Source organism: Silene latifolia, chromosome 8 (genome assembly GCF_048544455.1).
Source record: "Silene latifolia isolate original U9 population chromosome 8, ASM4854445v1, whole genome shotgun sequence".
Taxonomy (NCBI): Eukaryota; Viridiplantae; Streptophyta; class Magnoliopsida; order Caryophyllales; family Caryophyllaceae; genus Silene; species Silene latifolia.
The window spans coordinates 5,531,781-5,603,869 of record NC_133533.1 but is presented as its reverse complement, the minus strand read 5'-3'; the positions used below and the strand labels follow the sequence as shown (position 1 = coordinate 5,603,869).

The following is a 72,089-nucleotide window of genomic DNA, read 5'->3' as shown; positions in this document are numbered from 1 at the left end:
CTCAATATCTCGCTCACCATCCCCGAATGGATCACCGCAGTTTACAAAACAACAACCGGGTCGATTAATCACACAACTCAATATATATATATATATATATATATATATATATATATATACAATGAGATAAACAGATCGCTTAATCACACACACAACCAACCAATTCCAATCATCTCAATCACTCGATCCCACCGGACCCGCCACACGCGATGGGGGACCGCAGCCGTACCCACCAAATCCCCTCTCCACTTAGTGAGCGATAACCCTGTCCATTAATGTGCACATCCCTTCTGTGGCGGGTTCCACAGAAGGCGAAACTAGGGCGTGAAGCCACTCCCGCAAGTGACCCCACTCGGTAGAGGACACGCCTCGAGAACCACAGAGACAAGCAATTACAATCACAATCACAACCGTCACAATACAATTACTATATCAAACAATCAATCTCAACACATCAACAATCATCCCATTATGGGACTAATACGAGTAGAAATCCTACCCGGAAAGCACACTGCCGTCGGACGGTCTCTCTTCTTTGTATCAAAAAGCTTCCTCTATGAACCCTCCTCCTATCATACAACATATAAATGCTACCAAATCACATACTACTCAAAAACCCCCAAATCCCTATATTAGGGTTTAACCAAATTAAAGGAAAGACAATAAAAAGGGTACATAGATCTTACCCTCGACGCAAGGAACTCAACGGTATAACCAACGATGAGAACCGACCTCCCAAACTCCAGGAATTGCTAACAATGCGATTAGGATTAAGAACGTACTTGCTTTCTCTCTTTAACAGTAGATTAGGTTTTGCAAAAGTGTTTAGAATAATGACGACGAAGGTTATATATCTTAATCGCATAATTAACAAAACCCGAGAAAAACTCCCCGTAAACCGGCTACTCGATCGAGTACCCATGGCTACTCGATCGAGTACCCTCTTACTCGATCGAATATCCTAGTTACTCGATCGAGTACCCAACAGGTCAGAAACTTTTCTAAAACGCAACTTACCCTTACTCGACAGAGTAAGGCCTACTCGATAGAGTACCCAAAGACTCATAAATACGGAGTATTACACTTGAGACTTGAATTGACTGTTGACCCGAATCCCGATGACACTTACCCAAGTCTGACCTTTGCCTAATCCGATATTGACCTCACCTAAAACGACCCTATCAGAATTCAGAAACGACTAATAAGTCATAATCATCGGTGTATTGAGTATAAAGTAAGATGTGTATATTCCTGTTTAAGATAGATAATGCCTTGTATGAAACTTGACCTGACCCATTGTCCCGTTTACGGTTCATCATGTGTTAATGTGACCCGCCATATTTTTTCCAATTTCGTTTATTATAAATGATTGGATGGATTGATTATTTTGGGGTGAAATGTGAGGACTATGACTGACCGTAAGTATTAAAAAGATTGATCTTGTGGTCGGAGTTTATCTTATAAAGCTTGAATGTTGACGTTTTACTAAAGAATCTCTAAAATTCCAAGATAGCTTCAAAGGAAATATGCAATTAATAAAACCTTAAAGAAACACAATTTTGAGTTTTGACTCATCGATCTTGACTCAATTTTGAGTTTTGACCCATCGATCTTGACTCATAAAACCATCGCTCGAGACTAAACGAGGTTATGATATTCAAAAATTTAAACATTCCTACAATTATCAGAACTTCCTGGCAATATTGTGTACAAGAAAAGTCCTGGAATATAATGTAAAGCTAAATAGTGAAAAATGAAAATACCTATCAATATTTAGCAGTCCAAGTTTCAACTAAACTATAAATAATCACAAGAGCTCTTCGGGTCTAACTCACTCTCGAGCATTCTCAGGTTTGCAAGTCATTCTTCACAAGAATTGATACGAAAGACGTAGTGAATGTCACCTATCAATAACATATTACCTTTTCACTAATTAACATATTATTTTATTTAGAAATAGATATTGACATTTTCAATTACGGATTCAGCTCAATAGAGAGCTTAGAATTTAACAATTATCATTTGATCACTACTTTTTCACTAAGATTCTAAACTTTTTGCCCTATTTTATAATTCCTCTCTAGGGTCCAGTAATTAGAGTATTTTTGTCCTTCAAAAGTTAAATAAAGGTCATATCCACACTGTTATTACTACCTCATTAAGTTAATGATAATTTAGAGTCCGTTTGGATAATAATAATTTGGAGATATTTAGAAAAAATATTGTGAAGGGCAATAACAACTTTAAGGTAGTCTTACATTTGATTTGAAAATTAGGGTTATGATTGCATAAACCAAATTATAGTCTCTCAAATCCAAATTATTGTGTTTGGGAAATTTATTATTTTGAAATTAAGAATTCTTCAAAAAGTGATAACCAAAAGCGATAAATTCATTCACGGTAAAATTTTAATTGATAAATCTTAGCAATTATTCAATTTTGATCTCTATGAGAAGAAGAGAATATATATCTCGAACGAATTTCTAATATTCCAAAAACAACGGAGTAAAATAGTAAGAAAGTGAAACTGAAAATAAGAAAAGATAAAGAAAAATATATATCTGCACTTATTATACACAAATTCTTGTTTGTGACAAACATATCTAACCTGCAACGTTTTAAATATTACCCACATGGGGAGATATAACAAAAGTAAAGTACCTAGGGAGTAGCATTTTATTTTGTCTTATTTACACATGTAGGAGTATTTGACTCGTCGCAAGCTTGTGACGGATATAGACTTGCTGTTATACACAAAGACTAAATGGCCAATAGAGTGGTATTTGTTTTATAGTTAGTCTTGCTGAAGACGGGTCGGAGCAAGTGACGGGTAATGTCACTCATAAAATGGATAGGGGGACAAGGTGGGGGCACCCCCATGTGCTTCCCTCTCTCCTCTATTTGGATCATTTATGAGGGAAAATGGTATCCGTCACTCCAAAGTGACGGATACGTGCCGTCTTCAATGAGATTTTTTGTTTGTTTTAAGCCTATTAAAATTTATAATTGGCCTAATTTCAAAGCCAAATGTTGGTAAGCAGCCAAACATAAAATTTGGTATGATGATACAACAAGTTAATTATTATTCATATTTTATTTATTCTTTAAACCAAGACTCTCTAAGAGAGTAAAATGGCATGAACGCATGAACGGTGTGAACTGTGACCTTCGACTCATAAGGCCAAAGCTCAAACTAACTAAAGTACAAGACCATAAATTATTAATATTTTCTTGTATATTAACAAGACATAAAACTCTTTATTGGTTTTCGGATATGTAAAATATAATTAAGACGAGATTCGTACCTCTATAATTTTATATCTAAATTTCTTCGTTTACCTTAAAAAAAATTATAAAATTGGGCAAAAAATCGATAACATTGGTATGCGTGCAACAATTAAAAATCTACTATGCATCGACCCAACACCTACATTAAATCTATTTATACTCGTGGCTCAAGACTACATCATGTCGTGGCTCGTGCCATGTATTCTATTTTTTTGTGTTTTTTAGGGAAAAAATTTTTATTAATTATGTTAGGAGAAGCGGTAATAAGGCTACTCATGACGTGGCCCACTACTTACCTGTTAGGTTCACAACTCGGGTTTAGTTATATTCTGATGTACTCTAACTTTCTGGAGTGCCACAACAAGCCACGAAATATTTTGTCGGCTCATATTTATCTCAATGATTATTGATTTCATTAGAAAGATATATTTTATTTTTCTTAAGTCGAAGTGAGACATAAGATTGTTCATCATACTCATTTGATCATAGTTATTGATGAAATAATAAATATACGCGCGGTTATACGATTAAAAAAAATGGTCTCGGCGGGGCTCGAACCCGCGACCTTCGGCTCATAAGACCAACGCTCTAACCAACTGAGCTACGAGACCATAACACTCATGATAATTTATTTATTAGTTTTTTCATTTATAATTTGACAAAACATTAAACTCTTACTAATTTTAGAATATAAAACATTGACAATAATCTTAAAACTAGACGTTTATATCATTATTAAATTACATCTACTAACTACGGAGTAATATATAAATTAGATTATGATGAGAAATGAGGGATAGTAATTGAAAAAAAATGCATTATGAAAATTTCATTATAATTATAGTGAATAAATATTTTTTTTATTTTTATTATTAAGGTATGTCCCAAGAAAACCTAAAAAAATACAAATAAATCAAGAAAAATGAAATCCGGACTTTTAAGTTACATCTAGTAACTACGGAGTATAAATTAGATTAGGAGGGAGTATAAATTAGATTATAGTGAGAAATGAGGGCGGTAATTGAAAAAAAAATGTATTATGAAAATTTTCATTATATCTATAATGAATAGATATTTAGATTATAGTGAAAAATGAGGGTTGTAATTGAAAAAAAATGCATTATGAAAATTTTCATTATATCTATAATGAATAGATATTTTTTTTAGTTTTGTGTCAAGAAAACCTAGAAAATGCCTTATGAAAATTTTCATTATATCTATAATGAATAGATATTTTTTTTTAGTTATTTTATTTAGTTTTGTGTCAAGAAAACCTAGAAAATGCATTATGAAAATTTTCATTATATCTATAATGAATAGATATTTTTTTAGTTATTTTATTTAGTTTTGTGTCAAGAAAACCTAGAAAATGCATTATGAAAATTTTCATTATATCTATAATGAATAGATATTTTTTTTAGTTATTTTATTTAGTTTTGTGTCAAGAAAACCTACAAAAATATAAATAAATCAAGAAAAATTAGTTATTTTATTTAGTTTTGTGTCAAGAAAACCTACAAAAATATAAATAAATCAAGAAAATTAAAATCTAGAGTTTTAAGTATGTTATTTAGGTATGTCCCAAGAAAGCTTAAAAAAATAAAAATAAATCCATTAAGTTAAAACTACATTAAATTGGTCTCGGCGGGGCTCGAACCCGCGACCTTCGGCTCATAAGACCAACGCTCTAACCAACTGAGCTACGAGACCTTAATAATGAAATAATAGCTTATTTGTACCTTCATGTACCTTTGTGGCTTTGTGTAGAACTTGAAACATATGCTTTTTCTTTAGGAGTAAATACTCGTGCATGCATGCCCATCCGACAAAGTATAGAACAATAATTATACCAAGACAAACCAAGGAGAATAATATTTGTACCTTCATGTACCTTTGTGGCTTTGTGTAGAACTTGAAACATATGTTTTTTCTTTAGGAGTAAATACTCGTGCATGCATGCCCATCCGACAAAGTATAGGACAATAATTATATCAAGACAAACCAAGGAGAATAATATTTGTACCAAAAAAAAAACAAGGAGGACAATAATTGATGCCGAACTCCATGGGTCTGATGGTAGTCAGAATTTAATATAGTAAGATAGATAATGCCTTGTATGGAACTTGACATGGAGTTCGGCATCAATTATTGTCCTCCTTGTTTTTTTTTAAGATAGATAATGCCTTGTATGGAACTTGACCCGACCCATTGTCCCGTTTACGGTTCATCATGTGTTAATGTGACCCGCCTTATTTTTTTCAATTTCGTTTATTATAAATGATTGGATGGATTGATTTTTTTGGGGTGAAATGTGAGGACTATGACTGACCGTAAGTATTAAAGAGATTGATCTTGTGGTCGGAGCTTATCTTATAAAGCTCGAATGTTGACGTTTTACTAAAGAATCTCTAAAATTCCAAGATAGCTTCAAAGGAAATATGCAATTAATAAAACCTTAAAGAAACACAATTTTGAGTTTTGACCCATCGATCTTGACTCAATTTTGAGTTTTGACCCATCGATCTTGACTCATAAAACCATCGCTCGAGACTAAACGAGGTTATGATATTCAAAAATTTAAACATTCCTACAATTATCAGAACTTCCTGGCAATATTGTGTACAAGAAAAGTCCTGGAATATAATGTAAAGCTAAATAGTGAAAAATGAAAATACCTATCAATATTTAGCAGTCCAAGTTTCAACTAAACTATAAATAATCACAAGAGCTCTTCGGGTCTAACTCACTCTCGAGCATTCTCAGGTTTGCAAGTCATTCTTCACAAGAATTGATACGAAAGACGTGGTGAATGTCACCTATCAATAACATATTACCTTTTCACTAATTAACCTATTATTTTATTTAGAAATAGATATTGACATTTTCAATTACGGATTCAGCTCAATAGAGAGCTTAGAATTTAACAATTATCATTTGATCACTACTTTTTCACTAAGATTCTAAACTTTTTGCCCTATTTTATAATTCCTCTCTAGGGTCCAGTAATTAGAGTATTTTTGTCCTTCAAAAGTTAAATAAAGGTCATATCCACACTGTTATTACTACCTCATTAAGTTAATGATAATTTAGAGTCCGTTTGGATAATAATAATTTGGAGATATTTAGAAAAAATATTGTGAAGGGCAATAACAACTTTAAGGTAGTCTTACATTTGATTTGAAAATTAGGGTTATGATTGCATAAACCAAATTATAGTCTCTCAAATCCAAATTATTGTGTTTGGGAAATTTATTATTTTGAAATTAAGAATTCTTCAAAAAGTGATAACCAAAAGCGATAAATTCATTCACGGTAAAATTTTAATTGATAAATCTTAGCAATTATTCAATTTTGATCTCTATTAGAAGAAGAGAATATATATCTCGAACGAATTTCTAATATTCCAAAAACAACGGAGTAAAATAGTAAGAAAGTGAAACTGAAAATAAGAAAAGATAAAGAAAAATATATATCTGCACTTATTATACACAAATTCTTGTTTGTGACAAACATATCTAACCTGCAACGTTTTAAATATTACCCACATGGGGAGATAAGACAAAAGTAAAGTACCTAGGGAGTAGCATTTTGTTTTGTCTTATTTACACATGTAGGAGTATTTGACTCGTCGCAAGCTTGTGACGGATATAGACTTGCTGTTATACACAAAGACTAAATGGCCCATAGAGTGGTTTTTGTTTGTTTTAAGCCTATTAAAATTTATAATTGGCCTAATTTCAAAACCAAATGTTGGTAAACAGCCAAACATAAAATTTGGTATGGTGATACAACAAGTTAATTATTATTCATATTTTATTTATTCTTTAAACCAAGACTCTCTAAGAGAGCAAAATGGCATGAACGCATGAACGGTGTGAACTGTGACCTTCGACTCATAATGTAACACCCCCATACTCCGAGTGCCTTACCAGGACCACTCAAGTATGAAGACGCCACCATCTCGGTCGCCCGAGGTATGATAATCAAATAGACAAAACAGAAACAACGTTTATTATAAGTAGTTTAATGAATAAATACAATCCTCAAAACCAAACCAAAGTACGATACAAGATTCTCAAATGACTGTTCTAACTGAAATGTAGAATAAACTAAGGCTACAAAATGAAGACTCCTATCATCATGTCTTGGCATCCCAGCTATCCCAGTACTCATCTCAATACCTGCTCAACAACTGCTCACCACCCCCGAATGGATCACCACAGTTTTTAAAACATTTAAACGGGGTCAGTACTAATCACACAATCAATATAGATAACAATAATAAGACAAACAGACAAATTTGAATCACACACACACACACACACCACCAACTCCCATCATCTCAATACTTGACCGTCCACCGGACCCGCCCGCCAGATGGGGGACCGCAGCCGTTCCCACCTAAGCCCCGCTCATCGTACGAGCGATAACCCTGTCCATTAATGTGCACATCCCCTTTCGTGGCGGGTTCCACGAAGGGCGAAACTAGGGCGTGAGATCACTCCCGCAAGTGACCCCACTCAGCCGAGAACGCATCTCGAGAGCCATAGAAACCAATCACAATCACAATCACAATCACAATCACAATCACAATCACAATCACATATTAAACAACTAACTACAGCACATCACCAATATCCCATTATGGGACTAATACTGAGTAGGAAATCCTACCTGGAAAGCACAACACGCAGACGGTATCTACAGCTGTCTCAAAACGCCTCTTCTATGAACTCTCCTCCTACCATACAACACATAGATACTACTATTCAATTACTATTCATAAAAACCCCCAATTCCTAAATTAGGGTTTCACTAATCTTAACAAAACATTATATAAATTACATTAAAAGCTTACCCTCGACGCAAGGAATCCAACGACACAAGCTACGATGCAAACCGACCGTCTGAACTCCGGGAATTGTCAAGAACGCGATTAGGAAGAAGACAAGTTGCTTTCTCTCTTAAACAGGTTTTAGGTTTTGTAAAAAGTGATTTAAAACAATTACGAATATGTTTAAATACCTTAATCGCGTAATTAACAAAACCCGAGAAAACTCCCCCGAAAACCCGGACACTCGATCGAGTACCCAAGGTACTCGATCGAGTACCCCCCTACTCGATCGAGTGCCCCAGCTACTCGATCGAGTGCCCAACAGGTCAGAAACTATTTCTAAAACGCAACTTACCCTTACTCGACAGAGTAAGGCCTACTCGATAGAGTACCCCAAGACTTATAAATACGGAGTATTACAGTCTTCCCTCCTTAAAAAGAACTTCGACCCCGAAGTTCAACCCATACATAAAAACAAACATGCTAACTCGATCAAGACACAACAACGTAACTAAGAACTCGAAACAAAACTCCAACCCAAACATGAACTCGTAACACCAACTCCACTAACTATTCCTACCTCCACAACATGGCTCACGATATCGTATCAACTCCACATATATATATCTCTCACGACACCAACTCCATACATAACCAACTACCATCCTCTAACGCTGCTAGCTCCATAATATCATCCACTATCAAGTCCAAAATCAAGACACTCAAGACATCAAACGGGATGTTACATTCTACCACCCTTAAAAGGAACTTCGTCCTCGAAGTTTACTCACACTCATAATCTCATCATCCAACTGTCAACACTATCGAAGTATTCTCGCATTCCTAACATCAAACTACTACAAGCACGTTCGTGACCTTTTAACACTATCAACCACAACATATACAAATCTATATCTTATGCTACACCAACACTCTTCTTCCAAATATATTACCATATGCACACCCATCAAAATCTCTTTTATCACATCCTACTCCTCTTAAGATAAATGTTACGTCCTCGTAACTCACTAATACTAAATCCTAGATACATCTCATTACTCTCTTTACCACCACATGTGTAAGATAACCGTTTATAAACCAAACACTTACCATGCATATATCCAAGGCTCTCTTACTTAAACATTTTTCATACCTCAACTCATACGGCACACCACCTAATCTATACCATAAAACGCGTGGCAAAAATACCATACTAACTCTCCATTCTTACTGCAAAACAACATACCTCTCTATGTAAGGCACCTATCTCCCAAAAGCATAACTCACGATCTACGCTCACACTAGATCCTCAAGTTCTTTCCTTCATTACCGCAAAACTCATACACAACTTAACATGACACTATTTCCTCCAACACCCTACACTCACTGCCTCAACAAAGGATTATGAACCACCTGCATCTATCAGGTCATTACCACACATGTTTTACGAATCATTTGCCATTACCATGTCCACTAAAGCCTTATCTAGAACAAGATCAAATTTACTGTAACAACCTCTCACAACCGCGTCTCATCCACATGATATCACTATACCATGACAACAACGAAAACATATACAACTCTATTTCATACCATACTCTACCCTGATTCTCAAACTTAAACTGGTAAAGAAAATATCAATAACAAAACAACTGTCTATCTGTACAAACTGAAACTCACAGGGAGCAACATCAAACAAAACAACAATCTATGTATTACTGGTATGCACTTTCGAAAACTCGTATCATAATCATCCCGCCTACTCCACCACAACCGGTGACGGCATCACAACACCGCCACCAACAGCCACACCGTAGTGCGAAAATACCCGCATCACAACACTAAATATCGTGCCCGGATCACCACCCGAGGCGCAACAACCACATCGATAGACATCACAATCGTATACAACTCCCATAAACACCGACTCGAATAACTTTTCGCACAAGAAAAACTTACTCAAATCCACTTTACTAAATCATAACACAACATATTTTATGAATTAAACAGATAATAACCTCGTGAATATCATCCCCTTACCATATCACAGATTGACATGTTTCATGAATACAGACAAGCATAACTAGTCATGCCAAATAACTCAAATTATTACCCTTTTTAAACATCGTTCCATTATGTTCTCGTATCCAACATGTATTACAGAAAATTCAGACACAACATTATAACTATCACACCACACCGCTTCTTGTGAGGTTACAACCTCACACAAACATTTATACACATCATAGACCCGTAATCACATCCAACTGGTCAGTCCTGATCACGTAAGTTACCACTCAACATAGGTTACCTACCGCCCGAGCTTAACTCATATGCCCCTCACAATATTTTCCCGTATTCGCACAACCATCACTTCTTGTCAAGTATAACCATACCATTACTATTCAACTATTAGCATCCGCCTCATCTAACCACATCTTATACCTTCTCACAACTATACACAATAATCAGGTCCCTACCAAATCAACCTCTTTTGAATTGCTACCTTTCTAATATCCTATCACTCTTAACCCTTAGTCACAAACCATAACACCACCACTGTCCGGACATCAAACCTCTTTCACTCATCTCTAAACATCACGATTTCTTTCCTATCTTCGGTTAACATTCCAAATAACTATCATCAAATTCACCAACAAATTTTACATCAACATCATTCCCAATACTGTCTTTTTGTATTGTCATCCAACTCTCCACCAAATATCTCGTATCCTGCCAATACTCCACCAACTTATTACTCCCTTAATTCCTCGAAACTCATTATCAATCATATTGTCCTGAAACTTCTATATAATCATTAGCTAATATCCTCATGATAATATCATAAATCTCGACGATTCCTTACTTCTATATCACATAACTCTGGTCAACATTTTTCCTCAACTTACTTTTATCCTTCTTTTCTCTTTACACTCAACAATAACAATTAATAGTTCAACTCCTTATTCCTTCTAGCTAACTCTTTAGAAATCCAGTTACCCCTTCGTTGCTCCAAAACTCAAATTCCATTATTTTCTACCGACATCATCTCACTCTTTCTTACCATGGATCTTCTCTTATTATGCTATCACTCACACTTGCCACTAATCTATCCATAAAATCCACGTTCATTCTCCCTTTTTACATCTTTAGAAATCAAAATTCTCTTTTTATACCGTTAATTGCCCAAGGAAATCACACATTAGTTTCGTCTCTCGGTGACACAAATTTCCAAACTCAGTCACTATCTGCAAATCCACGTCGCGACATATCCCATTAAGTTCACTATATACCCCTCGTCTCAATTCCTCTAAAACGACCTTTCATTACATATGTTCTTACTCAACACTATTTCTAACCATCTCCCTCCATAATTTATTATACATCTCAGGTTGCTACTATCCACATCCTTTCTTTCACTCTTTTCATTCTCACGTTCCTTAAACTTACATCATGCCTTGCTCACATTCACTTACATTTTCATTACTCAACATACAATCATGTCACTCATCTCGTCTCACACAACATGCTCTATACCTCAATTAAGTCTTACCAATCCAACACATATAAATCATGTCCTCCCCTCCGAACTCATACTCATCATAGGTGCCACTCTTTACACCACAAAATTGGGTAACTTACGCGTCAAGACCAACATACATGTAAAACAATGCATAAAGAAGCAAAATGACGCCTTTGAATTAAACATAATATGCAACGAAGTCAAAAGATAAGCATATGACCCAAAACAGGGGTCACTAGATCGAGTACAGGCCACTCGATCGAGTAAGTGACTTACTCGGTCGAGTAGGTGAAGATCAGAAGCACGTAAACAAATTACCAGGGCTACTCGATCGAGTACCCAAGGCTACTCGATCGAGTACCCCCCTACTCGATCGAGTATCCTAGTTACTCGATCGAGTACCCCAATTCTCAGCACCGTCCAGTTTTCGTAAAACAGTCATAACTCACTCATTACTTGGTCATTTTGGGCGTGTGACCTATCGTTAGAATCGTAAAAGGACAAGCTATCACCTCCAATTGGAATCACATCAAAATCATTTATGCATCTCAAGTTATAACAGTTTAAAGACAACTTCTTTATCATCGAAAAACACAACTATTGATTTTTACTTCCCAAACGACTTAAACAACAACAAGGTAGACAAAACGACCCAGTACTCATAAAACCAATATTGCTAATCTCATGTTACCATCTTCAAAAATCAAGCAACATCATCCATCATGCACATATATTATTCAACTTACCAATCACATATTACCCACATGTTATCTCACATCTCCCAACATACTAAGCAACATTATAAACGCAACATGTGATATAGCTAAGCATGAAATTTTATCAAGCTTTTCATATAATCAACGAAACAGTGACGTCATATTATCAAATGCCACATAGTAATCATCCAACATGCTTTTCTATTCCAACAACAATTCTATATATCTCATCAATCTTTCAATTCAGATCCCCCATCCTCCGCATACATGCATCCATCAATTCATACAACATACTACTACATAGATACACACAGCACACAATCAGCACACAATCAGCACATAACGATCCCGACACATATCCCATGGTGACCGGTTCAAAATTGTAGGGCGAGTTCGCGACTTTAGGACGTCTCCCAAGTCTTTGCATTAGCTCCTACAACCTTTACCCCGGGTTTATTTTAATTTGACTCCTATATTCATTAGGTTCATTGGTTACAGGTTTCAGGATCGTCGCTCTGATACCATTTGTAACACCCCCATACTCCGAGTGCCTTACCAGGACCACTCAAATATGAAGACGCCACCATCTCGGTCGCCCGAGGTATGATAATCAAATAGACAAAACAGAAACAACGTTTATTATAAGTAGTTTAATGAATAAATACAATCCTCAAAACCAAACCAAAGTACGATACAAGATTCTCAAATGACTGTTCTAACTGAAATGTAGAATAAACTAAGGCTACAGCGGAAGACTCCTATCATCATGTCGTGGCATCCCAGCTATCCCAAAGACTCATCTCAATACCGCTCAACAATCGCTCACCACCCCCGAATGGATCACCACGCTTTTAAAACATTTAAACGGGTCGGACTAATCACACAATCAATATAGATAACAATAATAAGACAAACAGACAAATTTGAATCACACACACACACACACACACCACCAACTCCCATCATCTCAATACTTGACCGTCCACCGGACCAGCCGCGCCGATGGGGGACCGCAGCCGTTCCCACCTAAGCCCCGCTCATCGTACGAGCGATAACCCTGTCCATTAATGTGCACATCCCCTTTCGTGGCGGGTTCCACGAAGGGCGAAACTAGGGCGTGAGATCACTCCCGCAAGTGACCCCACTCAGCCGAGAACGCATCTCGAGAGCCATAGAAACCAATCACAATCACAATCACAATCACAATCACAATCACAATCACATATTAAACAACTAACTACAAGACATCACCAATATCCCATTATGGGACTAATACGAGTAGAAATCCTACCCGGAAAGCACAACACGCAGACGGTATCTACAAAATGTCTCAAAACGCCTCTTCTATGAACTCTCCTCCTACCATACAACACATAGATACTACTATTCAATTACTATTCATAAAAACCCCCAATTCCTAAATTAGGGTTTCACTAATCTTAACAAAACATTATATAAATTACATTAAAAGCTTACCCTCGACGCAAGGAATCCAACGACACAAGCTACGATGCAAACCGACCGTCTGAACTCCGGGAATTGTCAAGAACGCGATTAGGAAGAAGACAAGTTGCTTTCTCTCTTAAACAGGTTTTAGGTTTTGTAAAAAGTGATTTAAAACAATTACGAATATGTTTAAATACCTTAATCGCGTAATTAACAAAACCCGAGAAAACTCCCCCGTAAAACCGGACACTCGATCGAGTACCCAAGGTACTCGATCGAGTACCCCCTACTCGATCGAGTGCCCCAGCTACTCGATCGAGTGCCCAACAGGTCAGAAACTATTTCTAAAACGCAACTTACCCTTACTCGACAGAGTAAGGCCTACTCGATAGAGTACCCCAAGACTTATAAATACGGAGTATTACACATAAAGCCAAAGCTCAAACTAACTAAAGTACAAGACCATAAATTATTAATATTTTCTTGTATATTAACAAGACATAAAACCCTTTATTGATTTTCGGATATGTAAAATATAATTAAGACGAGATTCGTACCTCTATAATTTTATATCTAAATTTCTTCGTTTACCTTAAAAAAAAATTATAAAATTGGGCAAAAAATCGATAACATTGGTATGCGTGCAACAATTAAAAATCTACTATGCATCGACCCAACACCTACATTAAATCTATTTATACTCGTGGCTCAAGACTACATCATGTCGTGGCTCGTGCCATGTATTCTATTTTTTTTGTGTTTTTTAGGGAAAAAAATTTATTAATTATGTTAGGAGAAGCGGTAATAAGGCTACTCATGACGTGGCCCACTACTTACCTGTTAGGTTCACAACTCGGGTTTAGTTATATTCTGATGTACTCTAACTTTCTGGAGTGCCACAACAAGCCACGAAATATTAATATTTTATATTTTGTCGGCTCATATTTATCTCAATGATTATTTATTTCATTAGAAAGATATATATTGTTCATCATACTCATTTGATCATAGTTATTGATGAAATAATAAATATACGCGCGGTTATACGATTAAAAAAAATGGTCTCGGCGGGGCTCGAACCCGCGACCTTCGGCTCATAAGACCAACGCTCTAACCAACTGAGCTACGAGACCATAACACTCATGATAATTTATTTATTAGTTTTTTCATTTATAATTTGACAAAACATGAAACTCTTACTAATTTTAGAATATAAAACATTGACAATAATCTTAAAACTAGACGTTTATATCATTATTAAATTACATCTACTAACTACGGAGTAATATATAAATTAGATTATGATGAGAAATGAGGGATAGTAATTGAAAAAAAAAATGCATTATGAAAATTTCATTATAACTATAGTGAATAAATATTTTTTTAGTTATATTATTAAGGTATGTCCCAAGAAAACTTAAAAAAATAGAAATAAATCATGAAAAATGAAATCCGGACTTTTAAGTTACATCTAGTAACTACGGAGTATAAATTAGATTTGGGGGGAGTATAAATTAGATTATAGTGAGAAATGAGGGCGGTAATTGAAAAAAAAATGTATTATGAAAATTTTCATTATATCTATAATGAATTGATATTTAGATTATAGTGAAAAATGAGGGTTGTAATTGAAAAAAAATGCATTATGAAAATTTTCATTATATCTATAATGAATAGATATTTTTTTTAGTTATTTTATTTAGTTTTGTGTCAAGAAAACCTAGAAAATGCATTATGAAAATTTTCATTATATCTATAATGAATAGATATTTTTTTTAGTTATTTTATTTAGTTTTGTGTCAAGAAAACCTAAAAATTGCATTATGAAAATTTTCATTATATCTATAATGAATAGATATTTTTTTTAGTTATTTTATTTAGTTTTGTGTCAAGAAAACCTACAAAAATATAAATAAATCAAGAAAAATTAGTTATTTTATTTAGTTTTGTGTCAAGAAAACCTACAAAAATATAAATAAATCAAGAAAATTAAAATCTAGAGTTTTAAGTATGTTATTTAGGTATGTCCCAAGAAAGCATAAAAAAATTGAAATAAATCCATTAAGTTAAAACTACATTAAATTGGTCTCGAGGCCAACGCTCTAACCAACTGAGCTACGAGACCTTAATAATGAAATAATAGCTTATTTTATATTTATTAATTTGCTCTAAATGGTTGGTTAGTTGGCAAGATATAAAATTCTTTGATGGTCTTAAGAAGAAAATATTCAATGTGTTTTTAAAATAAGATGCTTACAATTTTACGTCAATGCCTTTTGAGGTTCTGTTATAATAAGTGTTCATTACTCGTCGGCATTCGCCACTTATCACATAACAATTGAAAACTCAATATAGGCTTTTAAATGCGTAATTGTATTATGAGAAATTTAATACTATAATTGTTTGACATTTGACTATTTCATATCATCATATCGTCTTGATATCAAAACAGTCATTCATAATTTCTTTGATGTTCATGTAATATAATATTTGTTAAATCTCATTAATTTTTGTTAATCCTTACAATTAGACACAAATACATCATCACAACTATGAAAACCCATTTACGAGCATGATTAAAAATAGAAATCTAGATTTCTTGCCTCCAATTAACCAAAGGCATATTTGAAATAGAAGGAATTGAATAAGATATGCCCTTTTTAAAAACAAATTTTAAGAAACACGAGGTTGAAAAACAAAAATATAGAAAGTGAAACAAATTTAAAGAAACATGAGGTTGAAAAACAAAAATAGAAGGTTTAAATGTTTAATACTTATCAAACACCATCTTTATTTGTCAAAAAAAAAAAAAGGAAACAAAAACCATCTTTCAAAAGATTTTCCAGACATGAGTGCAAAGACCTCATAACCACAACTTTGTTCAACCTAGGCTATGCCAAATAATGCGATTCTTCCGACACCGACTTGGACTATAAAATACCGATGAAGAACCATGATCTCTCAATCTTAGATAGAGCGACACAAGTTTCTGCCTAGTGATGGCTCGCTTGCCTCCAAAGGCACATTCTGACGACTATTGGTCACATGTTTAAGTTCCCCTCGCTTTGTTTTGTGTATACTAAGCTTGTAGCACATTTGGCGGAAAAGAAAGAATCATACTCGTATTACTACCTTAAAATAACATATTGTCCGTAACCAGAACTAATTAAGAAATGACCGATAATGTCAACCTCAGAACAATATCTACTACAAGAAATCTCTCAAAATTAAGATATCTCAAAATGAACCAAAACAAATAAAATAAAATGAAGGCCTACAAACTAAATATCAGCTACTTGACTTCAACCGAGTTTCGCTATTTGCACCCGAGGGTGACTCGGGTGCAGTCTTTACCGAACAGTCATGTTCCAACTTGTGGGCGAGCAAATTGGCTAAGGGAACTGTTTGTCAAGCGAAACTGAGATTAGAGATTAAAACTGCCTAAAGCTCCTGCCTCTTCCACGGCCACCCCATCCTCTTCCTCTCCCTCTCCCTCCTCTACCTCGGTAGCCAGAGCCATCAAATGCCCTATTAACAAACTGATTCTGGAATTCTCCAGCTCCGCGACCCTTTTTGGCGGGATTATTATTTGAACCGTTCAGGGCCGCATCAGCAGGCCGCTTTCCCCTACAAATATTAAAAGGCCAAGAATGAGCTGCTTCATAGATAAATAATTAGAATTGATTGTGTGAAGTGATTGTGTCGGGAGTAATTTGGCAATTGATTTTTTTCGAGCCAATGTTTGATTAAGGTATCAAAACATGGCAAAAAAACGCTTAAAAAGGAAGTAATGTTGAATTGTTGACAAAAAGCTATAAAAGGTGCTCCACAATAAACTTGAGGTTTGTATACATATGAAGGTAGTTGAATGAAATTTACCGTGTATTTATATCTTCTATTATATACGCCTTTTAAATACACAAATTTGAAAAATTTAAATTTAACTTGTGGGTAATAATGTGTCAGGACGAGTAGAATAAATGGTCGAGTTGCAGATCGGGTCAAACTTTGAAATGTCTACTCAAGATATTTTACCTGGGAGCCTCAATACTCATGACTCGCATCAAACAACATAGAAGCGCCAAAGACGTTTGCTAGGAGTTGGCCAAATAAAACTTACCCAGAACTACTGGGAGCTGAAGAAACAGCAGATTTAACCGCTTCTTTCCACGATAGATTGATCCGCTTGTCACCAATGAATAAAGGTGCGCTCTTGTGCAGTGGCTGATTCAGAGATACCAATTTAGTTGATTAAAAAGATTTCATGTTAGAACGCTTACAGTAATACACGTTCGCAAACGGTTTCATTATACCTGTGTCATAGCCAGAATGTTATTGCAGGATTTAAGTCCTGTTGTAGCATTTTGCTTCTCAATTTTCTGCAAGAGAAGCCACGGCATCTAGTCAAATAATGGAGCCAACTGCCAAGTATACAAAACTAACATTCTTTGTACTCGAGTGGTAATTCAATACTTTTAAGTTTCAACCTCCAATATCATCCAGACATCCACTAATTTGATATATATTAGAGACGATTCTCAATTTTATTTCCTCATCCCACCTTCTCAATTTTATTTCCTCATCCCACCTTCTCAATTTTGTTTCCTCATCCCACCTTCTCAATTTTGTTTCCTCAAAACTCCCCCCACTAGCCCATTTCAAGATACAAGACATTTTTTCCGTCCATGTCACATTAATGATTAATGCCCTTTCTCTTATACTCAAAGTTGCTTTTAGACGAAAATAAAGATAATTTCATAAAATTGAAGCATATTTTGGTGCAAACAGGCTTTTGGTGGGAGGTTTAGAGAAAATGTCTAGAAAAGGTGGAGTTCGGCGGAGAAAAAATAGAAAAGGTGGGAGTTTAAAATGTGGTATAAAAAAAGGTGGGAGTTATGGATTTTCTCTTATATATTAAAAACATGTAGCGAAATTCCGATAGCCAAAATATGATCAAAAACAGAGATACTCACAATCTTTTCTTTTACTTCCTTTGTCGCAGATGCCATCCTCTTGTTTTGCTCATCCATCCCTTGGGTAAACTTCTTCATGGTTGCCCTAGAGAGGTCCTCAACGCAAGTCAACCTGTCAAATCCAACAATAGCATGAGCATTTAAAACCTAAGCATTATATGCCATATGCGGGTAAAATAAAAAAATGGACAGAACTTCAGATACAAATAAATAACAATAGTCAATACAGTAGAATCTACATTCACTAGTCTGTTGTCTAAACTACATACAATAGAGTAGGATGCGGACATAGCTTGTCTATGTGCAAATAGCATACAACATTCGAGAATCAATGACCAAAATATCTCATAGTAGACATAGCAGTAACTACAGGGCAAGAGCAAGGCAGTTCGTGACCCAGAGCAGGCGCAGCAAAATCAGAGAGAGACAAGCTAGGGGACCAATCATAGTCAAAAGACGAGTTTGATTTGTTACACAGCCTCCCAAAGGCGATTTCTCCAGGATTCGGCTTATCGATCATGAAAGCAGACAACAAAAATCTATTCCCATAGCGTGGCCGACGTGTTTGAGGTCTACACATAACAGACACAATTATGTATACATTTAAAGTGAATAGAAGTTGGCGATAAAGTAGCTAAAGTTTCTATCAACTCTAGCAAATATATCCACGCCAGGAAATTGAGAACTTCAAAAAAAAAAAAACTACACGGTCTCCATCAGATCGATGGCAATGACTTCAAGCAGCACAAGCTGCACGGAGATGACGAGAAGCAGGATAGAGACACGCGCCGCGTGTACCCGAGCCCCTAGTGCATTCTCTTGCAATCAAAATTGTATTTTCGGAATAAATTTTTGTGTGTTTTGCCTTATTGAGCCTAGCATTCAGGCACACTTTTTTAGGCTAATACTAGAAGTAAGAACACGATAGTTAAAAGTAGGCCTAAGGTATTACATACAGTATCAATTAGCAGCCCAAGTGAATAAAATTAAGAGAGCAACGGCCCTCAAATAAAAAAGAGAAACAAAGAGAATCACGAACACAAAATCTGAAATCATTGGTAATATGAGTCATCTACTACAATGTCAGGCATGAGTCTAGCATTAAGGCAATTTCCCATGTCATTGAGTATCTCCCTCTTTAGGGATTTGGGGAAGTTTTCCACTAATGCAAACAAGAGTGAACATTATATTAGCAGATAGCTTCCTACAAACGAACAGGTGCCCTGAAATAAATTATAAAGCTCTAGCAAGGAGAAATCAAAGAAAGGCAATACTCAAGGTCACCCAGTCAAAAGCAGTTCTATGGAATTACATACTCCGTATGTCAATTGCTTTATTCTTAATAACAGGGCCTCTAATCAACTTTCAAAAGGACCCATTAAAATTACACCAATCATAGTAGGTTGAGGGCAATGAAAGAGGGTACGGCAATGAAGGTGCTAGAGAAAGCAATTTCATTATACTTTCCTTTCCGGTTGCATCCTCCTTCTCAATATATGCTAAAATACATTGTTGATTGCAGTAAGTATTCTATACCTCTCAGTGAAGTCCTTGAACTGCTCAGAAAAATCCTCTCCTATTCTATCAGATGGCTGGCCAGTAACTATCTTGTACCCACAAAGGCTATTAGTAGCATTAGGAACCTAATAAAAACAAAGCCGAAGAAGACAGGAGTAAGTAAAATGTGCATCATGTAGTCTGACACATGAACAGCAAAGATAAGAAAGTGGACAACAAAGAAACTCCAACCTTTGAGGCTAAATTGTGGAACGTGTACAACAGACATTCCACAAAAGTAACGTTTATCTCTTCCCCAGTCTTCTTTCGGGGCATGTATTTCTGAATCAGAAAAAAAAAATAGAGATGTCTAAAAACAAAAGGCAAGGAAATGAAGCATAAAGAAAGTGCAAAACTAAATTGCTTCTCATATCACCAGAAACTCCATTTCTATAGACCCAAAGCCATATTTAAAAGATTCAAATGAAATGAATTTTCAGATTCTTTTCTTAGCACTAATAGCTGTTTAACAGCTAAATACAGTTCACCTGCTCGGCAAGATAAATTTAGCATTTCAAGTAGAAGATATAAGGTCAGAAATGAAGGCGAGCGGGAGGTATTATAGAAGAGACAAATTCCTCTTATATATTACGGAGCACTTCAAAAATAAAACAGAACACAAACTCTTATTTAAGACAGCACTATTGTTAAATCTGCTTTTGCAGTTCGATACTTTGACTTAAGCACAATTGTTCGAGTTGGTTACGCAAAAACACTAATACATAACTCGATTGACTCAATTAACTGTTGTACAGGTGTCACTCTTTTTCTCCCTTCATTTCAATCTTATCTCAATTTCACTCTTTATTTTCATCTTATCTCGACTTGAAGAGTCACCATTAGATTATAAAAAACTGCCCAACTGATGCTGTCATTATAATGCATACCTTTAAAAGCTCAACTAACGAAGGAAGCATCTGTCGTGCATCGGGCGGTGAAGTATATGGGGAACTCGAAGCAAGATTCTTGAGCAAATCTACCACCCGTTCCTCTGGAAGCTGAGTGGAAAAGGTAGACAAAAAAGAGCAGATAAGACATCAAAAAATTCAGAGATCAATGAAAGAAGTACGGCACAAAGCCTCCAACGCAAATCAGAGTCTACAAGAATTAATAGAATATCAAAACATAAAATTATGCATTTCATCTCAGTTAGTAAGTTTAACCGACTTTTGACCGACAATCTTTCACAAATTATGGACTTAATTATAGCTAAGATACAAGTTCTCATGTCCAGCTACAATGACAATGTTTAGTACATCACAGTAATGAAATGCTACATGAACATTGGGTGCAGAAGAGTGATGACCAGTAAGATGAAATTTGAAAGCTTCAAATAAGTTACCTTATCAAGAACGGGAAATATATGTCTGCACACGTAACTAAGAAAGTTGCCGTTGGATGCACCACGCTGTTCAATATAAGAGAATTATAAGAGAAGAAACATATTTGATAGGTGATGTAAAACGAAAAAAATCAAAACACTTACCATGAAAAAGGGGATGGAAATATATATGCATGATATAAGCCTTTGAATATGGTCAATGTCTGACGCCTGCAACAGAAGAAAAACTCAGCATCCCTATGCACCCAAAACATGCTTTATAGCACCTCCAAGAGATCCAACACACACACACACACACACACACACACACACACACACACACAACAAAACAACAAAACAAAAAAACAAAAAAACAAAAAAACAAAAAAAAAAGTACTAGACTTTATGATCATTTCTAATCATTAATAAAGGCGTCAGATAGGGGACTAACATTGAATTTTGCATCGAGATCAGCTTGGCTTTCAATTATTTCCATAAGCTCTTGGACACGCTCTCGCGGGGCTTTGTCACCAAAGATGCTTAAACTCTTAAGGAAATCTATGAACATCTTAAATTCTTCACCAGTTACATCTCGAAGACTCTGCGAGAGAAGTCAAAGGATTCATAACAGATTGAGAAAAAGAGGCATTTGCAGTTTATAAACAAAGAAAATGTGTGTGCAGTAATATGTGAAATAACAGCTCATTATGGGACACTCAATGTAAAACTACCTTTTTTATTAAATCAGTTATGTGTCTTTCCATTTGCTCCTGTGGCTTTAAAAGTTCAGCTTTAAGGGGGAAAACCTGCAACCAAGATGATCAGTTCTTCCACTTTTGTTGCTTCCCGCAACTTAAGAACTTCAGAGTAGCGTCATATCACTGGTAACAGCCACGAAATCTCTTGAAAAAAAGGGGTGATAGGTCAAAGAAAACAGAAGCTATACCTTATCCCTTATGAAGGCCAAGACCTTCTCACGAATATTTTCTTCAGTACTCTCATCTGTGCTTTCAATGTGCTTAAATAATACAGTCAGGGAAGCTGCATAGACAAATCATTGCACAACATTAAAAGATGCAACGAGAATATCAGAAAATTAAAGATGATAGTCTGATACAAAATGGCGTTTTGGACTTTTGGTCATTGAGATCTCTTAGGATTTTTGTACTTTTGTGAGAGAGGGATACCAAAATCCTGTCAAATAGTTATACAGTTACTCGCTTCCTGCTATCATACAGGAATTTTTCCTTAAGATTTCCAAAGGACTAGTAGGCCAGTGGCAGTCCTAAACTTTCTGACATTGCTTCAAGCATCATCTAAAATGTGGCGAAGGAAGTTTCAAAAAATCAAATATACTAATCACTTTATAAAATCCACATCTACTCTCATAAAATTCCCTCATTGAACTCCACATCTCTTTTCAATGTCAGAAAGACAGCATTTACGAGAATAAACATGAATTTCGTGAAGAAAAATATTTAAAAAAAAAAAGGGGTTTTATATGATGTACCCCTGTATATTTTCAGAATCTACGATATGCCCTCGGTTTTTCAAAATCACACAAGATACCCCTAAACTCATTAAATTGTTCTACAAATACCCTAAATGCTAAAATTTTATAATTTTAAATAATATATTTGGGCGATTTTGGTTGATTACTCATCCAAAATACATAGAGCCATCGATACAATTCTAATTTACTCATCAATGTACAATTTTTTGTGACAATATACCATTACAAACTCGAATTTGGATATTTAGGGTATTTTAGGAATTAATCTGGGAGTTTAGGGGTATATTAGATGTTTCTTATAAATTGAGGGTATATGTTATAATTCGGAAAAATACAAGGGTACACCATAGAAAATCCCAAAAAATAATAATAATAATATACGTAGTAGTATATAAGAAAAGTAGCAACTTCCTAAGTTGGAAAGACAACATTTCGTTGTAGGAAATGAAGAGGATCCACACTAATATGTTAAGGCAGCTACAAAGAAAAACCTGATAAGCTACAATACAGATGCCAACGTTGGCATGTAGTAATAGCCACTAACCTATTTCTTCGAATCTATAGAAGTTCATTTCTCAATAATCCTAGCACTACATACCACTAAATAGCAGATGCAGACCTTGCATCCAATCAACATCCCATGATACGCCAGGGGAAAGGGAGACTTGGGGAAAAAAGGGGATCACTGAGAATCTATTTCTTCTAATCTATAGAAGTTCATTTCTCAATAATCCTAGCACTACATACCACTAAATAGCAGATGCAGGCCTTGCATCCAATCAACATCCCATGATCGCCAGGGGAAAAGGGAGACATGGGGGAAAAAAGGGGACACTGAGAATCAAGCCAAATTGTACATCATAGGCTATCTGATCTGACAAGTCGAAACCGATAGGAAATGATGTGGCGGCTTAATGTGATGGAAACAGCACAAAACCATAAAACCAACTCATCACAAGCCAGCCACAATCTAACATAAATGAGAGAAGCTGATAAAAAACAAAACAAACAATGTTGGTTGGCACCAAACAATATATAAATGCAACAAACCTTTCACATCCTGCCTTAGTAGAGACATCAATGCTTTCTGAACTGCATCCCTTTCTACATTCTCCTCTGAATAAAATTGTTCAACATTAGAACAGGAACCTAACATAAGTACTACTGATTTGAAGCCATAACATAAAGACATAAATTACCAGCCATGAGCAACTGAGCAAGAATGTCAACAATCTTAGATACATATTCTGGTGTATCTTTGCAGAAAAGGGGAAGAACCCTGATAGCTTGGACGCGAACCTGAAAAAATAAAACAATAATACAATTGAATTTTCAGCTGGAAGACAAATCAATAAACATAAAAACATGACAACAGAGTATCAAAGTGAATTTACTGTTATATATGATCATGTTTTATGGTCTATTAATAATCAACAAACAACTTAAGAAATAGGTCAAAAGTTTTTCTCATTTCAACTAACTAAATTATTGTTCCACAAATAGCTAAGTGCACTGATAATTAATCACGGTCAAAGTGCACACGTGTTTAAAAAAATGTTGCAGTTTATAACAAAACGGATCACCATAAAAAGGAAAAGATTATGCTGCAACTAATTAACCACATGTCCATCAAGCTTAATAGCTATGAATCTAGAAACTACTTAACTCAATAGGTTAAGCTTTCATCCTAACATACAGCTCTAGCTTGCACCATAAACTATGGCCGCTCAGTTACAATTTAGGGACGTCTGAGATGCGAACCAGGATGTAAGGTGGACACGCAAGGGACTCAAGAAGAAAAATATAATTATCTTCAAAAAAATTCAGCAAGAATTCATGTTTAAGCAAATATTGATGTATAAAAGCAAACAAAATGTAAGTTATGATATGTCGGAAAAGGAGTCACTGATTTGGCAAGAAGCGCACCAGTAGAGTCTATCCATCATCACATATATGATCATTTGATAGAGATCCACTGGTGAAGTCTATCCATTACACAAGTGTCACTAAAGTCTTTCAAATTTTGATACAAGTAACATAGATGCCCAATGCAATATTAGTCATGAGTCATGACCCCACTCTATTAGTTTTGACATCTGCTTATATATTCCAGCCAAATTAAGATGAAAGCTTCCAAAAGGACAATAATATGAGTAACACTAGTATGTCTAGCAAGTCTGATTAATTACGACTGCCAACAATTTGGCCCAACATTATCTAAAACTTAACCTGTGACCACTTCACAGAGTGCTTTAGAAATGTTGTTGGCCCGATTCCCTCTACAGATTAATGTCAATTTTTTTTCTAAATCTCTCTTGATAGACAAATAGTGACTAGCGATATTAACGTAACAGCTGCTATAGACAAACAACTTCATTAAATTCTTATCTTCATTAAATACGAACAACAGGTCAATTTTAATCCAACTTTAACAACCTTCCCTACCATGTACGGAGTACAATTTTGATAATTTCTAAACTACAATACATGTATCATTAAATTTCGAAAACACGACAAAACAAAGTATAAAAGCCTAACAAAAAGACGAAAAAAGCAGCACAAGTAAAAGAAATCACACAAGTATTGAGTTGAAAACTAACCCCAAGGTCTTCCTCTTCGCACAAATCAAGATGAGCATCAACGGCACTATTCGAAAGGTCCGGGAAGTATTTAAAGAACCTCGGAATAAGCTGAGCAGCCAGCTGTTTTGCCTTGGTAGAACTCCCTTTCGCTGCCTTTATTATCCCCTCGTAATCCTTCACATTCTACATTGCAACATAAATTAACAACTTTATCAATTCCACTCAACAAAAACAAAACTCCCTCCTATTCTTTGATATCGTCCCATTTGCTTTTGGCACAATGATTTATAACAACAACTGGCGAGCAAAATTAGTTCGGTGAAAAGGGGAAAATTGAGGGTTGATTAGCGGAGCACAATATATACACCTTATAATTCACTAATAGCTGCTAATTAAGTATTTATGTGTCTATACAAAAACTAACAAGTATGATTATAGATAACAAAACTTTTGTTTTTTTTGGTGAAGAGGAATAACAAAACTTTTGTTGTCAGTAATTATACTACAAGAGCGTTGCACGCCTTACAACGGCTTTATAATACTATCTACACGACTACACCTCCTTTAATGATAGTACTCCGTAATACATAAGGTGTACAAGTCTAACGGGATATTTTGCATTGTGTTGCTTTTGTGCACCTCACGGATGAGTACACATATTGTTCTTGAGACGCAAACAGAAACAAAAGCAGAAACACAAGTATTGATAACTCTAATACTAATTCTAAACTCTAAAACGTAAGATAACTAATTCAAAATGTAAGGTAAACTGGCGCACTTAAATCTGAACATTAGATAGATCAACTTCATTGAATTGACCACAAGGCACAATATCAAAACGACGTAAATCTATGGAATAGATGAGCATACTAACATTCGAGCAATAGTAACCTCTCAACAACAATCTAAACCAAAACCTTAGGTCAATCAAATTCGCGACAAATAATTACAGCAATCGAAAACAGAAAAATCAGCAGCAGCAATCACTGTAACACTGTCTCTCGACTATCTCTAAAACCTGCTCTAACCTTGAAACCCTAGGAGATAAACCGAAACACACAGAGATCATTTCCGAATGATTATTACTTCAACTTATTAAGCCAATACGCTTTATATCATCGAAATCCATAGCCCAAGGCCATAAAATAAACACAGAGAGATCGTTTCCGAATGATTCTTGGCTTCTTGCTCCGTACTTCACCATAAACAAAAGCGCGGTCAATTTAGTAAGCTATCACGGCTTTATTTCATCGAAATCCAAAACCCTAGGTCGTTTTCAGATAGACCGAAACATCGAATGACCGCTACTTCACAATAAATAAATGAAATAGTACAATTTAGCAAGTCATTTTACATTATTTCATCGAAAAACGGAGAAAGAGGATAAACCTGAGATTTATCAGTAGCTTCGTTAAGGCGTTCGCCGAAGTCGTAGAGGTTATCGATATCTTTAGAGTCGGAATCAGCGGCGGGGGCGACGGCGGCGGCGGACATGACGACGACGGCGATGGCGGCGGTGAGGAGAGAAATACGACGCCTGGAACTGAATTGGATTGAATGAATGCAAAATCAATTGAGATATTCATTGATTTATTTAATTATTAACTTATTAAGATGAAAAATAAGTTTTAACAATTCAAATTAGAGTAATTAAGATTAAGATAAAGATAAAATCAAGAGATAAAGCAAAAAGGGGAAGTTTGTGAGAGAGAAAGAGGGCCTTACAGTGTTACAGTGAGGGAAAGAGGAAGAAGGGTTTTGTGTGAGGGTTGGGGAGGAGGGAGTTCAAGTGTTCTATTTTTGTGGTCTTGCAATCTTGCACTTTGGGATTGTTTCTTTCTTGGGTTAGTTACGTGTCTTTCTCACTTCTAACTTGTAAGATTAGTGCGACTGGTGTTGTAATTAAGGTGACTAGGTTTAAACCCGTGAAAATTCACGAGATTAATTTAATAATTTTAATATTAACAACTACATGGGAAAACTTACTCCTTACTTAATGAGTAGGTCTCCTGAGAGACGGTCTCTTAATAATCTTTATTGAGAGATCATTGTACAATTTTAAGAAATAGTGGTACTAAAGATAATAAAATAGGTACAAATCATGATTAATAATAAAATTGGTACATTTATTATGTAAATAGGTACAAAATTACTAGTTACGATTAATAACAAAAGGGGTACGAAATGCAAATAAAAGGGTACGAAAGATTGGTCTCTCAATAACTTGGTAAGAGACCGTCTCTCCCAAGTTTTAGTGTTACTTAATAACACTCATTTTATATAATTATAACACATTGTTAATAGTCATGATAATGTCAATATACAATGGCGATAAACATAGTTATATATATTTGAAAATGAAAGAAAAAATTAGATTTTATTATTTTGTTATTGTTAAGCATATTAAGATAATAATTATGTTTTTTTATTATTGGGAAATATTATTTATAAGATCTACACAAATAAACCTATTAACTAAATCTCTACATGCCCTGAAAAATCATTTTGAAAGTTGGGTGTATAAGTAATGAGTATTTTGACTCAAATTGCTAATTAATTTGGGAGTGGTTGTAGTCTGGAAATTAGAAACTTAATTTCATTTATACTGCTCATTTTTAAATAAAGCTAGTATTTAATAAATTTATAACATATTTAAATTTAACAATTTTTTCACACAATAATTTTTTTAGCAGGGGTTTTTCTAAAATGTGCCCAATATACACATGTTAAGATGTTAAGAAAGGAAAGATTTATATCATTAATTCTCTAAGTAGGGTAATAATGAGTTTGGATTCAATTTCTCATGATATATTAATGTAAATCTTTCCTTTCTTAGCATCTTAACATGTGCCTATCGGACACATTTTAGAAAAAACCAGTAATATTGACAAATATGGTTACTATAGTATGCATAAAATTTTCTAACATTTTGAGAAAATATTTTACCCATTTTATGTGAAAAATATTTTAATTTATTTTCTAAAAAAATAGTCAATATATATTTTTGAATTCAGTGAATCACTAATAAAATCCCTATTTTAGTTATTTTAGTAGTGTGAACATTTAAATTGAATTTTCGAAATAAAATAGGGAATAGCATGGAATTTCTATTTTTATAATAGGTAACTTTTAATTACTCTCTAGATTTATTTATTTTCCTTATATAACTGTTTCTCAATAAGTGAGGTGTCAACTTTTGATGAAAATCTATGATGCCACGTCAGCAACTTGGCTATTGCATTAAAGAAATATATGATGGGAGGTAGAGTTGTTCATGGACGGGACGGCCTACTAACCTATTTTGTAAAATGGGCTTGATAATATATTTTTCAAAATTTTCAAAGATCCGGTCTACAAACTCGTCTAAAACCCGCAATTGCTCATGTTCGTGGGTCAATAACATTATATAGATTTTTTGTTGGTACTAAATAACTAAAGAGGGGCGAACCTCGAAATGTAAGAAGCTATTACACGGGAAATAGCTATTCCGAGAATGTCCTCACGGAGTATAGAACGCAATTCCGCAGGTGGATTATCCAGGAACGTCTAGACTCTACTCTACGATTTGTCAACCAATCAGCGACTCTACTCACTTTTCAATAGTTGTGCTCTAACTTTACCGTCCAGCTACCGAAGATGTCTTAGTCTAGTGGTTAAGACAGAGGTATTGTGAACTATAGTTCTCGGGTTTAAATCCCCCCCTTCCCTTTATTGTAATGCGACTAAGTACGCGTTTCGATTGACCAAAAAAGAAAAAAAAAACTTAATAAAATCTTTGCATCTTTTTAGGAACGGAGAATATTGCAGATCAATTGCTCTCCTTCAATAAACTGGATAAATTATATAGATAAACGCATTAAATTCACATTTAATTAGTTTCATGTAAAGCGAATTTACGTTACAGATTTATAGCTCATCAACACAAAGCATAACCAATAAATAATTAAGATAGTCAATTAAAATCTGTTTTACAATATACTCATATCAAACCACCTTACATAAGCATTTGTGTCCAACCCGAAAATCGACCAGTTATATCAACCTGATTTAACGAGACATTTACCTTCATTTAACCCGAACCCGAGCAAGTAACCTTGCCCGGTTGTCCCCTTGACTAGAGCTGGCAAAAGCTGACTCGACCCGAGAAACCTGACCCGACTCGCCCGAAACCTGACCCGATACAATCCGAAAATTGGGTGAACCGAAACCGAACCGACCTGATAACCGATAGCAGCCTTATTTTTTTCAACTTGAACCCGACATGAACCGACCCGACCCGACCCGTGACCCGATACTTTCTCAACCCGATAGATGACCCGATAATGAACTAGCTTAATAATGGTTTAAGTAACACAAAATTGACATTCATCTTAATTATTTTCACTTAAAACTACAATCAATGCACCTACCCATTATTTAAACATAAAATTACCATCTAAAACTAAATATATAAGATAAAATATACGCTAATAACCTGACCCGCTAACGACCCGACCCGACTTGTCACCCGTCAATGACCCGACCCGAAGATGATCCGACATGAACTGAACCGATCTGAATCCGTCATTAACCCGACATAACCCAAATCCGATATGACCCGACCCGCTTTAACCCAACCCATAACCGACCGAGTGACCTGATTGCCACCTCTACCCTTGAGTCCTTGACCCCTTCACGGGTGTTGATTCCATCTCTTTAAAATAATGCTTCTACTTTTTTTATGTTACCTTGTCTTTTACATGCAAGTATGCAACCTAAACTATTTATCCTTTTTTCTTCTTCTTTATTTTCCATTTTTTTTGTGGTCCTTGACAAAGTTGACACTACCATAACATTTTTGATATATATATATTCCCTCTATATACACAAAAATCCCATAAAAAACACAAAAATGTCATTTTGTTCTTCTCCTTCTTGTACTACATTATTCATCATTCTTCTTCTGACCATTACAATCACTTCTAAGGCCTCGAAAAACGACACGACACACCGCCGCCACCGTCAATTGTCCATAGACTACTACGCCAAGACATGCCCTCAAGTGGAGAAGCTTATCGGGTCCATTACTTCTCAGCAGTTTAAAGATGCTCCTTTTATTGCTCCTGCCACTATTAGGCTCTTCTTCCATGATTGCTTTGTTGAGGTACGTATATATTATCGTGTATAATTATATTGTCGATACTACTCAGACACGTTTAGAAGTATATATCTAACTAGGCTTTATTTGTGCTCATTAAATTTGAAGATTAGTCTCGACTCAAATCTAATATACAAATTCTTATTTTTTATTTGTTATCGCGACGCTTATGGTTGAACACTTGAACATGGCCCTTACTTCCTCCGTTTTAATGCGTTGTATACATTTGCTTTTTGGGCACTATTCATAAGTGAGGAGAATCTTTATTATAACTTCTAATATATAATATAAAAGATAGTCATGTAAAATCTTTTTGAAATTGTCTTATCGAGTACCTTATGAATATCGAATTTTTATAATTTTTAGTAATGTATAGCTGAAGATATAAGCAAAAAAACGTGCATTAATGTACGTGTATAAAGCAAACATATACTCCGTATAACTCATTGGAACGGAGGGAGTATTCTCGTTTTTGAGATGTACTATGAGTCTATGACCAGTGGCGGAGCTAGGATCTAAAGGCAGCGAGGGCGAAAATTTTCAACGGGAGGGCCTAACTTTATCTAGATATGTATTGGACCTAATATATGGCTTTTATATATGTCATAGTAATATAGTATCTTAACAAACACCGCAACTTTTATAGTTGGGCCAAATGTATTTTATTCATCATTATCTCATTAGTCTAATATATGTATCTTAAATATCGTAAATTTTTTTATTTAAAACGTATGCATATTTTACTCATATTATTAAAATCAGTGTGTGCTTTTCACTTTTTGAATCTTTAAATTTTTTACACCGTTTAAATTGTTACTCCGTATATTGTAACAAAAATTATAAAAATAGTTATATGTTTCAAATGCGTAAAAATAAGCATAAGTTTTTGTAATTAAACTAAAAATCTTATTTTTTTAATCATAAACTTATTTTGAGTAAAAATGTAAAATTCGTTCTATTTAAATTCTTAGTATTTTTACACATTAACAGTTGTAGATAATTAAAAATAAAATTCAAAGTTCATTTATATATTATGAGTTTTTCTAACCTATGCCCACTAGGCATAGGATAAGAAACCCAAAAAGGAAAGTAATAAATGATATTTTTATGGGAAATTGCAATATCAATTACTTTTACTTTTATTTACAAGAAAATACATTTATTACTTTCCTTTTTGGGTTTCTTATCCTATGCCTAATGGGCATAGGTTAGAAAAACCCATATATTATTATTATTATTAGCTCTAATTGTTAAGTTCTTTACACACAACAATCTAAAATACCGTACATTCGCACGGACTTTATACTAATTATAATGTACTTGAAATCCTTTCCAATAGGTATATCATGTCGGCTCATTTTTACACGTATAAATGGAGTCAGTGGTAATAATAATAATTAATGTAGTGATCATCTACTCATCTCTAGTGGTGTTGGTGCATTGTGTTAATGTTAAAAGAGTATAAAATTAATTTTGGAACTTTAACTATCAGTTTAAATTTTTGGTTAAAATGAGTTTTTGATATGGTATCAGAGTCACTGATCACGCATCAATCGGTAAGAAGAGGCATGTAGTTGCATTTTTTTTAGAGGAGTATAAAACTGTTAAGCACTTTGCTTAGAATGTTATACTCCCTCATATTCATTCATTTTGTCCCCCTTCTATTTTGCACAAGAATTAAGAAAATGATTTTGGACCATACAAAACACTCTATTCCACTCTACCTCACATGTAATTAAATTTGGACCACACAAAAGTTACCAAAAAAGGAAAGAGGGACAAAAATCCGACTAGCTTCGATAAGAAAAGAGGGACAAAATGAATGAATAGGAGGGAGTATTTGGTGATGAGGTAGGGTATATTTGTACATCTGTTTTGGTTATGAGTTCAAATCTCGTCAGTATCAAAATAACCTTAACAGCCCTGCATTAGAGGAAGTATATATAATCCTTCTCGTGCGTTGGAGACTATCCACTTATTGCAACTAGCAATGTGTGGAGCACAAATATATGTACAAGAGATTAGGAGGCCATTTCAATGTTAGCCTTACAAATCCTCCATTTCCACTTCCATTTCCATCTTCTTGCTTTAATATTGCTCAATAATAATGACCACAAAGACATACAACTCTCTACTCCACTAGTTTTATTCCCGTGCAAGAAATGCACGGGTCGTAATAGCAGGCGCTATCATTAGATACATGAACATATAATTTAGCGTGATTAAGTGTTCAATACCGTGACAATATAAATAGTCCATATTTGGAGATTCGAATATTTAATAAATATTAGATTTGAATATTAGATAATGTACAATCGTATTTTATTAGAATTATATTAAAGGTATTTAACATTTAGATCCGTTGAATGTATGTAAATTGCAATATTTTATGTAAATTATGACATTTTAACATATGTTTTAACAAAAGTAATTAAAATGGGAATAAGAGATAAGAATAAGAATTGTGTTGAGGAGAGAAGGTAATTAAATAGAATAAGAAAACATGGGAGGACCCACATGTAAAAACTCAGCAACCAATCAGAAGCAAAGAAAAAACGCAGCTTTTATACTATGTAGATTGTGCTCTATTGCCACTAGTATTTTGCTTACTTTTTGTCTGTTAAAATAAAATTCACAAAATTAGGGAAAATTCTCATGATACCGTGAAATTTGCACTTTTTTCTCAAATATACTTACTACTTTTTTGTCGAAAAAAAGTTTGACAGAACATATCTCTTAGTTACGAAATCAATAACTAGTTATACAACTTATTCCTAATTACGTCCATAATTATTTTCTGTAAGTCTTGTGTAAAACGAGAGTGTAAGACAAATACATTTATACTCTATATAGTTACATTTATCGATCTCTTGCTTTAATTTTAATAAGGGAATATGGACGATTATTTCCTCTTCTCAATCACTCGTTTATTATTTTGATTTTTTGTAGGAGTAGTATATATCGAGACAGAGAAGATTAGAAGAATATAAACAATGTAATACCATTAAAGTATCAAACTAACAAACTTTAATTACATTTTTATTTCAAAAAACCCGGACTTGTTTTCTTAGATATACATTGATCACAAATATTTGTAGGGATGTGATGCATCAATATTGATATCGTCCCAGCCAGGAAGTAAGGAGTTGGCAGAAAGAGATGCATTGGACAACAAGGACTTTCCCGTGGAAGTATTCACTAGTATTGATAAGGTCAAAGCTTTACTAGAGAGCAATTGTCCCGGTGTCGTGTCGTGTGCCGATATTCTTGCAATTTCATCAAGAGATTACGTTAACTTGGTAAGGTTTTTTTTTTTTTTTTTTTTTTTTTTATTTATTTACATATGATGATATTTCAAATGTGTTATTATACGCCACAAACTTGTGACGGAGAAATCTAATTATTTTATAATAAAATCACCCTTAAACTAAAAGAATAAGAAATCTCTAAAGTTTTCCCGCCTAAATTAATTAGGCTATAAATGGGCTTAATAACATCAAATCTACAACTGGGTCATCTTGATTAATTTTGACTTAAGTTATAAATGGGCTTCGTAATATCATATCTACGAGTGGACCATACTGATTAATTTCATACAATAAATAATTTCTATATACCATTTTAAAAAGGGATAATATTCTTTTAATTTGCATAGACATATTAACGGATATTCTTATTTTGTTACATACATGAAATTGCACTAATTATATGTACAATGTGATATAAATATTTTTACTTATGATATATTTTTTTTACACTTTAACTTAATACCCATCTTTGCTCCATATTATATGAAAACTTAAATTTTGGGTTACTTTTTTTTAATTGTTTATATAACGCCTTCAGGATATAGTGATATAATTAAAAACAACGTTTTATTAAAACAAAGTTAATAAAATAATTTTAGTAAAACCGACAATCTTATTCGAAGTAAAAAGTGTTGAACAATCTCTTTTCTAACTCTTAATACAAAATTACTAATAGTAAATTTTATAATTAAAAAGTGTTGAACAATCTCTAATATTCTTATCTAAAAAACCGCTCATTTGCGCGGGATCTATACTAGTATAGGAGTAATTATTATCAGATAAATAAGAATTTGTATAAAAACACAATTTATTTGTTACAATTTGTGACCCGTCACGAGAGAGACGAACCGAAAGAAAATATAAACATGCATGCCAACTGCCAAGGTATCATGCTATGAGCTACGACAAAATCAGCAATCATCTTGTATCTCCTTTATCAGGCTTTCAGCAATATAATGTAATCATATACCCGTGAGACTATGGAGTGTGGACTGTGATATATAGGTAGCTTTTGAGATGCAGCTGGTTTACTTGGAAGTCGGTAAATTATACCATGTATCCAGGAGTATGGTGCATGGTATTCCATTTTCTTAATTTTTTCTTATAACAAATAAATCATAAATTTAATAAATTAGAAAATAATAAAAAATATATTATTATTCATTATTTTTATTCCTCTACAAATAGAGATCATATTTGATATGTTTTGTTATTTATTTTTTTTTTCTCACATATTCACATAACGTAATTGACATATTCATATTATATCACATAATTTTTTTCCTTTAATTATTTTGTATTATGCGGTTTTGGTATGAAATTAAACGTTCATGATTATTGTTCAATATATTTGAACCAATAAAGTCATATTCACTCAAGTGTAAGTGAATATAATAGAACTATGTGATGAATATCACACCACATAATACATATTCATCAAACTATAGCGTCATATTCACAAAACTGAAAGTGAATATGATAGTGTCCTATTGTGAATATCGCACTTTAACGCACATATTCATTAAACAATATTGTCATATTCATTAAACTTAAAATGAATATAATAGTGTCATATCGTGAATGTAACGCTACGTAACATTTAAATTGAATATGACTGTGGTAGCTTTTTTTTAAAAGTGGAAGTTAATTTTTTGTTTTAAAATTTTATGAGGAAAAAAAAGCAAAAAAAGAAAATAAGAAAAAAAAAGGGGAAGTTGAGGATGAATGGGGAGTTGGAGGGAGTATGTAGTATCCTACACATGGGTGTAGGATATAAGAATTGGTCGGTTAACTACCTTATATAAGTAGCTTTTGCTATGAAGTCTTAATTTAAGGCTAGTCAAGTGGTGTTAGTTCAGTGGTAGCCGGGTTAAACCTTGAAGCTTGCAGAAATGCAGGAGTTGAGAGGTCCCGAGTTCGACTACCAGTTGGGGTGATGATCACTTGGCCATTGCTGTAACACCCCGATTTATGAATGAGCCTTTAGCAAGACATTCCTTAATAAACCGGACTGTTACCATCTCGGTTTCCCGAGGTAGTGAATAACAAATTAAACTCCAAGGCAAAATATATAATTACTTTAACTTAATTATTACAAAACCTCTTTTACATCAAATTACAAAGAACTAACATAAATGAAAGTGAAAGTCTTCTAATGATGATCTAGCTACTAAGTCTTCTGATCCAGTGTCTCACGCCCATCAAGCTCCCAGCCTATCTCATAAACCTGTCAAGCCTGCTCCCCAATATTTGGATCGTCACAGGTGTTCACGAATACACAGGGTCAACCACGAGGTTGAGTAGGGAATACAATGAAACAACAAAATATGATATGCATGCTCCTCCGTCACCTCCATCTCCATCTCAACTCATATCTCATAACCCGAACACCCACCATACCGATCCCCAGTATACTATATATCGACCGTAGCCGATCTCGCCACCGCAACGAGGACACCAGGGCAAGTCCTGCAGAACCCGCCTGGGCCTTATCACAACATCATCTTCACCACACCACATCACCACAACATCCGCCATCTCCAATGCATATGAATGCTCAAAAGAAATTAATGCAACACAATATATATATCTTTGAACTGATCAATCATAAAATCATGCCGTTACAAATGTTGTGATAACATACTCAATACGATCAATTCAAATCAATCACCTTCCAAAGATATGAATCATAACGTAAATCAACAGCCACGAAGCAAGTCAACGTTCACAGTTTGGTCATACGAAACACAAACAAGTCAACACAATTCAACATCAACGATAATAAGTCAAGTGTATTTCTCTACCTTTTCGCAATCCAAGCACACACAAGCAATCACTTATGATCCTTCACTTATCCATCACCTACATATCATAATTATGTATAATTACCATCTACTCAGTCAATTAATCATGCACATAACCTAGACTCATCATAACTTAATAGGAATATCAATTTAAAGAACAAACACGACTTTTCCTGATTTTCCTGCTCATGGCAGACTCGGTATAAAATGAATAACTAATTCCAGAAAATTCGGATTGATGCAAGGCCAATTGAATTGGAACCCCATGAGTCTTAGCCACAATTTATATCTAACGTGTTTTTCTCAAATTCCAAACTTATCAAGGGTTTTCAGACTGATTTCCAAAAACTGACAGAAACCATCGTATAAAAAGTATTGGTTCATAAAACGAGTTTGACAAATGATTCTTAAGTAAAACCAACGCCTAACTCATCCAAACTCTTTAAATTAAATATATGAAAAAGATCCAGCACCAATTCAATATCTAAATTATGTTTTAGAAGTAATCTTTCAGCCTCTACTGATTTGCGGACTTTTTAGATAGACGTTCACAAATAATTTCTTCAGGAAAAACTACACCGTGAAATGCTACCAATTTTCACAGGCATAAACTAGGCTTGGAATAAATATGAGTCTCTTCTTTAACTTTTTGCATCCCACGGCTTTAAGACAGGTAAAACACTCAAATAACACAGACCAACGAATCTGTAAATTGCTGTAACTATTCCATTCATTTATCTCATACAATTTATAATCAAAAACCCCCAAACCAATTCTAGGGTTACGAAAATTATCCCAATACTACTATAATTATGCTAATAATTGAATAAAAAGGTAATAGGATAGTCTACTTACGAAATAGGATGAGAATAGGCTGAGAAATCGCCTCGCAATTCCTCACGCGGTTCCCTTCACACACGGCTCCCTCTTCTCTCTTTTCTCTCTTTTCTCATGGTTAAAATGAATATGGTGATAGGGAGATTAGAGTTTGGTTAGATGGGTTATACATATAGGATAGGTGCTATTAAGACGATACGGGCCTAGCCTAGTTAGATTAATTAAAACCCGAGTCACATAATTACCCGAGTCACAAATACACTACACGACCCAGCTGGTAACTCGGCCTAATATAATATCATATTAAAATACCGGGTATTACAGTCTACACTCCTTAAAAGAAACTTCGTCCCGAAGTTTAACCATAATAGAAACACATCATGTAACACTCCAACATAACCCACACAACGCATAACCAATATAGCCAAACTGAGAAATCACACATGAAAGTATAAAGATTTTACAATCCTACCCTCCTTAAACATGGTTACGTCCCCGTAACCTTCATTATTATAACAAAAGTTCTCAAACTACTGCTAACAACTGAAAGAGGATAAAAGATTCACAACTCACGACGTTCAAGTTAACTAATCCCTACTAAAGACAATCAATATACAATCTCTCTCAAGGAAGCTACAGTTACTGCTGCTACAGCACATCACCACGGATCGGAGCAAAAGCCACGTTGAATAACTTAAGACATTTCAGTATTAATCTAAACACTCTTCATATCAATCAATACATGTAATAACATTCACAGGATCTGCTCGTCAATCTAATTTATACATTACTACTCAGGTTACAAAGATGAAGATGCTTAGGTGCTCACATATGGTTCATGTCAAATAGCATATTTTCCAAGAAATATTGGTCGAATGACGAATGACGAATGCACATTGATTGGCAAATTTTACAAGCTTATTGGTCGAGTCGGTCAAGCGAGTAAACAAATATATTGGAAAGTTAACATACAATACTATCATACATAAAATTTCATTCTTGGTGTTAAATATATTTAAACTGCACCCAACACCATGACATAAAAGATTAAATGTATTTAACTACACCAATTTTACAAATATTCATTACATATCATGCTAATATCAACATACCATGTTAACACATAACTCACTTAAATCACCACATTACATTTCCCGTTTTGACATTCGTAACTAACCACAACCCACTAATTCACTACATGAACGAACAACATGACTAATTTAACCCACTATTTGTGACTCCGTTCTAGCTTCATTCCCCCAGACTAGCAAATATCATGAAACCATACAACCGGACAATCGGGCGGAAATCTCATTCCGAATTTATACTCACACGACAAAATTTAACTTCATTTTCAAAACTTTTACTTTCATATTGGATGGTGAATAACTTTCTTAACATAAATCTTATAACAGAGCCGTCCATAGAATCCATTTAACTCAAAATCAGATAAACTTAACTCAATTCCTTCAAACAATACGAGCTTAGGTGTCGACTCATATTTCGTAATTTACAGGTTCATCTTATTCATTTCAGTCCTATCTTTACTAATGAACGACTATTACCTCAACATCAGGATTTTAGTTGCACTTCTTTACTCAGTTATATTCACGGCTAACACGACTACAACATTTAATCAGAGACCTTTTAGATAGTACACATTCCCTGATGACGTCTCATCAAAGCATACGATTCGTACCATGATGTAAAGCAAGTAACTACAAATTAACTGTGTTCAATCAAAATTTTACCTCTTTATTACAGATCTATTTATCACGGGTTGCATGGTCACACAAAAGTATAAGTACCAACTCAATCACATGTTAAATTTTAAAACGATTTATCACGTCATAAGAACTAGACAAGAGTCTAACCATATAGTCAATATAAGAAGATTATTAGTTTAGATTGGAGGCACATTATAAAATTCCCTGTTAAACTCCTTACGGAACCATCGACTGTGCGTCATGAGTAATTAACTTAATAATGTAGAAGTCAAACAACTGAAATTACAATTGAGTATTAATGGTTATATGATTCACAATAACAACAAAATTACTTCCATATCACACATATGTTTAACATTTTAGTAACCATACCATTCAATTGTATCCATCAACTCAGTATAATTCATTTTCAGCAAAATAAAAGATATTGCATAAACAACTTAAACACGTACATATACCATCATATAACTTGTAAAACATTATCTATGACAAAAGATTAGCAAGGTGAACAAGTTCTCTGGTTTGCACGGTTTGAACAAATAGGCAACTCGCGGCTCAATTAAACGTAACTATAACGACTATCATTTAAATATACGCATAACATGTGAATCATCAAAGGGTTATCTCATTATAATTCATAGCGGCGGTTCGAGAATATATTTCAAATATCGTAACTATATCGTAACTATATCAAACTATATTTCAAATATCGTGACAATTGCAACAATCACCTTAGCATTTCATGACAATACAACTATGAACATATCCAATAAGGAGCAACAACACTATTTTATTATCATATCATAAGTTTAGGTTCAACTGAAATAAATTAATGCAATGAAAGTAATAAGTATAACTATAGGCACACAGACTCACATAAAAGACATTAGAACTCAGATGACATCCTACATGTGTGAACATTTAGACATACTCATTACTACCATCCATGTGTAAACATTTAAACATAATTATTATAAATATTCATGCGAGTATATTAGAACAATCAAGTTAACATTTAACGCCACCAACTTTACCAAGATATGACAATATAGTTTTATATTTATATATATCCGACCACTATTCAAATATGATGAACACACCAGAGATATTATAACATGTCAAGCATAAAATATGCAAACAACTGGACTCGTATAAAATATTTCACCCTCGATTAAGAATCAAATTAAGCTATTCAATTTCACTCATACTATCATGCCAACAATGTTATAAACTAAACTTTAATTTTTTTTTTATCACTAGTTAAGATACATAACCAATGAATATGTGTGCTACTATCATCATATAAGGACACTATAATTTCACATTAATAAGGCTCATGAAATAATCGAACAACTGCATGAAAACTCAACATAGCATTCACATTTTAAAAGTTATGATTCACGTTGTAACTTCCAAAAAAATCACGAATAAATAACCGTTAAACGAAAACTTGAGTTATATTACTTTTTATAACATACAGAGAGTTAATAATTCGTGAGAAAAAGAATGAGGTCCAAAGCTCAATAATTCAATTTTTCAAGGATTTTACAACTCAGTTGGTCCAAACAAGTATGTGACAGCAATTGGTCCGAAACTTGGGTCAGTTTGCAAAACTTACCATTTAATATAGAGAGATCAAGAATTTTCGTGGCTTATCAATTTGAAAACATATGCGAATATTCTGATCGATGGAGTTGGAATTATGCAAAAATTATTAATACAATTTAAATGAGGATTTTTACAAAATCGTTGGTCGAAACATCACTGCACAGGAACTTCCTGAACACAGCCCACTAAAATATTTATTACTCCTAATCCGTATATCCTATAAGCATGAAACCAATGCCAAATGAACAATAACTCACGAGACAATCTCTCATAAAATTTTCATCCATAGAAAATAAACAAAAAAGAAATGGCAGTAAGGTCAATTAAAGAGTAAAATCAAACAAAACGAGTTTCAGCACTAGGTCATTCTTTACTATGTTACAAGCTCTTATGAACATACTATGTATACTAACCCATCCCAACTTAAATCTCACACTTTGTACTTACGTAAACATCTATCCCATAGAATCCCTTCGCATCTCGATCTACTCCTTACATCTAAATCACGATTGCTATGACTAGAAACAAGCAATTCAATAGTGTTTCTAATTACTATCACAATACTATACTAGCATGGCTTCGGGATTACATAACCGCATATCACTAGACATAATAGCACTATCAACACGCCATTCACATCCATCCAGATAAATATCATCAATTCGCAATTATTTTCACGCTCACGATTACCACAATCCAACACTTCATTGATTATCAATCTGAACACGAAAATTTATTTCTCATCTCCACAACATCATATGATCACGTCATCATTCATACAAAATACTAACCGTAACGTTGTCCTGCAGAATGGTTAGAATATATGGGTCTCAAGGTATACATCAACTCGATTATATCCAAGGTTTTCCTTCTAACTACCCCATTCACTCAATTTTCTCTCGGGTTACCTGGTTCAAAACCGAGAGGGCAAAAGAGCACGCATTAAGGGCGCCTTCTTAACCGCACTGTGAGCTCCTAACAGTTTATTCCCGGGGGTTCATTTTATTTAGACACATCCTACGTTCATTGGGTTCATTGGTTTAGGCCCGAGGATCGTTCGCTCTGATACCACTTTGTAACACCCCGATTTATGAAGGAGCCTTTAGCAAGACATTCCCTAATAAACCGGATCACATTTACCATCTCGGTTTCCGAGGTAGTGAATAACAAATTAAACTCCAAGGCAAAATATATAATTACTTTAACTTAATTATTACAAAACCTCTTTTACATCAAATTACAAGGAACTAACATAAATGAAAGTGAAAGTCTTCTAATGATGATCTAGCTACTAAGTCTTCGATCCAGTGTCTCACGCCCATCAAGCTCCCACCTATCTCATAAACCCCGTCAAGCCTGCTCCCCAATATTTGGATCGTCACCGGTGTTCACGAATACACAGGGTCAACCACGAGGTTGAGTAGGGAATACAATGAAACAACAAAATATGATATGCATGCTCCTCCGTCACCTCCATCTCCATCTCAACTCATATCTCATAACCCGGAACACCCACCCATACCGATCCCCGGATACTATATATCGACCGTAGCCGATCCGCCCATTTCCTTGTGAGGACACCAGGCAAGTCTGCGAACCCGCCCGGGCCTTATCACAACATCATCTTCACCACACCACATCACCACAACATCCGCCATCTCCAATGCATATGAATGCTCAAAAGAAATTAATGCAACACAATATATATATCTTTGAACTGATCAATCATAAAATCATGCCGGTTACCAAATGTTGTGATAACATACTCAATACGATCAATTCAGTCAATCACCTTCCAAAGATATGAATCATAACGTAAATCAACAGCCACGAAGCAAGTCAACGTTCACAGTTTGGTCATACGAAACACAAACAAGTCAACACAATTCAACATCAACGATAATAAGTCAAGTGTATTTCTCTACCTTTTCGCAATCCAAGCACACACAAGCAATCACTTATGATCCTTCACTTATCCATCACCTACATATCATAATTATGTATAATTACCATCTACTCAGTCAATTAATCATGCACATAACCTAGACTCATCATAACTTAATAGGAATATCAATTTAAAGAACAAACACGACTTTTCCTGATTTTCCTGCTCATGGCAGACTCGGTATAAAATGAATAACTAATTCCAGAAAATTCGGATTGATGCAAGGCCAATTGAATTGGAACCCCATGAGTCTTAGCCACAATTTATATCTAACGTGTGTTTCTCAAATTCCAAACTTATCAAGGGTTTTCAGACTGATTTCCAAAAACTGACAGAAACCATCGTATAAAAAGTATTGGTTCATAAAACGAGTTTGACAAATGATTCTTAAGTAAAACCAACGCCTAACTCATCCAAACTCTTTAAATTAAATATATGAAAAAGACCCAGCACCAATTCAATATCTAAATTATGTTTTAGAAGTAATCTTTCAGCCTCTACTGATTTGCGGACTTTTTAGATAGACGTTCACAAATAATTTCTTCAGGAAAAACTATACGGTGAAATGCTACCAATTTTCACAGGCATAAACTAGGCTTGGAATAAACATGAGTCTCTTCTTTAACTTTTTGCATCCCACGGCTTTAAGACAGGTAAAACACTCAAATAACACAGACCAACGAATCTGTAAATTGCTGTAACTATTCCATTCATTTATCTCATACAATTTATAATCAAAAACCCCCAAACCAATTCTAGGGTTACGAAAATTATCCCAATACTACTATAATTATGCTAATAATTGAATAAAAAGGTAATAGGATAGTCTACTTACGAAATAGGATGAGAATAGGCTGAGAAATCGCCTCGCAATTCCTCACGCGGTTCCCTTCACACACGGCTCCCTCTTCTCTCTTTTCTCTCTTTTCTCATGGTTAAAATGAATATGGTGATAGGGAGATTAGAGTTTGGTTAGATGGGTTATACATATAGGATAGGTGCTATTAAGACGATACGGGCCTAGCCTAGTTAGATTAATTAAAACCCGAGTCACATAATTACCCGAGTCACAAATACACTACACGACCCAGCTGGTAACTCGGCCTAATATAATATCATATTAAAATACCGGGTATTACAATTGCAGCCCCCGAAGGGGTGGCTTACATGGTCCATGTGGTGGAGCGGGAATGCATGGGCCCGGAGGGATTCAACCTCCTCGTCATAAAAAAAAATTAAGGTATAAAAAAGGCCTGATTTAGTTAATTTGCGGAACACATACAGGCTATTACTATGCAATAATAATATAAAAATTAAAGCGGCGAAAATGATATAGTATAACATCTTTACTAATGAGAGATGTTCCCCGTTACCAAAAAAAAAAAAACATCTTTACTATATCCGAAAAAAAAGTTTATGACACCTGAAAATGTCTAATTTTATAATTTGTGTATTCAATGTTCACTAGATTTAAATCAGACCCGAGTATGTAACGATTATTTGATCGTCATTGTAGGCAGGAGGTCCATACTACGAAGTGAAGAAAGGAAGATGGGACGGAAAAAAATCGAAAGCATCTCAAGTTTACTCGAATCTCCCTCGAGCAAATTCTACAATGGACGAGCTTATACGACTATTTAACTCAAAGGGTTTATCAATTGAGGACTTAGTTATCCTTTCGGGTGCACACACGATTGGGTACGCACATTGCAAATACGTAACAAGTCGTATATACGATTACCATGGCACCAAACAACCACAATCGAATATCGACCCGAGATTATTAAAGGCGTTAAGAATGTATTGTCCAAATTATGGTGGTAATGAAGATATTGTGGTGCCTTTTGATGTTACAACACCTTATAAATTTGATCATGCTTATTATGCAAATTTGGAGGCTAATTTGGGAGTATTGGAAACAGATCAAGCCTTATTTTCGGACACGAGAACAAAATTGCATGTTCAAATCATGGCTACGGATAAAGAGAAGTTTTTCCGAGGATTTATAAAAGCGATGGAGAAAATGGGGGAAATACATGTTAAAAGAGGACGAAAACATGGTGAAAAGAGAATAAATTGTAGTTTACACGTGTAAATTATTTTAAAGGTCCTTTTTTTTTGGATGTGCATATGTTTTTTTTTTTTTTTTTTTTTTTTTTTTTTTTTTTTTTTTTTTTTTGCGTTGTGATTTTTTCATTTGTAATTTGTAATGAGCATGTATTAAATATATGATTTATTTCGTGTTTAATTACTTTTTTTTATGTCGAGAAAATTGCCTCATTTTTTGTTTTTTGACAACGTGAGGAGGATAACTTACAAAATTGTACCAGCAACTATGTAAGCTACCCGACTAGGTAGCACCAGAAGATCGACTGCTAAATCTAGCACTACTAAGCCAAACTTAAGACATACATGGACATTATTTGAAATAAAAGCTACAACGTAAAGATAAAGTAGGAAAGGGACAGAGGAATGGCCATGAACTACCGATCCAGCTTCCCAAGCACACTTAAATTCCAGGATACATAGATGCGAGCGAGTCTTAGAGTGACAATGACAAGATGTACTTCCGCTCTTGCGAAAAGAACGAAGAAAGACAAAGTGATGAGCGAGACGACGAAGTCTGCCATCGGCGGAGATAAAACTCCTACACCTTAGAAATCGAACCCTTTGGCCCATCGACCAACACACCAAGGAAATCGGCATACGAATGAGGGAGGACAATGGTAGTCCATTTGCCCAAATCCAGTCAACAGAAGCCACATGACGACGTCTTCTGTCAATCCCAAACCTCTTCTTTATACTAAAGGCCTCGACGATGATTACGGGACATGGCACCCATAAACAAAGGGAGGCTATTATTGAAACAAGCAGGAAAAAACAGTAAGTAAAGTGAACCATCAATTGGAAGCGGAAACCACCACATCCGACCCAACCAGCGCACTTCCAAAACCCCGACTCCACCCAACCCAGCCCGCCTAAAAAACGACAATAGACAATCACAGGCAGCCACGAACAAGTTCCGGAAACAGAAAGACGACCACACCAAAAAAAACACACAAGGCAAACACGGCCCAGCACAGATGAAAACATCAAAGAGACCAACAGAGGCCGAAAACCAAACGCACCCCCAGGACCATCGACATGCAAACAACAACCCAAGCCGAGAGGAAACACAGATGGCACAACAACCACCAGACAAGACACAGAACCCGAGTGTACATGTTTGAATTCGAAAACCGTACAAACATGCATACACAAAGAAATCCTTTAGAACCTGAACAAGTTTTCTTACAGACTACTTCACATAAGATGACGTAAGACAAACACACAAAATAACAAAAAAATAAAAAAAGATGAATGGAAAATTAACTGCCTATTATACGAGATATTTTACGATGAAATTATCATGAAACCGTCTCATATAGCCATATACACTAAGAATCTATCTAAAACTATAACTCCTTTTTACAGTCTAAAATACCAACAAATTCCGTTGTAGTCTAGTTGGTTAGGATACTCGGCTCTCACCCGAGAGACCCGGTTTCAAGTCCCGGCAACGGAATTTTTTTCCCACCAAAATTATAACATTGGCGGGAAAATCAACAACCCTAATAAAAACTAGGGTTTATGTTTTCAACTTTTCCCCAAATCAATCGACAACTTTTTCTCCAATTTCCCCTAAATTAATCGTCAAATGAAACACGAAAACAAAACGACGGAACAAAAAATGGAGAACTCGAAAAGAAAGAGATCATTAAGTAACAGAGGAGTTGAAGAAAACACCATGGCAATCCTTGAATCCTTTTGTTCTTATGATTCTTCACATATTCATGATGATCGTATGTTTTACTGATTTTCTTACTTGTAATTATCGTTTTTGATTGATTGATATGTTTATTGTTGAAGCAATTAGTTTATGAATTTGATTTGAATTTTGGCGTAAATGTTTTAGGTTTGGCGTTTTTGGAGGCTGTTCGTTCTTCGGCTATCGTTTCGGAAAATCGGTCTCCTCCAACTAAGTAAGAGCTTATTTTTAGTGTGTTTCGAAAATATCAGTTCTTGCTTATGATTCCTGTATGAGTTTTAGTTGTGAAACGGATCCGAATTATGGACTTTTGATGATTGCCCCCAATTCCTTACATTGATTATATAGTTCGTTTAACTAAGTGAGTTTAGTGTGGTGATTGTTCGCCTCATCCCTTAACCATGAAGTCATGGGTGCGATCCTATCAATAGAAGTGTACCTAATTAGAAAAGGCGAAGTATTTTTCCATTTTTGTAAAATTTTCCTTGATTGCAAAAGGTATTGATATTATAATTTCTCACAAAACGGTTAAACAACTGTCAGACTTTCATAAAATAGTACTTCCTCTGTTCCGGTCATTTGTTGACCTATTCCATTTTGGGTGTCTTAGTCAATTGTCGTCCTTTCTATTTTAAGAATGAACTTGATGAGCAATTTGATCATTCACACTCAATTTGTTCCACTTGTTATTTAGTAATTGACCCCTCCCCTTTCCTTGGTCTTTGTGCCAAAACCAAAGGACAACAATTGACCGGGACGGAGGGAGTAGTTCAAAATATAGTTATGGTAATGTATTTGATACGAAGTATAAACTTTTATATGTGTTGTGTTAGTTGTGGATGTGTATTTACTTGACTGCTTGTAGCTTTATTTTTAAAGTGGGTTCTCATATTTGGTGTGAACTTTAATGCTGTGGCAAAATTGCGAAAACAGCAAGATGATGAAGGCAATTTTTGGAATTATGAGGGACGAGAAGTCCCTGGAAGTGATAATTGCTAGCTATCGTCTCCTTTGTGAATTAGAAAAGGTACACTTTTACCTCAAGTACTTTCTTACTTTCTTGTCCCTCAATTTTATCATGTTAGACGGTTAAGGATTTTAGCTAAAAATGGAACTTGTGTTATTTCGGGACGTATACTGTTTTATGAAAAATGTGAAAAATTACTGTTTTTTCGATATTACCTTTACTATATCTCCTTTTAAGCTCTATTTAACGGAGTGGAAAGAATTTTCCACGAGAATCTTTACGTGGTTTCTTATGAGAGTATGTTAATGTGGTACACTCTGATTGTTTGATCTTGTCATAATATTTTGAATGGTTTATCATGGTGATGCAGCATTATCCTCGTGCCTATTTATCTAATGGGGATAGTGAGCTAGTTGTTTTTGAAGAGGTACCTGAAGCTATATTTTCTGTTGATGAAAGATTCAAAATTTGTAATCTATTGATGATAAGTTGATATGTTGATTTCTAGGCTTGGTCACCATTTGCGGTTGGCTCAGATGGTAGTTCCAGTTGCAGAAATGCAGCTGAAAAAGGATCCAAGGAACCTATTAATGCTGCTGTGAGTTCTGCGCTTATCCGGATTTTGTTTCTTCTTTAAGGGTTGACGTTACACGAAAGGGTCTATGCTTGTGATTGAAAGTTGCGTGAAAATACACCTTTCAGTCGTTTTTTTATGATCAAGATTTTCCGCTTCTATGTGTAAGGAGATATTGGCATAATTTTAACTCTTAGCACACATATAATTGATTACGTTATTTGTTTTTGTGCTTGTAAATTTGTAATAGAACCTTTGCTGTCGGGTCTTGCCGTTTGAAACCAACCACCTGGAAACAAATTCATCATGCTTAGCAATTCTGTCATTCATCCTTTTTAATGGAATTGCAGGATTTTCATCTTCTGTTAGCACGTCTAATTGAAGGTTTTGATGAAATGGAATCATCAGAGACCAAGGTATTTTTCTGTGTTATTTTAGTGAAAAAGGCCAAGTTTCATGGATCTACTTGCTGCAATTGTTGATAGTACTTTATCTCAAGTTGCTGTTATGTCATTTGCTAGATTTTATGTCATTCAATTTGCAGCAAGAACATCAGTTTGGTCATTTTGTTTTCTTTCACATTGCAGTTGGAGCTCCTAGCAGAGATGATGTTGTTTATATACCTAATCACTATACTTGAAGCGGATTTCTTACCTCGTAACCAGGCATTCTTAGGTCTTTTACAAGTGATTGCATTTGCAAGTTTTTATTTTTTTTACTTTTTACTCTTTGGTGTACTAACTATTTAATATATTCAGCCAACTCCCGCTGGATTCCTCTTAGAGAATCGTTTCTGAATAAGCTTCTGGTATTTTCTCTACTCTCTATTGTTGTCTATATTATATGGGAATAATTACAGAGCTCTTTGCAAAACACAATGTTATTATATGACCTATTCTATATCAGCAATGTTGGTTTTTGGTGTCAGGTGTCGAGAACGATGAACTACAAAGGACTTGTTAAAGATTGCCTTAATGTTATATCTATTCCATTTACTCCAATGGATCACGATTCTGAATCTTTTGAAACCACTGCATCTAAATTATCTGAGAGCAGTGATTTAGCTTTGGATCTTTCATTCCCAGAAGTGCAGAAACATGCATGTGAAGCTGTGCAGAAACTTCTAGTAATGGTATTTTTTTTCGAACCCCACTTATTTGAGAAGGAAATTAGTCATTCTTTTTTTGCTGTGTTTTACTGTAAGTCTGTAACATTGGTTGCTTCTAGATGATGGAACTTGACTCATCAAGAAGAAAGGCAGACACGCAAAATCTCACTACCAGAATAGATGGCCAAAGGTATTACCACTTACCGGGCATCTTAGAAACTTGATCGTATCTTATTTCTTCTCTACCCGGTCCTATGCCCTGGTCTTCAATCTTCCTGGTCTTTTGACATTCAGTTTTTCTTTCCTTTATTTTTCCAGAATAGCGGTTGTTGATTTGATCCTGGATGAGCTCTCGTATAATAAGGACATGATTTCTCCGTTTCTTCAGGTATATATTTAAGAAGTAAAGGTCTCATTTTCTCTTACACTCGTACTGGTCCATGATGATGTTTTTATATGAGATTAGGAGTTTTAAACTGTTGTTCCAGTAGTCAATACACTTTTTCTTTCTCCCGTATTCTACTTATTTCATCTTTGTTAAAAAGATCAAATCCGATCATCTGTCTCTCTTTCTTTTGCCATCTGCAATGTTGTGTTAATTCTTCTGTAGGCATTTGATGAGCCTGAATTGAAGATGGAGATAGTCTCACAATTTCTTCAGAAGTACACTGCCAAGGTAATTTTCGTAACTTGTATGATCTTGTAATGATATGCGGATAACTTTGTCTACTGCTCTTTGTTCGTACTAGTGTTTGCAAGAAAAATACCTTGATCGATGCTTGTCTGCATGCTTCCACAACATTTATCATATTAGACGTGTCTCTAGTTGTTATCGGCCTTATGGGTAGTTTTGTTGTTATCAGCGGTAATGTAACGAGGCTTGACTTGATATCATTCTCATATGCCTAAAAATCATTATTTTCTTGTCCTGGTGATGGCATATTTTCCGGGTTAGATCACTAGCTCTGGAGTCGCGGGGCTCTTGTTACATACTCTCTTAAAAGAAAAGTCTAAATATCTAATGGGCCGCTAAGCACCCCCTCCGTGTCCTAGGATAACGCATATCTAATTTGCAAGAATAGTTTTGACTTTCTTTCATCGCTGTCCTTCTTCTACTATTGCCTCTTATCTGACCTGCATCTTCACCTTGCAGTCTTCTACTCGCCATAGGAGGTCAACTGATTCAGTCGATTCATCAGTTCCTGGAGTATTCAAGGGATTTTTGAATGATACCAGTACGAAAGCCATTGTTAAGAAACTTGGTGCAGAAGCAATTCAAGTGCTATTAGCACATGCTCTTCAGGTGATTCAAGTGCTCTCTGCCTCTCTCGGCTTCATATCATGAAACCTTTCCTGGTCCTGTTAATTAAAAGATATGTCAAACCTAAATTACATCTAAATACGGAGTAGTTCATTAAACCCTGTATTTGCACGTAAGGTGACAATTAGTCTGAATACTTTGATTTTCAATTTTCGCATGAATATCTTAATATTCTTCATTTCCAACGGAACTGGAGACTCATATCATTAAACTGGCTACGCTTCTTGGCATGAATATCAGTTGATGTTGCTGCTGTTCCTGTAAATAATCTTAAAAATGACCTAGTTATGTTTGTAATTTAGGTTTTGTTTCACTTTGCCATACTGCAGGCTTCCATGTCGATTTCCAAGGACAAACTAGTGGAGATATCAGGCTTGAAGGAAGATGATGGAAGCAACCCATTAGGCCACTTTTGCAAGAACCTAATATCTGCCTTTACCAGGCTTAAGAAAATAGACGCGTAAGTTTCAATGCCATTGTGACTGTGCGCAACATCATAAACAAGGAGAGTTATACTGCTCTTCTTAAATGTCTTTTGCAGTCTTGCATTTTCTTCATTTGAGTGTTACAAATATAACTTTTTCGATGCAGGCACCTAGAGATTTTGCCGATAGGTAAGGAAGCATTATTCACAGCGGCGAGTATTCTATCTGCAGGGTCATAGTCATTTGTAGCTGATCTGTAGTCTGTACAGTGGTGTTCACTTTTCAGCTGTAAATATTCATTGTAAGGAGGAAACATCCACTTTCGGCATTACGATGCCCCTTTTGTTCTCTGTAATCTTCATCGGCGCCTTGCTCCAAGATTCATCCTCGGCTTTTTAAGTACTTTGGCTAAAAGAGATTTAGATATTGAAATCTTAAATATAAGCAAATATGGTGCTTATCATCTTGTCGAAAAGCTTACCAACTGATTCTTGAGTGTGTAGCAGTCATATACGAATTTTTTGCGACCATTTTATCATACGTTCTGAAACGATTTATGTTGGTGAGACACTTATATGTTATACGGCATTCTTCAATTGAACTAAAAGTCTGAATTCCAAGAGCAAATTAGAAAACATCATTTACATTCAAATATTGCCATATGTTGTTCCAAGTGTAATTGAAAGTCGAATTACATTTCTCGACATGAACTTCACAACTGTAAAGAGAGTTCTTTAGGTCTTCTCCAAATCTCCGAAAAGAATGTCAGTGACAAAATAACCACAATGATAAGTTCAGTTCTCTTCTGCATCTTTTTTATTCCTGCATAACATTGATAGCCATGAGCTTCACAACTTGGCCAACAAAATAGACACAATAATATAGTCCTAAGGAGTTCAATACTTACTTGAACGGCTGTGGCGACTCTAGTTGCATGGTAACAGGTCCGTCGTTGACCAAATTGACCTTCAAATATACACAAGAGTAAATAAGAATTTAATGACAGATTGACAGGTTCCTCAATAGCTAAATTGGACGCCAATTTTGATAATGCAAACACAGGAAGACAGTCTTCCTGAATCAGTGGCGGAGCCAGGATTTGACCTTAGGGGGGCGAAAATTTTTTTGGGGGCGGATCGGCAATAATATAAGGCACAATCGAATAAAATTTGAAAATTTTAACTATAAACTTCGAAAAACTAAACCGCCAAGGGGGCGACCGCCCCTGCTAGCCCCCCCTAGCTCCACCAGTGTCCTGAATCATGTTATAGAATAGAAAAGTTCGCCTTCGAGGTCTTGAGTTTGAGATTAATTTACATTGATGATCTCAAATGTGAACAATTTCTCATTTAGGTCAATTATATTTTGATGTTTTGAAGTTTAGCATTTGGTGACTGAGGTTTCATAGATTCTACTTTAGTGACCTGCTGTATGAACTATTCAAGAATCAAGACTCAAGGCACCAAACCGAGAAATAACATGGACTATTTTGTCACCAAAGTGGAATTAGCTCAAATTTCGGGAAACCAAAGTAGAAATTTCACACTATTATAACACATCTTACCTTCATCATTGCTCCGAATATGCCATCTGCAATAATAGAAAGGAAGATGTGTGAGATTATATACATTGATTTCAAGCACAGTTGCAATTATCTGAAAGCTAGGTGTTCACAGAATCCCTCCTGTGTCCACAATATTCAACATAGTTCGATGTCTGTGTCTGAAGGCTCTTTAGCTAGCCAAGCCAATAAAAGGAATACTGGTGCTACTTAACTCTTAATAAAAATGTACGGAGTATATTTTGAGAATCATGGATAATTTTAGGTGGTTTCTGAAACACAGAACTAACATGGCAGGACCAAGAGGAAAGAGTTTGTACGATTGCATGCTATAGAGACATAACGCAAATTTGCCTCGTTGAATTTTCATTCTCACTTTGGTGATCTAAGCATGGAATTACGCAAGAGTATAGGATCGCTGTGACACTCGGGAATCGTGGCAGCGTGTACTATGACGCTGTGTATCGGTGATGTATCCGTCAAGTATAGGTCATATCAGTCAAATATCGGCCATTCTAGAAAATCCTCAAATAATAAGGAAAGAAATTGTCAAGGAAAGCTGAAATATGAACAAATTCTCACTTTTCTCTTTTGGTTGACACCAAAAAAAAAAAAAAAAAAAAAACCTACCTTTAATAACAAAAAACATAGGAATTACCTTTAATCATGTCAGCTTTGTAGCTTTTTCGGAATTTCTCAACTAAAGACTCATAGAATGGCTTCGCGCTTAGAGGCGGCATAGCCACGTGAAAATCCGGCTTGTTACCCTTCAATATTCCATAAAGTGTGAATTGACTCACTGCCAAATTCACAAACACAACTTCAAAGTTTCAAGAGAAAACAAAACCTGTAAAATTTTGGCTGAGCACTTTCACCTACCTAGTAACACCTCATAATTTCTCTGCATAACCTGCAATCGTCATTTTAAATTTCATTCAAATTACATGCTACAAAATCGAGTATACCAGCGGTAATTTAAAGACATTATAATTACAAGAACAAAAATAGTTAAATAGAAAAACCATAACAGAAAATTTTTAAGAGGGACAAAGGTAAGAGACTTACACTTTGATCCCAACTTTTCCCTGTCGTCTCATTTGGGAACAATCTCATGTTCAACACCTTTCTACAACTGCAAATTATAACACATCATATTCAGCTCGATCCAAACTCCAAAGAATAAACAAAATTCAAAATTAATAACATGGACAGCCAGAAGAAAGCATACAAAACTCCATATAGTTAACCAAAATCAAAAGGGTGCGTTTAGAAAGCATTTGAGGAGGAAAGGGAGGAGAGGGGATCAGAGAAAAAGAAAGGGAGCGGAAGGGGAATGGAGGGATCATTCCTTTGTTAGAGGAATTTCGATTTGTCCTGGAGGGGGAAAAAAGGATCCCTCCTATTCCCTGCCCCTCCAAGGCTAGTTGCTAACCAAATAAGGGAAATTGTGTCCCTCCCTCTCCCTCCCCTCCCTTTGCCACCAATTTCCCCCATTAAAACAAGCCCTAAGTCTAAGACTGTCAGGAAACAAAACCAAGTTTACGGCTTAGAAGAAAAATTTAAGTCTGAGTGCAACTAATAACCACCGCAACTGCTCTCCCTTTCCCTCCAAATTCCATTATTTAAACAATTCCTAAGTCTAAGACAATATCACGTATCAACACTCCTCTACATTTGTGCTTCGTTACAACAAAACATATGCTAGGCAATCTCCTAAAGCCTTCCAAACACCCGTGTTACGTTATTTCTGATTACTTGTAGTCCAAACCCACAAAACATACATCTATTGGTCACAGTGACTATAAACAGACCAAAATAACACCGCCTTCTAGAATTCTATCTCAATAAAAAGAGTGTCTTTGGATACAAAATTCAGACAAAAGGCAAAAGGAACATTTTATCATTGTTTCGACATTGGGGGAAGGGGAAGGGAGAGAAGTCAGGATATGAATTTCCCTTCCTCTTTAACAAAAGAAAAACATTTAGCCATAAGGTCGTGGGCTCTTGGCCAAGTGGTAGAACTCGCAAATTCAAATCCCCCTTACCGTGTAATTGTCTTGCGGTTCCTCTCGCTCCAAAAAAACACAAATACTTCCATGATTGGATAAATATGAAGGGAGGAATACTCATCTACCTCGCCTCCATTTCATTCCTCTCCCCTTCCTATAATATTATTAAATTAAACACACCATATGACATACTCATACAGACATACACATGAATACCAAATTCCTCAACAAGCAGTGACGCAGAACATATCATCTTTATTTTGAACATAACAAGTCGTAATCACTCCCGTTTTTATCTGACACATTCCTTTTCGAAACAACCCGAGTCAGCTGGCTATATTTCCATTATAGTCAGGCTACCGGTTTAGCTCAGTTTCCTTGCTGCAATTGGAGGCACTTAGTTACCTCAACAGCTCAACTCCTGTCTATTCTACAGTCTTTGCTATCTCTTTGGGCTTTTTTGAACTAGGGTACCTATTATTGTGTGGCCGAAATAAAAAAAATACAGGAAATTATGAGGTAGTAGTGATCCCAAACAGGCTAATAGCTAGTTAGCTACCACATCAAGAGGGTGACAATTACCCACCTCCCTGTAGGATAACGCATTACGAAATAAGATTATCCCACCTCCACTTTCCTGTATTATTTTACTCTTGCCATCCTTTATTTTACGCTTCATTACCTCGGAATGAAAATCCAGAATACAAGCTAACCCTTTGATGTAATTGCCCAAGTATTCTCTACTTCAATCAGCATAAAAATGTACTCCCTTTGTCCCCGTCATTTGTTATCCAATTCCATTTTGGGGTGTGATTGTTGTCCTTTCTATTTTAAGAATGAACTCGATGAGCAATTTGATCATTCACACTAAATTTGGTCCACTTGTCATTTAGTAATTGGTTCACTCCTCTTTCCTTGTTCTTTGTGCCAAAACCAAAGGACAACAATTGACCGGCACGGAGGGAGTAATCTTTATCTATAGTATATCAGGTTTCACTTTCACAAGTTATAAAACCAACCCAACATCATCAGAACCTTAATACCAAAATGGTTTGGGATCAGTCGACATGAATCATCCTTTAGAACCGTCATTGAATAATCGCACACCTCAAAAGTAAATTAGATAAAAAGACAACTAATAAAACCCATTTATGAACAATCAAATCCCACATAACTACATAAAAAAAACCAATCAAAAACATCCACCAACAAAAAACAAGAAAGGGTAGTAAAAAATACATGTAATCGGAGTCAGAATCGGTGTCGGATTCAAGAATTCCAACAAGAACAAGATACCCAGGTCCAATTTTTGAAACAATTTGACCTTCAACCTGTTGATCATACAATGATTAGCAAAAAAAACACATCAAAATGCAAGCATTAAAAGAGAAAAAGGGAAGAAGGGTATATTAACCTCAACAGATGCAGAGGAAACACGTTGAACAACAGCTCTCATTGCTCTAGTGAAAAAGAGCGAGCTCTTTCTTTGAATTTGAGGTTTGACAACAAGGGTTCTTAGAGGGTTTAAGAGGAAAGATGTTTGAAGATGTATGTGGTGCGACAATGTCTTAGCCATGTAGTGTTTAGAATGACTTCTTGGTTTGATGAGACCGGTTTTATACGGTGAGACGGGTTGAACCGTAAAAGAGAATGACATTGTATTTGTACTTTCTATGCTCTGACTCCCGATTATTTGTTTATCTTTTATTTTGGCACTATTATTAAGGAGATGGAAGATTACTTGTGGCAAGTGTTATTAAATGACAAGTTGATTATTGTCGGTGTGACTAGTGTTATTGAATGACTTTGTGGTTTGATGATACAGGTTTTATACGGTGAGACGGGTTGAACCGTAGAAGAGAATGACATTGTAGTCCACTTGTCCGTATATCCTAACTCTTGAGCATTTATTTACCTTTAATTTTGGCATTTACTTGTGGCTACTGGCTAGTGTTATTGAATGACGAGTGGGTTATTATTGGTTTGGAAAGGGTAAACAAACCACCGTAACAAAGGGAGTACGACCAATTGATTTTAACACGAGTTGTTATGTATAACTGTATGTCTGTATGAGACAAGCCGATATATGACTTAAAACTTCGTAACGATACGAGAATAATTAATTAGCATTTAGATGGTGTAAGAGGTGTTCTAGTTTAACTAAAGCATCCGAGTTCCAATATGTAGACTACAACAGTGTTAAAACTCATGATCAAGAGTTTTAGCACCCGTTAGTTGATAGTCATAAGCGGTAATATTCATGATCTTGATTCAAACCCTATCAGCATCAAAATCACCTTAGTGACAAAAAAATATACTCCGAAATTACGAGTGACATATTTAAGTGTCAAAGCAGTTAGTCTCCCTTAAAACAATGTATCCGTCTTATCATTAAAACGAGTTAAATATTATTCAGCTTGTACATATTCTTATGCATTTTCCTTTTGTTTTGTTTATACTACTTATATCCGTCTAAATAAGAATTTGACCCGAGTACAATTGATGGTGGATATACAAAGGCTCAAAGTGATTAGATGGCCAATTGTTAGTTTAATTTGATCCGGCCCAACTTTTTCTCAAGTTTGGGCTTATATTGGATCCACATTATCCGTTGTTTTTGCCCAACATGGCCATGTGGTGAAGACAAAAACAAATAAAAAGAAAAAAAAAATTATTTCAAACTATAATTTAATTTTGATATTTTTTTATTTTTTTTTTGCAAGCAAGGGAAATGACTATCCTTTCAAACCTTATTGGATCCGCCTAGTCAGAACTATGCCGAGTGTCATTACACCAGAGATCATAAGGAGAGTCCAGAGAACCCAAACCTTGAGGATACGCGACAGCACGGAAAGCCGGCACCTCGTTTAACAGACCCAAAGGGCCACCGTGCAATACCACAGCACTTCCGTCAAGGGTATCGAACCCGGGACCTCAGTGAAGAGGAACAAGCACCTTAAAGGCACACCCGGATACCACTAGACCCAAGCCACTGTGGTTAATTTAATAATTACTTACAAAGTATTGGGTTGAAAAATTTATCTTATAAAATGCGAGTAATTTTTATTTGTGCGTTGTATGGTTATAATATACTTTAATTTTAAAAACTACCTCAGAAAGTCAATTTTACAAATTTTCAGGTTTTAAGTGATTTTATCAATAAGATAATAAAAAAAACGAATACAGAAATACGTGCCTTACGACAATGTATGGCACTTATTAGAAGTAGAACCTAGAGTGACCCTAGCTTTAAACATACTCCTACCTTTTTCTTGAGCGAATAAATCAATTTCGTTAATAGGAAGTCATATGACATCTACAAAATATATCAAATTACAGATGCTAATACGCGAAAAATTGTTGGCCTAATGTTTTATCATATAAATAATCATGGATGAAATCAGACATTCTCCTACCTTCAAATAAATAAATAATTAATTATGATTATGATTCATCAAATTACTTCCTAATTATAATAATATAACCCAAATGTTTACGTCTCATGTTTGGATTAAAGTCGTAAGCGTTAAAACGGATATAAAATACTTGTTTAGTGATGAATGTTAATTACTTTGTAGTAATTAGGTCTCAATGTTACTCCGTAGTAATTTAGTTATGGATGATATTGGATATAAGTTCTTGCATTCTTAAGAGTTAAGACTCTGTTTTTTTTTTCTTATTCAGTTCAGCTTCATTCAGTTCACTTCAGCGTTGGTCAGTTCATCTCTACACAAATCAACTCTTAATTTAGCTTCATTGATCAGTTTAGCTCAGCTCTATTCATTTCAGTTCAGTTCAGCTCACCTTTATTCATTTCAATTCAATTAAGTTTTAAATCCATTTGAAACTTACAAGTTACTTAAGTATGATACAACAAATATCGTGCCACACAAGATGTATGCATAAGAAAATGTTTAGCATCAGAATTTCGATTTATGAAGATAATAAAGTAAATAAAATTAGATACATAATTGCTTAAAGATATGTATCCTGCATGTGCTCCAAATTAATGAAGTTAACCATAAGTATGTCCCCTATTTACTACATCCATGTTTGCATTAACTCATGAATGTTGTAAGCGCTTTTTGCGCTTAAGACACACATACCTATTCCAGATTTGCGATATTTACATCCAAATAAAAGTATTGAAAAATCATGTGTTAAAAACATCGGACACTTGCCAGTTGCCATGTTTTTCGATTACAAAACTCGTAATCAGATCGTGTATAATAGCGTATAACCGCCTTATAATAATTTTTCAGTTGATAGATAATACCACCAATTGTACATTTGTACGTACGTAAAGTTACGTGCAATAACTTGCTTGTTGGACATCTAGCTTGTGCTTTGTTGTAAGTTTATGAACATTGATTTAAATAAAGTTTTCGAACTCCTTCACATAAATATTGAGCTTACAATAATACGTATGTATAAGTTCAGTTATATTTCAGTCATTTTGTCAAAAATTACATATAACTCAAAAACTTTAAAACACTCGTAAATATTACATACAAGTTCAGTTAGATGTAAGTAGATTGTGTTGCTTTTAGAGGTATAACTATTTCGTATTGTTCTCGCCATATATATATTGCTAGATAATATATACGAGTATATTATTATGGATCTTGATTCGCGGTGCACTCATACAAAGGTCTTATACAAGATCAACCATGCTTTTATTAGTCATTGTGTGCGATTATCGTCCGTTGGGATAGACAAAACAACTACTTTATGATAAATAATGACTATAGTATGCTAAAACGTGACCCGTTGAATAACTTTTTACCATAAAATAGTCACTTTGATGTGGTCGCATCGTCATACAAGGGTTTCATAGTATAATTTGCGAAAGTTGTTATATGCATGCATTATAGTCTTCCAATCTTTAATCTTCAACCACTCAAATAACATTGATTTCCAAATTATTGAAGTAAGAAAAAGCAAGATGCATTCAAGTTACTTTTCTTGTATAAAGAATGCTTGTAGTTTTAAAGCAAAGTATAGCTTTAATAACCTTTTTTTATTCAATGAATTAGGTCGAAGAAGATAAATAACTTATCATAGGGTAACTCAATATATATGGTATTAATAGTAAAGAATTAATCAAATAATTACCATTCTTGTTGGAGACAAGTTGATTGGAAAATAATAGTTTTTTAGGTTAATTTTAGAGATGAATGAGTGAAATATAGAAAGAAGTAAATTGTGAAAACAACTAGAGGAACTATATCATAAATGTATAGCTAGTACAAGGTATGGAGAGTGTTAGGAATTTTAATTTGTTCCTTTAATTTTAAGGATTTTTGTCTTTTACCAACTGATTTAGAGTTGTATAAGAGCATCTCCAATGGTTACCTAAAAGGACTTGCTTGCAAATAAAAAAGATTTCAAACTACTTGCTTAACCATTGGAGCACTCCACATCAACTAGCTTAAATTGAGCTAGTAGCTCCATGGAGCTAGTAGCTCAAATGGTCCCAGAAGAATATATAACCAATAGAAAAATAGTTGTCTCATTTATTTTTTATTTAGTAATTAAGAATTAAATAAATTAATAAAAAATATCTCATCAAGCTAATACTAAATAGGATTCACCATTGGAGTAACTTGTAGCTTGAAATTGTTGTTGCTCAAAAAAATGATGTGGCAAAGGTAAGCTAGTACCAACTAGCTTACCATTGTGGATGCTCTAAGAACCCTTTTTTGAATCAGAAATATGAAAATTGAAGTACATTTTATCTATGTGAAAGGTACGGTGTATATTTTAAAGTTAAGTATGTAAATAAAGTGAAAATGAAGGAAATTTCCATATTTAAAAGGTGCCTCATAAAATTAATGCATAAAATTAATGCATAAAGGTACTTTATGAATTATGACTATTTAAAATACACGAACAAATTAAACGTGTGCTAGTTTGAAATATACTAAATTTATTCATTTGTAAGTTAGAATGTATCTACTTATCTGCATTGCATTTCATAATACATGTAAATTTAAACGTAAATTTCTGTTCATGATAAGTTATTTCCATATAACACTTACATATGTCGAGTTTTTATGTGTGATATTGTGGTAATGTAACCTAGGCCAATTCTTTTGTTCAGTGATTCAGTTTAATTCAGTACAAATCAGGTCAATTACGTTTAGTTCAATTTAAATTTATTAATTAAGTTACATTTCAGATCAAGTTTATTAAGTTCAATTCAGTTAAAATTTACAAAACTCCATAATTAAATGACATTTTAGATCAAGAAACAAAACTTTAACATCATTTAATTATACAAACTCATTTCACAAATTCTCATTTAAGACGAACATTATTCATTTTAAGTTTAAAATAGGTCAAACACATGATAATTTGTCTACGAAATGCCAAATATTTTGTCTTTATTACCACCACGTGGTAGTAATTGACCCGTTTTAAAATTTAAAGACAAATACTCTGTTTTAAGCAAGACATACTAAACTCATTCCGAGATGGAAAAAAAAGTGAAAGAAGAGGATAAGAGGAATTACGTAAGAGCCACCACAAGAAACGAGGGAGTACGTGCAAAATGCAATATACATATGGATTGACGTCAATAGACAAATTATGTTCGTTGTTGGGTAAATATTAAACACAAAAATGTTAGTAGTAAATTTCATAAATTTAGTACATACAATAAAGACATACATAAAGTCTTTAACACAAAATGATGATCAAATTCCAAGCAACTCCAACTCCAACTCCAACTCTCTGTGTTTCTTCTGATTTTCTGATGACTTTTGACAGAGGTTTTGTTGTGATAAATAAACTTACATTTTTCTTTGTTTCACAGTTTGCAATGCTTTGACAATGACATTTTTTCATCTATCCGTTAAGTAATTGTATTAACTGTTTGTTAAGTGGTTCAAATACCAAAAGCCTAGTACAAATTATGTACGTACAAATTGCAATGAGTCAACGAGGCAATTAAAACGAGTCAAGTATCAACCCACATGTACATATAAGACAGATTTATGGATTATGCTTTAGTTTTATTCCAATTACTTGTAATTTAAGACGGATAATGAAAATTTGTGGTCAACGAGGAAACGGGAAGTTTTTTAAATTACTGAGTATTAAAGAACACAAAATTTTAACACAAATAATATCCTACAACCAGTTGTATAATAGGATTTTACAACCGCCTCAAAGTTGTTGAGCTCAATTGTTGAGCTATTTTACAAGTTATTGAACTATTTTGCGAAGTTACTGAGCTTAATAATTATTCTGGTAAACTCAATAGCTTTGTGTCATAGCTCAATAATTTTGTTAATTAATAGAGCTCGACAGTTTTGTAACAACGCTTAGTTACATTTACTAAGTTGTATATACAACCACTTGTATAATACATTAATTGAAATTTTAATTGTGATGATTACACGCTTGTAAATTGTAATGTTTCCAACGATTTAAAAATGTCAAAAAGTAGAGGGATTTGTCATTGTTTGTGAGATGTCGTCACAAGTTTGAGTTGTTATTACAAGCAAGAATTGTAATTGTTACAAAAAAGGTCATGAAATGGATTATTAAAACTTATTGATTGCTTGAAATTTTCTTAAAACTTATTGACAACTTGAGTCGGGATTTTGAGCATAAAGATTCGAAAGACAATATAGTTGATCGAGGCCTTTGTATCTAAAAAGGAGAAAGCTAGTGTGTCCACAATTTACAACTCCGTATTTCGTATATATTGTTTTTCTTCATTACCTCTACTCTTTCATAATTTGAGTCCGGTCATTATAAAAAAATAAGCAAATGGATACCCCAGTAACGTAATTGAGGCATATCTTTTTGTTTTTTTTTTGTTTTTTTTTTGTTTAAGCTTTTAGACGAAATACAAAATTACTCGAATATATAAGCCAAATTCATTGCTTTAAAATGTTACGTTAAATGGAAAGTGTATTAGTGTTGCTAAAGCACAATTGCGACCAAAATACCATTTGGTTGACTACCAATAAAATGTTAGTAACAATATTGGTTGCCAGTTAACAACGTATTAAGGTTTAAGACTTTCCCTTCCAATCACCAACAACTTTTATACGTTAGATTTTTCTATGTTGACCGCTAAATTGCGACTCTTTTTTTTATCAGTTGTGACTTGTGACTTATGAGTTATGACCAGCTATACAATGACCCTATGTCGACAAATTATTCAAACACACAAATACTTATCTAAGGCGGTTGTACAGAACTACAACAACAACAACAACATCAGAGCCTTAATCCCAAAATGATTTGGGAATGATTTGGGGTCGGTTGACATGAATCATCATTTAGAACCGTCCATGTGTGAACGCACACCTCAAAATGCGAATAGAAAAGGGAAAAATGAAAAACAAAAGGGAGGGCGAAATGTAATATAAAGTCAAGGTAAACGTACAGGTTTTAAAATCGAATTCCGAATTTCTTTTATAAAAACTTAAAATTTAAATCGAGAATAAAGATTAAAACGATTTTGAAAACTGAAATAGAATTAAGAATCCGGAATGCTTTAAAAGTAAACCAAACCACGTAATAAAACTAAAATAACAAAAACTAAAAATAATAAAAATAGTTTTTGTTTTTTTCTTGTGAATACCGTGTCTAATTGATTTAGTAGTAGGATATATATAAGAATACAATGACATAATTCTAGGAATAAGATCAAGTCAAATCATATCCTTAGCTAATTTGTTACTATAACAGACGGAGCATAATATGCTACTATAATCATGCCTAATAGGGTGCATGTTAATTTTACTCTGTAGTTTACTAATTTGTAGTGTTAATTAGCTAGGTGCTCTTACATTATGTCATTATAAAACCGCTATTAATCCTAATAGTCACGTAAATAACGTGTTAACTGATACAGAGTACTATTGAGGCCCTGTTCTTTTGGACTTAAAGTCACTTAATTTAAGTTAACTTCAGATCCTATAAGTTCGATTCGATCCGATTCGAGATCCTATAAGTTCGATTCGATTCGATCCTATAATTTCGATTCGATTCGAGATCCTATAAGTTCGATTCGAGATCCTATAAGTTCGATTCGATTCGATTCGAGATCCTATAAGTTCGATTCGAGATCCTATAAGTTCGATTCGATTCGATTCGATTCTATAAGTTCGATTCGAGATCATATAAGTTCGATTAAGTTCAGATCCTATAAGTTCAGTTAAGTTCAGATCCTATAAGTTAAGTTAAGTTCAGTTCAGATCTTATAAGTTCAGTTCAGTTCAGATCCTATAAGTTTCAGTCCAAAAGAACAGGGCCTGAGCCATATAGGCAGTTCCATAAAAAAAATAGTGTTGAAATAATATTTATGTAAAACCCTAACTCTTTAGGCCCTGTTCTTTTGGACTGAAACTTATCTCGATCTCGAATCGAATCGAACTTATAGGATCTCGAATCGAATCGAATCGAACTTATAGGATCTCGAATCAACTTATTGGATCTCGAATCGAATCGAACTTATAGGATCTCGAATCGAATCGAACTTATAGGATCGAATCGAATCGAACTTAACTTATAGGATCTCGAAGTTAACTTAAATTAAGTGAGGTATAGGATCTCGAATCGAACTTATAGGATCTCGAATCGAATCGAACTTATAGGATCTCGAATCAACTTATAAGATCTCGAATCAATCAACTTATTGGATCTCGAATCAACTTATAGGATTTGAACTGAACTGAACTGAACTTATAGGATCTGAAATGAAATTAAATTAAGTGACTTGAAGTCCAAAAGAACAGGGTCTTAGTCTTTCAATATTTTTTGTATAAACTGTTTTATGCAAGTATTTTGTAAAATCAAGTGTTATGTAATAAAACCATATGATATTTTTCTTAAATACCCACCAATTATATTACCACTTTTTCATGATTAGGGCATCAACGTTTATGGTTTAACAATTTTTTGATTGCAAAATGGTTTATAAGAGACTTGCTCAGTGTTTTTGCTTTTGAAAATGGGTAATTTAGAAAAATCATATACAAAACTATAAGAAAATATAACCGCGAAAAAATGTAATAATTTTCCCGTGCATAAATGTTAATCCTGACCTCGTTCCGCCCCGACTACGCCCCAAAGCCACACACTACAGGCAGCTATTATTTTACCAAAATATTTTATGATGACCTAACATCAGAATTCAGAAATTACTACTCCTACTACCAACAAGTGCGCAAAACAGTTAAAACTAACTATGACAAGAAACAACATAAACAATTAAATAAAACAATAATATTATAAATAAAAACAAGGCAATGCAAATCGTATAGATTACACAATATAAAAGATTGATTGACTAGACACTAAGTTAGATTGATATGCTCTATCGTTAGTGTCTTTTGCAGCAAATATATGAACTAGTATTGGAGTGTAGGCCTGCATGCTCTACCTCTTTTCTGCACTACTTCTTCTGTTCTCTTTTAAAAGAGCATCTCTTACTTGTGTTCTCATCAATGTTTTGGTGAATTCTAACTTGGGCAAGATCATAACTAAATTATGACATTTTTCAAGCTTTTCTTGATCCTCTTACCCCTTTTGTGATTACATTTGTAAAGAGGTTGTGATAGGTTAGTTTACTTGCTACTCATATATGAATTGGTGATTATTATTATGTTTTTAGGTAGAGGGCTGTCAATGATCTGAGCCAGCCAGTTAACTCCGAGAGTCTTAGAATCAACTCGGTTAAAATTGGACTTGAAATTAATCAAATTCCAGTTGAGGTTGACCAATCTGAGCCAACTCCGAGCTTAGTAGAGCATAAATCGAACTGATTCCTAGTTCGAGCTCAAACTTCCGAGACGACTAAGCTCACCTGAGCTCAAGCTCAAATCGGCTCGATTACACCCCTATTATTAGGTATAGAACACGAGTATGGGATTAGTATATTGAGTAACGTTATTAACTAAGTTATCTAACATTTTTAATACTCTTCTATCAGAAAATTGTTAGGATTGAGTTTAACATTAAAATTTGTAGCGCACATGTAGTGACATGTCTAGTTTAGGGTTTTAAATCATGAGTTCATATCTGGTTAGTTGGCATTCTTAAAGGAAGGTAATAGCAAAATTAGGAAGTAAAGGCGAATGAGTAATATAATCGGGTGAATAATAAAAAAATATCAAAATATTATCTAAATATTTTAAAATTTTGCATTGTCGCTCTAGAGTCCTTGTGAACAATGTCTTGGTTGCCTCCGATTGCCTCGATGCTGTTAGCTCTATTTTGTTGTCTACTGCCCCTTGCGGCCCCTATACTAACATCATTCTTGAGTGTAGGGCCCTCTTGCAGGATTCACCCCATTTGAAGCTGGTTTTTGAGCAGAGAACTGCTAACCGTGTTGCGGATGCCCTTGCTCACCACTCCGTCCATGATACTAGTTCTTTCTTAGGCTGTTTTGAGTGGGCTTTTGCCCCCTCTTTTGTTGTTGATCTTTGTACTAGCGACTCTGTGTTGGCCTCTGTGCCTCTTTCCCCCGACCCGCCCCCTTGATGTACTCTAACTCTTTTATTTTCGTTTAATGCAAGTTCCTTTTATCCAAAAAAAAAAAAAAAACCTACTCTCACAAGTTGGTCTTAAACCCTCACATTTTTTCCATCTTTTATATACATAACAATGAGTTGTCGCAAATCTTTTAACAAAAATAAAAAATAAAAAAAAATGAGTTGTCGCAAATCATGATCATTGTCTTTCTTAAAGAAAATTTGATATATTCTTACTCCGTAATTCTTGAAAAGTTTTTGCTCTCCTTCATTTAAAGTTCTCTTCTTTAAAACAATCTTATTTTGTTACATCATAACACAATATTTTATAATGATGATGAACATAGTAGATCGAGAATTACTCAACTTAGCTTTTCATTAAATATACGATTCCGTTATATTTTCATAATCTTTAAAATAAAACTCGAAAACTTTATTAGATATAATGCTCAGAAATTATACAATTGGTGGTAGTACATCAAATGTATAATCTACTTACATACGGCCTCTGTAAACACATTGATTTAGTGATAAAATCCGTCCTCTATAGAATCATAATTTGTGATCATTTTCATTTATTTCTTCTTAGAGTGAACATAATATGAACAAAAGCTTAATAGAATGTGAAAACACAATTGTTGTTTGACTTATTTCTTCAAAAAAGGGATCAAAACTTCCACACCAATAGCAAGTTCATATTATGAAAATAATTAATAAACTATCTTTGAAAATTTGGAAAGTCTTTAACCCTTTAAAAAATCAAGAGAATGTAACCTTATGAAATTATTATTGATCAAAATTTGAGCATAAATTTAATTGGACGAAATAGATGAACTTAACTTATACAATTTGATAGAATAAATGAAATGAAATACAAAGTGTCAACCCAAAAAGTATAGATTCATTCATTCATTCAATCCTCCCCAAAACCCTCGAGTCAATCCAAAAGGCTTTCAACTCCCAACTTTTTTCTTACCCAATTTTAGTCTTCTCCTTTACAAATTGCAATAACTCTCCTCTTCCCCTATTTATTCCTACAACAACCTCTTCCATTTTAATAATCCCATTAACCATAACCTCTTCCTTCAACCAAGCAAACTTTACTTAGCAAATTATATAAAATAATAATATTATATATTAATAATAATGGAGATAGAGTAGTCACACAAATAATATTTTTTTATACTTCATTAAATTAAGAGACAAAACCATCAGAAATTGTTTTGCAACAATCAAAGGTACAAAATTAATAGTCAGTCTACGTAAGACGGTTTTACACTGTAAAATAGATCCAAACACAACCCTTTTAGTGGGTAAAACTGGTTACTAAAAGATCTCGTTTTACCCTAAATTTGTGTAAAATTGCCTTATACAAATATTTGTGTAGAATTATTGTTTAGTTTGATTTATACAAAAATTAATTTTAATTTAATATATTTTTTTTCTGTTTTTGTATTTAAATGTTCATAGTACTATCAATCAAATAGTAAGAATTTGAAAGAGGAAAGATTCTAAATATGTCCCCTACACCCTTTTCATTCCATGCCTTTTCTACTTCTTGTTTGAGTGATTTGTGATCAGTTTTTATTAAAGCCAAAGGCATGGGCCTCCTCTTCTCCTCCACTTTTCTTATCTATCTATCTATATATATTTATTAGTTTTGTACATCCATTTTCAAATTTCCCATATTTATCTTATTTAACTATATAATAAAATATTTTTCACAGGAGATTAATGTTTTTTTTTATGCAATTTTTTGAAGGTGACAAGCAATATATATATACACATATATACAAGGGCATTTATAAGAAGATCATATTCTCATTATTGCTGAAAACCTAGCAACTTCATAAACTCAAAAAAATAATCAAGAAGAAAAAGATGGCTTCATCAAATAGACACTGGCCAAGCATGTTCAAATCCAAGCCTTGCAACCATCACTCATCCCTTCTCTCCAACTCGTGTGCTCGGTCCTCCGACAATTCTCCCTTCTCTTCCAGTATAATAACTTGCTTATTATTTCTCAATTTCAGTCACCGAATTAGAAAATAAAATTTCAAAATATCGCGGAGATGACATAAATTTATTTAATTTTTACATGAAATTTTATACTTTTTTTTTTACACTAAGCATATTATTTCTCTATAATTTTCCTACTTATTTTCAAAATTGAGTGGTTCAATTGTTAGGTATAACTCACTTGCCCATTTTAGAGAATACAACAAATAAATACCTTGATTTTTTTGATTAAAATTTAAACTATTTTTCGATTTTTAGGTATAATAATTCCGAGTCTAAGAAAGTGATGGCTAAAAATTAAATCTTCGAATTTTGAATAGCTACCCACCAATTGTAGACGGTTTATATATAATTCCGAGTAATAAAAATGATACACTAGTACAACATATACGAGTATATGATAAACCTAAGCTAGGGTTTCATTTCATTTGTGTTTCTACATGATGTAGGAGGGTGTGAGGAAAGGAGCACACCGGAGCCAAAACCTCGGTGGAACCCGAAACCCGAACAAATCCGGATCTTAGAGGCGATATTCAACTCCGGGATGGTGAATCCACCAAGGGATGAGATTCGGAGGATCCGAGCTCAACTTCAAGAATATGGTCAAGTTGGTGATGCTAATGTTTTTTATTGGTTCCAAAACCGTAAGTCTAGGAGTAAAAATAAACAAAGAACCTTTCAATCCAAATCCACCGTTACCGCGACTGCGACCGCTACCACCTTGTCATCCTCCTCATCTTCATCTGATAAGAATAATAATTCTCCTAATAATTCTAGTAATAATAGAATTAAAATTGGTAATAAAAAAAATAATAATAATAATAATTTGGTTGGTGGTGAACAATTTGGTAATTCTCCTACTTCTGTTAATCAATGTAATGAAAATAATTATTTTCATCAAATAATTACACCAAATAATCATTTTAATAATAATAATAATAATAATCATAATAATAATAATGGGAATAATAATAATAATAATATTAATAATAATAATACCCATGATTTTATTTCCCATGAGCCTGTTTTTTTCCCTTTACATCAAAGTGGTGTAAGTGTAGTAGGGAATAATTTTAGTCAAGGGTTGTGTTTTGCTAATAATAATATGATGAGTGGTGGTGATCCAATCCACGTCTCGGCCTCGTCCGATCAGACGGTTGGTGGGTTCTCTAGTCTACTTTTTGGAGACATGTTTAATGGTGGCGGCCTTGGCGGCGGTGGTGGTGGTGAGTTGAAAAGAGATGAAGTTGAGAAGTTAAAGTATCAACATGAATTGAGTTTCTTGGTTTCTACTCCAAGTGCTACTAATACTTGCACTCTTTCTTCACCTTCTCCGGTTGTTTCTACCCCTACTACCTCGACCGCGATTTCAAGCAATCTTGGACAAATTTTAGGTAACACAATTATTCTCTTATGAAATCTTTTTAGTCGTATAGTTATACTCTCTTCGTTTCAGTCAACTAGTTTAAAAAACACTATCGTATCACATGGGACTTTAATCTTGGTTAAATGAGGTAATGTTACAATAATTATCTTACGGTGTTTTTTAGTCGTGATGTTATAATCTCTTCTTTTCAGTAAATTAGTTTAAAATGTAACATATCATATAAAATTTTAATCTTGATTAAATGAGGAGTGACAATTGAGTAGAGAATAATGTTAATGTTGTTATAGTAATAGGCTTTATTTTGTCATAGGTTTTTCTTATTTGTAATTTTTTATGTCTTGATTAAATAGATATCGAGTATAAATAAACATCAATACTTATTAACAACCAGTAAGAATCGTCTGTCCCATTTTTGTGTCCCCTTATGTGTGCCACTCCACTCACCTTTTGACACATCACTTGTTGCAAAATAAAATATTGCAATAATTATATTACTTTGTTGATCTGTTAGATGGTGATTGGAGTGGCACACGCGTTGGGACACCAAATGGGACAGAGGATCTCCACTCATTAACAACTGTCTTATTTTAGGAATACTCTTTTACTGGACTTTAATAAAGCAAGGTTAAACTAAAACCGAAATTGTGAAAAGTCAAGTCTTAAATTAAGACGATTTTAAATAAGACTAACCGATAAACACCAATTCTTGCTATAAGATTTTCAGCATAGTTATTATTAGGTCAGTTGAATAATCATATCATAATTATATGAAGTTATTGGGATGATGGGCATGACATGATGCAAACTGATATGACTGATGTTAAGTAACATGTAAACTGAACTCAAAACTACACACTGTCTGTCTACACCTATAGTTCAAGGACAACTTTGACAATTGTGCATTTTGATAGGCCTCTTTTTGTCTTTTCCAACACCACCGGACGTGTGCATGGCCATTTCTGATTGATTCTCTTTTGTTTCAACTTTTTCATACAAAATATAAATATATTCATCATAAGTCAATGCTTAAGAAAATCTTCGGATCTGATATACACAGTCTTATCGATCACTATGTTAACTATTCAGTTTTGAAAGATTTATAAGTAATAAGTTACTTAAATGAGTAATTGTATCATTTGTATGCAATGTACAGGTGTCGAGCAGTTTATGAGTATGTTAATTATTCATTTTTGTGAGATTTCTAACTGATAAAATTACGAGTAAAAGATTACAAAAATGAGTAATTGTATCATTTGTATGTAATGTATAGGTGTCGAGCAGTCTTATGAGTATGTTAATTATTCAGTATCGAGAGATTTCTAACTGATAAAATTACTAGTAAAAGATTACAAAAATGAGTAATTGTATCATTTGTATGCAATGTATAGGTGTCGAGCAGTCTTATAAGTATGTTAATTATTCAGTATCGTGAGATTTCTAACTGATAAAATTACGAGTAAAACGTTATAAGAATGAGTAATTGGATCATTTGTTTGCAATGTATATGTTGGTGTAGGTGAAGTTGGGGGCATGGTCGGAAAATCGACTGTATTCATAAACGGGATGGCGATTGAGGTACCGTGTGCACCGTTTAATGTGAAGGAGGAGTTTGGAGAGGATGTGATGCTAGTGAATGCATCAACTGGTCATCCTGTTATGACAAATGAATGGGGTGTTACACTTCATGCTCTTCAACATGGTGCATCTTACTATTTAGTTAATGCACAAGTTGTTGCATCTCCTTTGATTGATAAACTCCATTCAACTTCTGATCTCTTGGCCTCAGAATTCCCCTATCAGGTAATATAATTGAACTTTTATTCGTTACGTGTATACAATCGTCACACTTCATGTTAAGAAACCGGATTAATTGTTAATTCTCGATTTGGTTGGTTTTATACATTTTTCAACCTAATGATTTAGTTAAGAAATCGGATTAATTTGATTGATTTGACCAAATGAATAGTTACTTTTAAATTATTCCTTATGTCATTATGTGTATACAATGGTCACACTTCATGTTAAGAAATTGGATTAATTGTTTGCTTCTTGGTTGATAACTCTCGCTCGAATTGGTTGGTGTTATACATTTGTTAACCTAATAATTTAGTTAAGCAATCAAATTCGGCGAAATAGGTTGATTGTAACTTGACTCGTGTATTCTAATTAAGTTTTTGGCTATTAATGTGAATTTGCGTAGTAAAGTGAGTTTGTGTCATCTGATAATCATCTTTTTCCGATTTACTTCTTTTAACATATTCACGTAAAATATAAATGACTCGACGATTTACTTAAA

General features: G+C 34.3%; 5 protein-coding genes, 1 long non-coding RNA gene and 4 other non-coding genes across 11 annotated transcripts in view; 4 read left to right on the top strand and 6 right to left on the bottom strand.

Annotated features, from left to right (window-relative positions):
* Positions 1-3,825: 3,825 nt before the first annotated feature.
* On the bottom strand, positions 3,826-3,899 carry TRNAI-UAU (transfer RNA isoleucine (anticodon UAU)). Its single transcript has one exon. It is a non-coding gene; the product is annotated as a tRNA-Ile (tRNA).
* Positions 3,900-4,924: 1,025 nt separating this feature from the next.
* On the bottom strand, positions 4,925-4,998 carry TRNAI-UAU (transfer RNA isoleucine (anticodon UAU)). Its single transcript has one exon. It is a non-coding gene; the product is annotated as a tRNA-Ile (tRNA).
* Positions 4,999-14,866: 9,868 nt separating this feature from the next.
* TRNAI-UAU (transfer RNA isoleucine (anticodon UAU)) lies at positions 14,867-14,940 on the bottom strand. The gene has a single exon. It is a non-coding gene; the product is annotated as a tRNA-Ile (tRNA).
* Positions 14,941-16,909: 1,969 nt separating this feature from the next.
* Positions 16,910-27,623, bottom strand: LOC141596145 (apoptosis inhibitor 5-like protein API5). 2 transcript variants are annotated; one of them, XM_074416224.1, is made up of 17 exons: positions 27,487-27,623; positions 27,143-27,290; positions 25,772-25,936; positions 24,371-24,470; positions 24,222-24,287; positions 22,605-22,699; positions 22,390-22,464; positions 22,110-22,259; positions 21,824-21,889; positions 21,680-21,745; positions 21,225-21,335; positions 20,530-20,619; positions 20,317-20,423; positions 18,781-18,892; positions 18,121-18,186; positions 17,928-18,031; positions 16,910-17,434 (listed from the first exon to the last, which is right to left on the bottom strand). In XM_074416224.1, the coding sequence occupies exons 2-17, from the start codon at positions 27,245-27,247 to the stop codon at positions 17,239-17,241; spliced, it is 1,674 nt and encodes a 557-aa protein (XP_074272325.1). In that variant the 5' UTR covers positions 27,248-27,290; positions 27,487-27,623; the 3' UTR covers positions 16,910-17,238. The 2 variants fall into 2 exon arrangements, with proteins under 2 accessions (XP_074272325.1, XP_074272324.1); XM_074416223.1 differs by having other exon boundaries at positions 27,143-27,296; positions 27,479-27,579.
* A 2,883-nt stretch (positions 27,624-30,506) lies between these two features.
* LOC141594017 (peroxidase 19) lies at positions 30,507-45,367 on the top strand. Its single transcript, XM_074414236.1, has 3 exons — positions 30,507-30,896; positions 33,989-34,189; positions 44,636-45,367. Exons 1-3 carry the CDS (start codon positions 30,645-30,647, stop codon positions 45,212-45,214), a joined length of 1,032 nt encoding a protein of 343 aa, XP_074270337.1. The 5' UTR covers positions 30,507-30,644; the 3' UTR covers positions 45,215-45,367.
* Positions 36,249-37,994, bottom strand: LOC141594018 (uncharacterized). Its single transcript, XR_012521979.1, has 3 exons — positions 37,858-37,994; positions 37,003-37,060; positions 36,249-36,434 (listed from the first exon to the last, which is right to left on the bottom strand). It is a non-coding gene; the product is annotated as an uncharacterized LOC141594018 (long non-coding RNA).
* Positions 45,368-46,611: 1,244 nt separating the features above from the next.
* Positions 46,612-46,684, top strand: TRNAE-CUC (transfer RNA glutamic acid (anticodon CUC)). The gene has a single exon. It is a non-coding gene; the product is annotated as a tRNA-Glu (tRNA).
* A 50-nt stretch (positions 46,685-46,734) lies between these two features.
* On the top strand, positions 46,735-51,797 carry LOC141596142 (negative regulator of systemic acquired resistance SNI1). Its single transcript, XM_074416221.1, has 15 exons — positions 46,735-46,961; positions 47,075-47,141; positions 47,861-47,954; positions 48,265-48,321; positions 48,403-48,492; positions 48,819-48,884; positions 49,056-49,143; positions 49,227-49,276; positions 49,397-49,600; positions 49,696-49,766; positions 49,895-49,964; positions 50,187-50,252; positions 50,730-50,879; positions 51,227-51,357; positions 51,489-51,797. The coding sequence occupies exons 1-15, from the start codon at positions 46,817-46,819 to the stop codon at positions 51,559-51,561; spliced, it is 1,422 nt and encodes a 473-aa protein (XP_074272322.1). The 5' UTR covers positions 46,735-46,816; the 3' UTR covers positions 51,562-51,797.
* Positions 51,798-51,949: 152 nt separating this feature from the next.
* LOC141596144 (uncharacterized) lies at positions 51,950-56,493 on the bottom strand. Its single transcript, XM_074416222.1, has 8 exons — positions 56,307-56,493; positions 56,132-56,223; positions 53,949-54,015; positions 53,763-53,793; positions 53,542-53,682; positions 52,887-52,912; positions 52,230-52,288; positions 51,950-52,144 (listed from the first exon to the last, which is right to left on the bottom strand). The coding sequence occupies exons 1-8, from the start codon at positions 56,466-56,468 to the stop codon at positions 52,117-52,119; spliced, it is 606 nt and encodes a 201-aa protein (XP_074272323.1). The 5' UTR covers positions 56,469-56,493; the 3' UTR covers positions 51,950-52,116.
* Positions 56,494-67,918: 11,425 nt separating this feature from the next.
* LOC141596141 (WUSCHEL-related homeobox 9-like) overlaps positions 67,919-72,089 on the top strand; it is a 4,732-nt gene continuing 561 nt past the window's right edge. The window contains exons 1-3 of the mRNA XM_074416220.1: positions 67,919-68,386; positions 68,856-69,800; positions 71,310-71,593. Of these exons, the coding sequence (XP_074272321.1) occupies positions 68,269-68,386; positions 68,856-69,800; positions 71,310-71,593 (1,347 nt within the window). The 5' untranslated portion in view covers positions 67,919-68,268. The remainder of the gene's footprint in view (positions 68,387-68,855; positions 69,801-71,309; positions 71,594-72,089) is intronic.

Excerpts from the sequence above, each read along its gene's own strand:
- LOC141596145 (XM_074416224.1), bottom strand. The coding sequence starts at position 27,247 with ATGTCCGCCGCCGCCGTCGCCCCCGCCGCTGATTCCGACTCTAAAGAT. Across the intron at positions 22,465-22,604 it reads TGGCCTTCATAAGGGATAAG|GTTTTCCCCCTTAAAGCTGA; the intron begins GTATAGCTTCTG and ends TCTTGGTTGCAG. Across the intron at positions 18,187-18,780 it reads AGGAAGTAAAAGAAAAGATT|AAAATTGAGAAGCAAAATGC; the intron begins GTGAGTATCTCT and ends CTTCTCTTGCAG.
- LOC141594017 (XM_074414236.1), top strand. The coding sequence starts at position 30,645 with ATGTCATTTTGTTCTTCTCCTTCTTGTACTACATTATTCATCATTCTT. Across the intron at positions 30,897-33,988 it reads TCCATGATTGCTTTGTTGAG|GGATGTGATGCATCAATATT; the intron begins GTACGTATATAT and ends AAATATTTGTAG. Across the intron at positions 34,190-44,635 it reads CAAGAGATTACGTTAACTTG|GCAGGAGGTCCATACTACGA; the intron begins GTAAGGTTTTTT and ends TCGTCATTGTAG.
- LOC141596142 (XM_074416221.1), top strand. The coding sequence starts at position 46,817 with ATGAAACACGAAAACAAAACGACGGAACAAAAAATGGAGAACTCGAAA. Across the intron at positions 46,962-47,074 it reads TTCACATATTCATGATGATC|GTTTGGCGTTTTTGGAGGCT; the intron begins GTATGTTTTACT and ends TAAATGTTTTAG. Across the intron at positions 49,277-49,396 it reads CGTTTCTGAATAAGCTTCTG|GTGTCGAGAACGATGAACTA; the intron begins GTATTTTCTCTA and ends TTTTGGTGTCAG.
- LOC141596144 (XM_074416222.1), bottom strand. The coding sequence starts at position 56,468 with ATGGCTAAGACATTGTCGCACCACATACATCTTCAAACATCTTTCCTC. Across the intron at positions 56,224-56,306 it reads TTTCCTCTGCATCTGTTGAG|GTTGAAGGTCAAATTGTTTC; the intron begins GTTAATATACCC and ends TATGATCAACAG. Across the intron at positions 52,913-53,541 it reads CAAAGCTGACATGATTAAAG|ATGGCATATTCGGAGCAATG; the intron begins GTAATTCCTATG and ends CTATTATTGCAG.